This window comes from Mugil cephalus, chromosome 2, assembly GCF_022458985.1.
Source record: "Mugil cephalus isolate CIBA_MC_2020 chromosome 2, CIBA_Mcephalus_1.1, whole genome shotgun sequence".
NCBI classification, from domain to species: domain Eukaryota; kingdom Metazoa; phylum Chordata; class Actinopteri; order Mugiliformes; family Mugilidae; genus Mugil; species Mugil cephalus.
Genome location: NC_061771.1, coordinates 33,112,635 through 33,164,895, shown reverse-complemented (window position 1 = coordinate 33,164,895; position 52,261 = coordinate 33,112,635). Strand labels below are relative to the sequence as shown.

The following is a 52,261-nucleotide window of genomic DNA, read 5'->3' as shown; positions in this document are numbered from 1 at the left end:
TGACTCTAAGCTCCTCCCACCTGAAACACGTGCGGATGGATCGGATGATGTCACATACAAAGATGAGAGAATAAAAGATGCTGCACTACTTCACAACAAACGTGGTCTCTTGACTTTCTGACAACCAAAATGATTAGATTTTTAAACTACACCCTTTTTATCTCTGACTCTTGAAAGTACAGTTTTTAACATGTTATAATCAACCATTTTTTAAAAACATATTTACCTTCATGAACTATTATTTATTAAGTTGTTCTAATCCATTTTTCTGTTTTACCGGTGCTAGGGGTTCCTTGCTTCTGCTGCTGGGGGGTATCTGGCTGGGTCTGTTTAAATACAGGAAGTGCCAATAAGGCCAAACCAAGAGCCTGCTTCAGCAGGGGGGACTGGGGTTATTTAGTTTCACTAGTTTGGTTAAATTTGGTTATTTGAATAGTTTGAGTTTGGTTTAAACTGAAGTTTATTTAACTGGTAAATTAGCTGTCCTGCGTTGTTTCTTTTGTTGTTAGTTATTGTGTTAGTGTTATGATGTTCCCTCTTTTGTGTACTTGGCCTGATCAGCCACTATTTGTTTGTTCAGTCAGATGAGGTTTGTTAAGGTCGTCGGTTTGCCAAGATACTTCGGTATCATAGCCTGAGTTTAGTTTTGTTTGTTTGACCTGTTCTATAGGCCTGGAATTAATTATTTGTTTTTGTAATTTGTTTCTCATTTGTTGGGTAAATAAAGCCCTTATTTTTCAAAATCCACCTGCGACTCCTCATGTCTTGCAGCTCGGTCGCTCACACCTGAAAATGTAATAAAATTTGCAGTTAACTTGATTGAAAATGTGATAAAACCCAGTAACGTAATAACTTCACCAATGATGCAATAAAATATCCTCACTGATATTGTCTGTGAAGGTTCTCATCCAGGTCATCCAGGTCATTTTAATCCAAAAAAGCGTTGAATAAGGTCAGCTGGACTTGTAGAATTTCTTGAAGACGTTTCATCCGAGTAGCTTCTTCAGTTCTGATAAACTAGTGGGAAAATGAGGTTTAAATAGGAATAAACTCTGTGGGTAATACCCACCCGAAACTTGCTTGACCAGAAACTGGGGTCACTAATTACCATAATGATATAATGGTACTTACCTGTCCTTGAATGGGGGGAACTGTGTGCCTAAGCTACTTATCCTATGAATAGAGCTCTAACAAGGCTATTGTCCATGGGAGCTCAATTCATAGGATAACTTAGCCTAGGTACACCCTACTTAGAATTACGAAATACCGACTACTCGCTACTCACTCTTTTTTTTTTTTTTTTTTAAGTTCACTTAAATTAAACAAACCAATTTCCTTGAATGTGTCCTTGTCCTTCTTTTCTCCCTCTCTCCCATTTCTTATCTATTTAGCTGTTATTACCTGTGTAAGCCTATGTAAGCCCAAATAACAGACAAACTGCCTGAGATAAGTTTTTAATATGATCCATGATGATACCTCCCTCCAGAACAATGGCAGTGGAGATGAGCTGGAGGTTTACTGAACTCTGACCTTCATGAGGACTATCTTCACTGACAACTGTCAGCAAAACCAACAGTGCATTCTAGGGCAGGCATGTCAAACTCAGTTTGGCTCTGGGGCCGGATCCAGACTTTCTGTTCTCAGGTGGGCCGGATCAGTAAAAGAATGTCAACTCCAAATATTTAGCTTTGTTTTTCAGTACTATGCTTTATCATTCAGCCTACATTTGTAGCCTACCCTACATATTATAATCACGGATGACAAGGGATCTTTTCTAAGCACAACACATTTATTCAAAAACAATGGGAAAAAAATGATTTTTCATGTTTGGCCGTGAATGTGTTAACAACTGGTTTATTTTAACAGTTGAGTGAATGCAGTTTTACACCTGAACCAACTCACCACACTAAACAAACTCAAGTGGGAGCTATAAAAAAATATTTTCGCCTTAATTGTCATACTGCTCTGAAATAAATGAAAAAATAAATATAAAATAAAACAAATAAATAAATAAAAAAGTTATAGCAGTGCATGGGCAATAGGATTAGACTACATCAGATCAAACTACTAGGCTGGGCCTACTGAAGCTGAGAATATACTGCACAATATTAATTGTCTTTAACATGACATACTTGTCTTTATGATGAGTGGCGCCGAATATTAAACTCTTTGAACACTGCAACTTGCTGATTACATACCAAGCACACTGGTTTTGCATTCACTTCTGTGAATAAATACTTCTCGGTCCATTTCTCCTGGAAAACTCTGCACTCCGTGTCCACTCTTCTTTTTTTTGACAGTGCCATTTTGGGAAGGGTGTTTTGACCGATAACTTGTTTAGTAGTGGTGAATGGTGAAGCAAGATTGCCGGTTTTTTTTACTTGGACACATCACGTTGCGAATGTTTATTTCCTGTGACTAACTCGTGTCAGTGCCGCATGCTTGACGTGAGCGCTTTTACACATTTACTGCCCTCTAGCGGCCGGAGGGAGCATTTGGTTTGTATTTATTTTAAAAAATCACAACTTTTAATAGAAATTAGCTAGAGACTCGCTTCTTTTTTTGACATACTCAGAAATTTATGCCGGGCCGGATTAAATGACCCAACGGGCCGGGTCCGGCCCGCGGGCCGTATGTTTGACATGCCTGTTCTAGGGCCTCGTCTCTTGCTGTATCCTACAAAGACACAGACACATATTCTTCATGAATATTTCTTCATTTGGTAGGATTAAATTAAATGGTCCACAAGGTCCCTATATTCTTGAAGACTGACACTGACTTTTCAACCTGGACTTCTGCCCCTTAGATTTACAATGAATTAATGTGTACAATGTTTATGTGGCAAATTTCATTTTTATTTACTGGCTGTTTAAATACCTCTCAGATTAGCTGTGGAGGAATTGCTGTACAAAATACATCACTGTACAAAATGTATATTGTGGAGATATATTAGCACAGATATAGTTCTATTTTATTGCAGACCAAATTTTTTTTAGTACTTAGTACTTACAGAGCATGGCGTGTCCCGTTACGCAAAAAAAAAAAAAAAAAAAAACCAGATATCTTCCAATTAGTGTTGTCAATAAGCTAGTGAATTTAGTTTATAGTTTAGTGTAGGCGATAAATGCCCCTCTTGCCTCTCCCCAGAACTACCAGGGGGGACTTGGCCTGAGTGCTGCAAAATATACGGTGTATTGCTAGAACTCCAATTACGCCTCCTGCCTTGCTTGCACTAAACCTGTGTCCTAATATCTGTTCAAATATAGCAGCAGGTGTCTCTGTGAAAGAGCCCGAGCTATAGGCTCACGAGTCATGAATACTGCCGTAACAACCTACTTTTAGGAAGAAAAGCACGCCATCTTGAATGGTTGCTTTTGTTGTTATATGAGTAAAGTCTTACATGCTTATCTAGTTACTGCTCTTTCCAAGTGTAATATTTTTATTAAACAGAAGGACATCATGCTACTGTGATCTTGTCTTTTATTTTTTGAATGTGTTTGAGTTCCCCGTTTTATTTCCACTGTTCAGTGACATGTCACTGCAGAGGCATGTGTGCGGAATTCTCTCTCTCTCTGATCACACACACACAGACTGCATGTTTTTAAATAATACACAGGTAACAGACATTAGACCTCGACATACTTTAATAGTCCACAAAGCAAATTACTTACAGTAGCTTTGTTGCACATACAAGTAAACCCTCGTAAAACCACAAAAAGAGACAGTTACAGAGCTTCATAGAGAGCCATGGCCACCAGGTCACCTAATATCTAGTCTTTATGTTGAGCCAAGCTGACTGAAAAAAGTCCCACATGCTTATTTAGTTACTGCATTTTCCACGTGTAACAGGCCAGGCCATGTTTAAACAACAAAGCATATCAGTGAGGAATCAGTGCTCACTGCACCCTCTCTGAGACAGCAGACATACATACAAAGACATTGGTGGACTGGTGGAGGGAACAGGGGAGCTCCCAAAACAGAGAGAGGTTTAGGATATACAGAGCCCCATCTGCAGTGAAATCGTGAAGATTCCTATTGATGAGAGTGGTGTAGGGGACAGAACTTACAGAACCACCTGGACAAGGCCTGTCTGTCCCCCCGAAAATCCCGCCTGAACAAAAATATTTGTGGCATCAGCAAATAGTACGAATTTTAGTATTTTATTTTTGATACCTTGTAAATATTAACTGTTATTAAATTAAGTGCTTTAATGCAATGTGAGTTAACTGTTAACTGCACCACTTCAATGCAGTGTGGGTTAACCGTTAACTGCACCACTGTTTCATTTGCAAATTGTTCATATGTACCTAGTTTTTATTTTCACAGGGATTTGAAGACTCCTCCAAGGTGACAGAGGAGTTTGGAGGAGGAGTGAAATTGTGAAGATTCCTATTGATGAGAGAGGTGCAGGCCACAAAGGCCTAGGGCCTCTGCCAGGAGACCTGAATGACCTGAATGAGGCCAACAAAGATAAACTCACCACTTCTTTTTTATTACAGTCCCACACGCTTATCTAGTTACTGCCTTTTCCACGTGAATTTTTTTTAATATTGTCTTTCTCCTTTTTTTCCACGGTCAGGTGTGTGGTGGACTGCAGGAATACGGGGACCGGGCCAGGTCCTGTATAAACAAATGGTGTGCAATCAGTGCTCACTGCACCCTCTATTAACACACTCCTCCCAAGTGTCAGAGGGAGAGGTTCAGGATATACAGAGCCTGATCAGCTGTGGCAGTGTGAAGATTCCTATTGATGAGAGAGGTGTAGGGCCTCTGCCAGGTGACCTGAACGCGGCCAACAAGGATAAGTCCACCACATGCCCTGAGGAATCAGTGCTCACTGCACCTTCTCTTGGACAGCAGACATACAAACAAAGACATTGGTGGACTGGTGGAGGGGACAGGGGAGCTCTCAAAACAGAGAGAGGTTTAGGATAAACAGAGCCCCATCTGCAGTGAAATCGTGAAGATTCCTATTGATGAGAGTGGTGTAGGGGACAAAACTCACAGAACGACCTGGACAAGGCGAACAAGGATAAGTCCACCACATGCCCTGAGGGGCCACCTCCTTCAGCTCCAGCTCCCATACTCAACCGCCACCACAGACAAAGCTAGCCTCTTGGAGGTGAAAAATAACAACCCATCCAGAGACATTGGTGGACTGGTGGAGGGGACAGGGGAGCTTTCAAAACAGAGAGAGGTTTAGGATATACACAGCCCCATCTGCAGTGAAATTGTGAAGATTCCTATTGATGAGAGTGGTGTAGGGAACAAAACTTACAGAACGACCTGGACAAGGCCAACAAAGATAAGCCCAACACATGCCCTGAGGAATCAGTGCTCACTGCACATGTAACTCCAGTTTAGAGAGAGGGAAGTCACCTGTCCCCTCCACCAGTCCACCAATGTGTCCGCTGCTGTCTGATAGAGGGCGCAGTGAGCACTGATTCCACACCGATTCCACAGAGATCCCTTTTGATCTCTGTGCGGAATCGGAAATTGGAACTAAATGTGTGGCTGGGCCCAACAATGCAGGGAAATTGTTTTGTCTGGCTTATCCTGAATGTCCCTGGACAGTCCTGGAAGCATCCCTGGAGGGTCCCACAAGTCGGACTGAAGGACTGAAAATTCAGATGTTTTCATTGCCCAAGAACGAAAGTCTGAGGTTTGAAGACCAATGTGTTTACTGCTCCTCAATGATCAAGAGCTCGCTGAGGGCTTCGACGAAAATCTCTTTGAGCTGCATTGAAAGAGAGAGAGGCATTGGTTTAGAAGGGAGACGCCGCAGTGAGAACACAGGACTTTCTCTGTGTATCAGACCACCATGCATACCTTCTAAAGCTCTGCAGCACGTTCCCAGTGACACCGGTCTCCTGGCGCGTCCTCATCCGGTAATGCTGCTTTGCAACGGAGGCTGAATGGGCCGTGTAGTGAGCCACACCAGTCTGCTGCTCCTGCTCCCTTCAGAAAGGGTTGGCCGTCTCCAGTTCCAAAGCTGCAAAGGAGCACAAATCCATTCACTCTCAGCACTGAATGATTTCATTTTCTCTTAATCATATCTATTTATTGAATGCAAGGCTCAGTATACGTCATTAACCCCTAACCCTCCCGATCTGCACAGTGGCCTCCTGTTGTTACTACACTTACTACAAATAAAAAACAAAAGAATAAACACAAAGTGCCCTTTATTCTCTCATTTTAAATGTTAAGAGCACATACACACTTAAACTCACACACACACAGCTCAGCAGAATGCTGTTGAAAAAAGAAGGTTTTTAATCTGTGTTTAAAGATGGCTACTGATGTAAATGTCTAACTGCGTCAGGCAAGGTGTTCCATGTTTGTGGGGCATATCCACTGAAAGCTGCCTCCCCTTCTTTGGATCTGGTGCGAGGGATGAGTAAATGGCCACTGCCTGTTGACCGAAGTGTTCTTGCTGGGGTGTAAGTGATGAGCATATCTGTGATGTACCGAGGTTGCTAGACCATGTAGTGCTTTATAAACCAGGAGCAGTATTTTGAAACTGATTCTTGTTCTAACAGGTAACCAGTGCAAAGATTTAAGAACGGGTGTGATGTGTTGATATTTTTTGGTTCCAGTCAGAATACATGTAGCTGCATTTTGAATTAGTTGTAACCTCTGAATACTTGAATTCGGGAGTCCAGTGAATAAAGCATTACTAACTAGGACTAGTAACTAAGATTATGTTTGTGTATGACATGAGTGGAAGCATGTAGAACTTGAACAGCAGTGGTCCAAGAATTGACCCTTGAGGTACCCCACATGTAACGTTCATTTAGTTTGAGTTGAATTCACCAATGGAGACATAACACTACCGATCATAAAGGTAGGTTCTGAACCAATTTAGAACTGGGTCAGACAAGCCAACCCACCTTTCAAGCCTTTCCTGTAAGATTTTGTGGTCAACGGTGTCAAACGCAGAGCTAAGCTCAAGTAGAACAAGAATCGAGGGATTTTTGGAGTCTGTGTTTATACGTAGATCATTTAAAACTTTAATAAGTGCCGTTTCTGTGCTATGGTGGGGACGAAAACCAGACTGACAAGTGTCTAAAAGGCTATTTGATGCCAAATAATTCTTGAGCTGAATGTAAACTGTTTTTTCAAGTATTTTGCTAAGAAATGGTAAGTTGGAGATGGGCCTGTAATTTGCAATGACACATTGATCCAGATTGTTCTTCAGGAGTGGTTTGATGACAGCTGTTTTTAGTGACGTGGGAAATATACCTGACTGAAGAGACCAGTTAATGATATGTAGAACCTCTGGTGCTAGGGAGTTAAAGACAGTTTTGAAAAATGCAGTTGGGAGAGGATCCAGGCAGTAGGTAGAGGACCTGAGCTGACCAACAACATTGTCAAGTTCTGTCAGATCTAGACAGTTAAAGTGAGACATGACACAGGTGGAAAGTTCACTTCACTGTCGTCTAGTCGGTTTCTTCAAAATGCCTTTTATGTTGTCCTTTAGTTTTTTATAAGAAATGTCAACCTCATAGTGATCAAGGTTTTTTTTCCTGCTCCTTTGTGCACCTCTCCAAAAGCACCTCAGACAGGCCCTAAAACATTCAGCCGTGGCACGTCTTTTAGGAGAAGAAAAAAAAAAAAGAAAAACTGCTGTTACTTCTTAAACACGCAAGACACAGAGTGAGTGACAGCAAGGTGAACACAACACAAAGCCCAACAGGACCACAAACAGAGCACACAATCCCCTCTAACTAAACTACCGTTCCAAAACTGACTGAACTCACGCAGCCCTAGTCTTCATGAGGGTACTTGTGATGGGTATTTATGCACTGGAGACCGCTGGCATGGGAAAGCTACCATTAACTGGCAACAAACCTATAACCACGGCCATGCTCCTGAGACAGAGCTCTAACCACTTTCACCGCAGCACTACTGGAGAGAGAAAAGACAAAAAAAAACAAAAAAAAAAAACAGCGAAGCCCAAAGGAGCAACGCCGCTAAAGCCTGACTGGGGAAAATGGCTCCAGTCACCGTGACCACCAGCCAACACTCAGCCAACCTCCAGCCCAATGTTCAACTCAGTTTAATTGACCCAACCTTTAGGACAACAGCAAACAATGTGCACACTAATCAAAGCTACTAAATCAATTACACACACACACACACAACACAGTAGTACATCTACTTACGGTGCTTTATTCAAACATGCCGCAGAGGGATGGCGCAATGGATGCCAAATACATTGCTTCTACAATATTAATGAAATACTGAGTCACTTTGACAATATGCTGAGCTAACAACAAGCGCATGTATCCTGCTGCACTGATGTGACACCAGAGGAGGAGGATTTACTTTAGAAGGATCTTGTCCACATGGGAAGATTTCTGTTGGTCTCAATCACTGGTGATAATGAGGATAAAGGCACCCTCTGCTTATTTGTTTACTTTTGAATTTGTTCTATATGAATGTTTGTGTGTATTATGTGTGTGCATTTTAAACCAGGATTCCATTGTGTTTACACAATATAGTCCCTTGACTCTTGATGTCTGTAATTCAATCCTTGTCTTGCTGTGTTTTTCAGACAGCAGACTGGTTGGCCGGGGAACGCTCCACCTTTCCCGGGTCTGCATGAAGAACAGCACTCATGAAGAGAGGCAGGCAGAGCTGAAGAGGGCCAAGGACTCTATGAAGGCGTGGACACGCGGTGGTCGAAACTGGGACTACAATACCATGTGCAAGTGCTCCCCAGACAGAGCAACAAGACTGGCTCTGCTGGAGGATCTTCACACCAGGGTTTTTTTCGTGGCCAACGCCCCCAACCCAGCAGACTTGGAGCCCATCCAAATGCCACCAGCGAGTGCAGCTGCCACGGAGGAACCTGCCAGTGCTGTAGAGCCTTCAAGCACTGGTGAAGAGGGGTCCACTGATTCCCACGAGGATGATGCTGGCTCACATGACCCACCATGGCAAAGGTAAGTTCATCGCATCGGTGTGACACACACCAGTTCAAACAGTGATCAGCTTCAGTCTGCAGATTTGAAACTAATGTTGCTTTGTTCTTTCAGAAATCCACCTCAGTTCTCCCAGAATTGTGTGCGGATGAACATGCAGACAAGGGGCCTCTACCAGAAGTTCCCAGTCGATTGTAAAAAGCTGATGGGGTTCAAGAGGCATTTGATCAACGTCTTAAATGTGCCAAACTGCCAACAGGAGGTAAGAGATAACCCTGAATCTATGCTCTTCTGTAGCTCCACAGTATGTGTGAGTGAGGGAGAGAGATAAGACGAGACTTACTAGACCACTGGATATTATTTAAAAAGATGCACTCTGTGTCAGAGAGAGTTCAGCACACATGGCTCTGCTTTCTTGCATCATTTCACGCTTCTCTTCATCTTTCATGACAGGTGGACAATGTCTCCAGGATGCTGAGATACATCCAGCCTGAAGGGGATGAAGTTAGCTTAGATTTCCTCACTAAAAGCACTGAAGTCAGCGATTACCTGCGCGACCTGAAACTTGCCAAGTTGAGTCCGGCCACGATCCTCAACTACATAAAGAACATGATCCGGTTTGTGCAGTATGCGAAGACCTTTCTTCACGTTGCTGCGAAGGATCTAGACATCCACAGGAAGCGCCAGACCTACATCGACTACCTCTGCGTCATGAGAAAGTCAGTGGCCAAGGAAAACAGTAAGGCCATATGTAAAACCAGGTCAGTTGTTAATCTGCCTACTCTTTGTCTCCTTTTACGAGTTCTCTTGTGTCACTGATACTCATCAGTCTGCTCTACACTGAGGTTATATAAGAAGATCATCAAGGAGTGTCAGAAGGTACTGGCTGCTGGAAGGAAGGACGCGCTTAATACCATGGAACTCTTAAATCGCTTCATTTCACCGAGTGAGGACGCGGTAACACATTTGCGTTATTACTGTGATGCCATAATGATCTTGGGACACTTCCAGAGACCGGGAGCAGTGGAAGGAATGACAGTAAGTACTTTTCCCCTTAAAACAAGGCTCAGCCAGAATCTAGTAACAACATTGTTACTCTAAAATCTGTTCACACCTTGCAGCAATCTCAGACATGCACCATCCCCCTGCAAGCGGATCAGAGTCAGTGCTGGGTTCAGTGAAGGCAGGGAGCTGCATGACAAGTGGAGGGTTATGCAGCGTGGCATGCGGGAGGAGCATCTCTTGTGTAAGTGTAAATACGTAGACAGTCAATGATTAGGTCGGGTATACATGACATCTACAGCTCACAAGTGTAAAACTTTAATGTGAATGTTCTCTCCTCTGTTACAGCCGTGTTTGTCAGACGAGCACCCACGGTTCAGACTGTGGCAAGGCGCATCGAGAAGGAGGGCTGGAGTGGCAACACTCCCCAAGCACAGCTGGTAGTGTCCAAGTGGCGTCCACCCACTCAGACACAGGTGGAAAATGACCCAAGCATCATGAAGAAGGTCACCATTCAGAAGTGGTCAGGTCTGACCATCAAGGAGTTTGGTGAGCCTAAGGGGGAAAGGTATGTGCAAATGTCTTGTGAGCACAGTCAAAGCCTAACACAAATACAATCATATCGTGAACAGCCTCATTAATCTCACCTCCCTTTGCCCACAGGAGTTGTTGCCACTAAGCGCTTTGCAAAGGGCTCTGTAATCTGCGATTACCATTGCAGGTTAATCACGAAGGGCAGAGGGGAAAAGAATGATGCAGAGCATGGACAACGAGATGGGCTACCTTTTCTTCTTTCAAGAGCTCTGCGTGGACGCCAAGACGTTCCCCTGTGAGTGTCATCCGCACATGGAGACAGTGGGACGGCTCATGAACCACTCAAAGAAAAGGTTCAATGCAAAGCCCCGTCGCTGCAAGCTAAAGCTTCCCCAAGGAGAAACAGGCACCATCCTTGCAGGCAGTCATTCGCAGGGGAAGGACTGGACCTGGAATGGCTGGATTCTTGATCCAGCACTGTACAGTGGTGAGGCATTTATATCATTTGTTTTCCGTTACTAGTCACGTTCAGACTTCAAGTCTGTGCTGTTACTGCTGTACATCATGTTAACCCCTGTGTGTCCGTCTTTCTCGTTCTAACGCACCCTGACTTTGCGCATGATACGGAGTGGACCGATTGTGGCTCACTCCCAGCGTTCTTAACACTTTAGCAAACACATGCAAAGTAAAATTCGACCCCCGATCACCCTGACCTTGGGTATTCCGAACACTGAAATAAACTGTGCTACTGCTTTAACTTCCGCTTTGGTGGTGATGGAACGAAGCGGATAAGCAGCTGGGTAACGAGTACACTGACACATTACAGTCAACGGATACTTACAACCCGACTTAGCACTAGACAAAGGCCCCACACAGTCTATAATCAGGTATTCGAACGGTTCACTCACAACAGAGATGGGCTGCAATGGTGCTGGATTTAAGCGCTGGTTGGGTTTCCCCGTGAGCTGGCACACATGACACGTCTTAATATAGGCAGCTACATCTTTCTTGGCCCGTGGCCAGAAAAAATGTTTGAGCACCGACAGATTTTTTACACGCCAAGGTGACCACTTTCATCACGTGCAGTCCTTAAAACTTGGGAACTGCACACTCCAAAAACACTGCACAAGGTGCTTCGTAAAAAGCTAACAAACTATCCGTATTCACCTTAGAGCTGGATCGACACTGCTGGATGCACAAATGAGCAAACAATGCCCCCCAGAGCGTTCCCCTGACTGCCTAACCCAGAATCTGACTAAACTCAACCCTGGTCTTCATGCGGTTCTGCAGCGGGTCGATTAAGCACAAAACCAGCGGGACCACCACAAGCAATCCCACGGAGTGCCCCCAAGATGGTTGCTTGCGCAACCAACACTAGCTGCTCCCCACAACACTATGAAAAAAAAAAAACAAACGGACACAATCCCAAAGGAGAAAGTGCCGTAAAGCCTAACGGGAACCTCCAGAAATGCGCCTCCACAGCATGTCACCTAACCCTGACAGGTGAGCAAAGGACCTCTTGCTACTCCGTAACAAAACTCAAAAAAGGTAACGTAACCGAGACGCCGACGAGTCCCCATTTGTTACAACAAAGCACATGGGAGGGACAAGAGCGGGAGCGAATTTACCAGTACTTTATTTCACAGAAAATAATCGAATACCCAAAACATAACGGGTTAAACCGGTGGGATGTGAAAATCAGTGGAATCAGTAGTGAGGATGTGGATGCCTGGGTATATGTAATGTGTGCGAGTGTTGTAATGAAAAACAAAAGCATAGACGCTGGCTGTGAGTTGGGTCGGAGCAGGAAGAAGAGAAGAGAGTGAGACCATCAGAGGCTTAAGTAGCTGCAGAACACCGGGTCCAGGTGCTCCACATCAGGTGTCAATCGGGCTCCATGGCAACCTCAGGGAAACACAGGTAGTGAGACACACCCACCATACGTCATTTTCACAATTCAGACGCCCACGACAGGGGTCGTCACACTACATATGTTGATATGGGCTCATCAACCTGCGCAGTTGGAGGCCTGTTTTTCTGACCAGTGATCTCTGTAGATCTGTGATCCATCAAAATAAAACAGGGACTCAAAACATATTTATGTAACCCAAGTCCCATGTAGCCAGTTAAAACAGACAAATAAAAGGGGGTGTTGCAGTAAAGTGGGACAGGGCCTGAGTTCGTCTAGAGCTACATGTGATAATGATATAAAATAACTTGGCGGTGCCTCCAATAAATTCTATGAAGTAAATACAAAGGTTGTACTTCCCCTTTAACATAAAAGTTCTGTTAATCTGTTTATTTTAACTAAAATATCACTTTGGTAATTACCACACAGAATGTTAAGTTCAAAAGGAAAATTTATTACATTCATAAAATTGTAACTTGTTCACTGTTGACCTTATACTATTCAAAACTCTCAAATAATCCTCTGGTACCTTTAACTCCCAAATGATCTCGGATGAACCCAAATAGAATCTCGTCACAACGACCAGCAAACTCAATGTCCACCAGCCCACACACACATTCACACCGGGCTTTTTATCTTAACCTAAATAAAACCGTTTCAGGTCCAGTCGATGCTCGTGAGGCCGGAAACAAATGGCCGCTTCACTGGCGTTAACCAGTAGAAACAAAAAGGTGCACAATGTAAGTGTACTCACGAACCCTCACAGTCAGATGGCGATGGGGGTGAAGGAGGCAAATGGCAAGATGGCGCGTCAGCGGCACGGGAATGGCGCGAGCAGGAACACGTGCGATGAACCACGCTCAAGTACAACAGCTAGTTTCTCTCCCGGTCCTCACTCTCTCCCTCTTATGACAAATATCCTGAATCACACAATTAGGTTTAGTAACTAAGATACAGTCTATTTCATGGCGAAAAACCCACAGTATTTCTTACAGAAATTAGCAATTGCTAGCTGCAATGCAGAATAAACAGAGTGGACGCGTACGAGGAGGCTAAGCTAAAGGCTAGCAGCAATTAGCGATTCAACTCGGTTTTACACATTAAAAATAAACAACAGCACCTAGCACCTTAAAACACATGAATTTACCTCTGGCAGCTTCCAGAGTTCACCAACATCCACCACATGACGACTCGCCGTCAGTCTTGGAAGTTTGTTCCGCTGACTTTCCTGCTCGGACGCCAGGAAAAACGCAGCCTCTACTGGTGCGAACCTGTTGCGCACTTCGGTGACTCTAAGCTCCTCCCACCTGAAACACGTGCGGACTGGATCGGATGATGTCACATACAAAGATGAGAGAATAAAAGATGCTGCACTACTTCACAACAAACGTGGTCTCTTGACTTTCTGACAACCAAAATGATTAGATTTTTAAACTACGCCCTTTTTATCTCTGACTCTTGAAAGAAAAGTTTTTTAACATGTTATAATCAACCATTTTTAAAACATATTTACCTTCATGAACTATTATTTATTAAGTTGTTCTCATCCATTTTTCTGTTTTACCGGTGCCAGGGGTTCCTTGCTTCTGCTGCTGGGGGGCGCGTCTGGCTGGGTCTGTTTAAATACAGGAAGTGCCAATAAGGCCAAACCAAGAGCCTGCTTCAGCAGGGGGGACTGGGGCTATTTAGTTTCACTAGTTTGGTGTATTTCATCGGGTTAAATTTGGTTATTTGAATAGTTTGAGTTTGGTTTAAACTAAAGTTTATTTAACTGGTAAATTAGCTGTCCTGTGTTGTTTCTTTTGTTGTTAGCTATTGCGTTAGTGTTATGATGTTCCCTCTTTTGTGTACTTGGCCTGATCAGCCACTATTTGTTTGTTCAGTCCGATGAGGTTTGTTAAGGTCGTTGGTTTGCCAGGATACTTTGGTATCATAGCTTGAGTTTAGTTTTGTTTGTTTGACCTGTTCTATAGGCCTGGAATTAATTATTTGTTTTTGTAATTTGTTTCTCATTTGTTGGGTAAATAAAGCCCTTATTTTTCAAAATCCACCTGCGACTCCTCATGTTTTGCAGCTCGGTCGCTCACACCTGAAAATGTAATAAAATTTGCACTTAACTTGATTGAAAGTGTGATAAAACCCAGTAATGTAATAACTCCACCAATAATACAATAAACTATCCTCACTGACATTGTCTGTGAAGGTTCTAAGTCATCCAGGTCATTTTAATCCAAAAAAGCGTTGAATAAGGTCAGCTGGACATGTAGAATTTCTTGAAGACGTTTCATCCGAGTAGCTTCTTCAGTTCTGATAAACTAGTGGGAAATTGAGGTTTAAATAGGAATAAACTCTGTGGGTAACACCTACCGAATCTTGCTTGACCAGAAACTGGGGTCACTAATTACCATAATGATATAATGGTACTTACCTGTCCTTGAATGGGGGGAACTGTGTGCCTAGGCTAACTTATCCTATGAATAGAGCTCTAACAAGGCTATTGTCCATGGGAGCTCTATTCATAGGATAAGTTAGCCTAGGCACACCCTACTTAGAATTACTAAATACCTACTACTTGCTACTCACTCTTTCCTTTTTTTTTTTAGTTCACTTAAATTAAACAAACCAATTTCCTTGAATGGGTCCTTGTCCTTCTTTTCTCCCTCTCTCCCATTTCTTATCTATTTAGCTGTTATTACCTGTGTAAGCCTATGTAAGCCCGAATAACAGACAAACTGCCTGAGGTAAGTTTTTAATATGATCCATGATGATACCTCCCTCCAGAATGATGGCAGTGGAGATGGGCTGGAGGTTTACTGAACTCTGACCCTCATGAGGACTATCTTCACTGACAACTGTCAGCAAAACCAACAGTTCATTCTAGGGCCTCGTCTCTCGCTGTATCCTACAAAGACACAGACATATATTCTTCATGAATATTTCTTCATTTGGTATGGTTAAATTAAATGGTCCACAAGGTCCCTATATTCTTGAAGAGTGACACTGACTTTTCAACCTGACTTCTGCCTCTTAGATTTACAATGAATTAATGTGTACAATGTTTATGTGGCAAAATTTCATTTTTATTTACTGGCTGTTTAAATACCTCTCAGATTAGCTGTGGAGGAACTGCTGTACAAAATACATCAATCACTGTACAAAATGTATATTGTGGAGATATGTAAGCACAGATATAGTTCTATTTTATTGCAGACCAAACTTTTTCTCATGTGCAAGTACTTACAGAGCATGGCGTGTCCCGTTGCGCAAAAAAACAAAAAAAAAAAAAAAAAAAACAGATATCTTCCAATAAGTGTTGTCAAAGAGCTAGTGAATTTAGTTTATAGTTTAGTGTAGGCGATAAACGCCCCTCCTGCCTCTCCCCAGGACTACCAGGGGGGACTTGGCCTGAGTGCTGCAAAATATACAGTGAATTGCTAGAACTCCAATTACGCCTCCTGCCTTGCTTGCACTAAACCTGTGACCTAATATCTGTTCAAATATAGCAGCAGGTGTCTCTGTGAAAGAGCCCGAGCTATAGGCTCACGAGTCATGAATACTGCCTTAACAACATACTTTTAGGAAGAAAAGCATACCATCTTGAATGGTTGCTTTTGTTATTATATGAGTAAAGTTTTTATTTATTTTATTTTTCATTTGTCTTTTCCCTCCCCTTTTCCCTTGTATAGTGTAGTGTATATTCAGTGTACATTAAACAGAAGGATATCATGCTACTGTGATCTTGTCTTTTTTTTTTTTTTTTTTGTCTGCATTTGTCTGCATAGTTGAACACCACAGGGTGTCAACATTATATGAGGTTGATGCAGTTATATTCTTGCAGCTGAAAGCTTTATTACTTCAGTGCATGAGTGTGACCATCACCAGCCTCCCTGAGATTGATCTTTAGCCTCCTGTTGATCTTTATTGAGTGTAGTGACCTTGTGTGGCAGGGAGGGCAGTGCTACACCTCAGTGAATAGAGGGGGAGAACAAAGGACAGAAAAGATGTAGAAGGATGGACAGTGGAGGAGATGCATGTGGTGCTAGTAGGAACTAGTGGAGTGTAGGGTTCTGTGCTTCCCAAGTCACCTCACTCAAGTATGACTGGGTACAGTCATTTCTGGAGAGATGAGAGAGTCCAGGGGGGGTAAGGGTGTCTCAATGGAAGGAGAGAAGTCTGCCATAGGGCACGTAGTGATAGAGTGAAAACAATAATCCAGCCCTTAATCGTCGGGACTCATCAATTTTTCTTGATGTGATCCTGCACGGGCTGGCAGATGACAACACACATGCATGTAGGCATTCCCTAAATATGAGTGAGTACCATTACCAGGGCCCAGAGCCAGGTCAGAAGCCCCAGCGCCCGAGAACCTCCACCCCAGTGTGGGGCGCATGGGTGACAGGACCAGAGAACCACATTAGCCACGGGGCAAGCCACACCCCAGTGCAGATGGCGAGCGACGACCAACACCCCCAGACCGACCAAGCAAGCACAAGTCGGTGCAGGCCAGAGCAGCCACCGCAGCCCGTCCACCCACCGCCACCAACACCCTCCCCAAAGACCTCACCCCCCGCCCGCAGGGCAGCCATGGACACCTCTCCAGCCGAGAGGACTACCCCAGGAGCCCAGCAAAGCCCCCGCAGACGGGCACCGGCCCAGCGCCCAACCAGGGACGGGTCATCTGAGCAGGGGGGCCAAGGTGCCGGCCCCATGCCCCTGGCGCACCCAGGCCAGGGAGACCACAGGAAGAGGGAACCCCCACCCGCCAGGGAGAGACCCCAGCCCCCCATCAAAGGGAGAGGGGAAGCACCAAGCCACCACCCGAACCAGTCCATACCGGAACAACCGGGTACCCAAGGGAGCTGCCACGAACCCGTCGCCACGCAGCACCGGGAGACAAAGCCAGGCCAAGAGGACACCAGAGAACCTAGGTAGGTACCCCTACCAACCGCCGTGGGGCCACAGACCGCCCGCCCAACATGCCCCTGCTAGCGGAGGACCAGGCCCCCCAAGCCGTGCCAAGGGATAATGAAAAGTGACAGTGTCCCTATTACTGTGCTTCCTCAGTCCCTGATGAGGAAGCAAGCCCCTACACCGTGACCCTGTGACCCTGGATGTGGTGTGGTGCATTAAGACAGGGGGCAAACAGGAGGGTCAGGTGGGTCAGAGGACTGCAGCACACTACTGTCCTGTAGCCTGCCCTGACCCTGACCGATCCTGGGTGGACCCCTTAGGTGAGGTGCATTAAAAACTTGGGATGGGTGTGTGTGGTGTACCTAGCCTTGGTTGTAATGGGCGACATAGTGTATGGTGGAGTGTGAGGTGAGTGCAATTTAGGAGGCAGGCAAGTGAGGGCCAAGTCTCTGGCAGCAAGGCCGAGGCGCAACAGCAGCCCATGGGATCCACAGATGGGGCGAGGGCCCCCAGGACTCAGGAAGTCCCCCGACCAGACCCCGAGGAAGGGAGGAGGTGCCGGAGGAGGAGCCGGGCGAAGGGAGGAGGGCGCCGCAGAGGGGAGGGAGAGGAGGGGACAGGGAGCCCGCCAGCCCAGACCGCCAAGGCCCACCAGGAGATCCAGGGAGAGTCGGCCACCGATACACCATGACCCCAGGAAAGTGAGCAAGCGCCGAAGCCACACGGAACCCCAGGCAAGTCTCAAGCGCCACCCCGCCGTGGGGGAGAGGGAGGCCAGCCGGGTAAACCGCTCAGGGTGGGAAGTCAACCCAGGGGTGAGAAGGAGTAGGGCACCCCTAATGTATGCTCAAGGTATTGTGGTCCAGGGATCCTCCTTAGTGAACCTGGATGAAGAGGGCAATAAAATCTTTTCCATAACGACAGTCATCACTGTTAGAGAAATATTATTATAGCATTACAGTAAGTGGAACAGAAGTGGCAAAAGCTAGCAGGCAAAGTCAAGATGTAAATTAAGGTTGAGGGAGTTGCAGAATACAGACCATTTTTTGGCAAACAGAGTCAACTGATTTTTTCGGGTAGCAGATATTTTCTCCAATGATATATAATCGGAAAGAAGGTTCAACCACTGGGAAATGTTTAGTGACTGTTTGTTCTTCCAGTTCATAAGGATTGTTTTCTTGGCGATGGTGAGAGCTACAAAGACAGATTGTGATAGATGGTGAGGAAGACTGATTGTTTCCAGGTCACCAATGAGGCACAAGTTAGGGGTTAATGGGATTCTGCAGTCCAAAATTAAGGCAAGTTTCTGTGTTACTAGTGACCAGAAGTGCTGTACCGGAGAACAGAGCCAGAGAGCGTGGAAATAAGAATCTGAATAGTTTTGGGTGCATTGCGTATATTTGTCGGATTGGGAGAAGCCCATTCTATACATCTTTTATTGAGTTGTGTGTGATCTGTGGAGTACTTTAAACTGGATCAGCTGTAAATTCGAGTTTTTTGTCATTTTAAATATATTTTGTCAGATCTGAGTCCAGAAATCAAAGTCTGTAGACAGGGAAAGATCGGCTTCCCATTTTGATATTGGTACATGTATTAAATGTGTGGTTGATAGTAGCTTATATATTAAAGAGAGGGTTTTACGAGGGTTTTTAAACGTATCAAATAAAGCTGTGTGATTCATAAGTAAGTTCCCCTGGAAGAGGTGATGGAGATGGGTTATTCCTTTATGCTTCCAAGTGCTGAGGTGAAGAGGGACTTTGTTATTCACAAAGTCAGGGTTGTGCCAAATTGGGGAGAACCCACAGGGTTCCAGCAGGGATCCTGTGGTCTCTAGACTCTTCCACCCAGCCGACAGGGTGGCAGCAATAATGGGGTTTTGGAAGCAGTTATGACGCTTAAGGGTGATTGTAATGAAGGGCAGGTCCGAAATGCATATGTTGTGGCAGTCGGCCTGTTCTATTTCTAACCACGAATTTTAATCTGCCTCTGGGTTTATCCATTTGGTGATGTATTGTAGCTGATTTGCCAGGTAGTAGTTTGTAAAGTTCGGTGCATCAAGTCCTCCTTCTGATTTATTTTTTTGAAGGGTGGTGAGGCTAATTTTTGTCTGTTTGTTTTTTGAGTAAAATTTGGTGACTGCAGAATCTAGGTTCTGGAACCATTTTGCTGTGGGTTTGAATGGGATCATGGAAAATAAGTAATTAATTTGTGGCAAAATTTTCATTTTAACTGTTGCTATGCGTCCCATCAGAGAGATAGGAAGATTGGTCCAGCGCTTCAGGTCATCACAGATTTTATCCAGGAGTGGATCCAAGTTCAGTTGGACTAACTCTGACAATTTAGGTGAGATGTTTATGCCCAAGTATTTGATATTTCCTACGGAAAAGGGCAGTTGGGGTTCATGGTCTGTAGGATCCCATGCTTTGTCAGTTATTGGTAGTATTGTTGATTTGGACCAGTTGATTGAGTAGTCAGAGAGGGCTGAAAATTTTGAAATACAATTATAAGCTTCCTGTAATGATCTCTGAGGTTTTTGCAAGTAAAGTAAAACATCGTCAGCATATAGATTGATCTTGTGTTCAGAGATGGATGAGTGGATACCCTGGATACTGGAGTTCTGACGTATTGCTGATGCGAGCGGTTCAATAAATATAGCAAACAGTAGGGGAGACAGGGGGCATCCTTGTCTGGTTCCCCTCTGTAAGGTGAAGCTTTGTGATGTGAAACCATTGGTGGTGACTGTGGCCTTAGGTGTGTTATACAGTGCAGCAACCCAGTGGATAAATGACTCTTCAAAGCCAAAATTTTGAAGCGTGGCAAAGAGGAAAGCCCAGTTAACTTTAACAAAGGCTTTCTCAGCGTCCAGTGATAAAACAATGGCTTCTGTATTTCTACGCTGGGACATGCTGATCAGGTTAAGGAGCCGTCTAACGTTATTTGTAGATTGTCGGCCTTTGATGAAACCTGTTTGGTCATTGAGAATTGTTGATGAAATTACTTTCTCTAGTCAAGATGCTAGTGCTTTGGAAATAATTTTGATATCTGTATTAATCAATGATAGCTGGAAGGGAGTGTTGGGTCTTTATCTGGTTTTAAAAATAATTTAATTGCAGCAGTGTTCATTTGGGATATTATGCAACCTGTGTTTTTGATTTCTGTAACAGTCCTTAGGAACAATGGGGCCAGATCTGACCAGAACTGTTTCATAAATTCGGCAGGGACACCATCCGGCCCAGGAGCTTTGCCCGTAGGCATGTTTTCTAAAGCTGTTAATAGTTCTTCCATGGTCAGTGGCGAATCCAGTATGTTTCTTTGTTCTGCCGTCAGTTGGGGTAGATTGAGTTTTTTGAGGAAGGCCTGAATGTCGTCAGGATTCGGGTTGGTAGTTGTTGAATATAATTTTTCATAGAAGCTGTAAAAGATATGATTAATTTCCTGTGCTTGCCACTTGAGTCCTGAATTGCACTTATCAGAGATTTGTCTCTGTTGCGTTGGAGTTGATTCGCAAAATAAATTTGCCTGATTTATTGCTATGCTCAAAATTTTGGTATCCAAGTTGTTGAAGTACGAATTCTGTTTTTTAGGTCAAGATATTTTCTAATTGTAGTTTTGCATTTTGTAGTTGGGTCCATAATTGTTCATTTGGGTTTGTGGGGTATTGTTCTGTTATTTCTTTAATCTTATCCTTGATGTTTTTTTCTGCTTGTTGATCCTGTTTTTTCTTGTAAGAGGAGTAAGATATAATTTTGCCTCTGATTACGGCGTTCCTTGTTTCCCCAATCAGAGATGGGGATAAATTTGGAGTCATTTATTTCCAAAAACTCCTTCCATTCCTTCCTTATTAATGAGTCAAATTCAGGGTCTCTCAGTAATGAGGTGTTGAGGCGCCATGTGGGTGATGGTTTTAGGGAGGGTTCTATTTGAAGGTGGAGGGACACCGGTGCATGATCACTGATTATGACAGGGTGTATACTGGTGTTGATTCTTTGTACAAAAGAATTATTTGTCAGAAAAAAGTCAATTCTAGAAAAGGAGTGGTGTACTGGGGAAAAGAAAGTGTATTCCCTCTTTGTCGGGTTTTTGATTCTCCAACCATCGCCAAGTCCAAACTCATCCATGTATTCTTTGAGGACTTTGGCTGATTGTGATTTTTTTTTATGTGTGTCGAGTTATTGGACCGATCTGGAGAGGGATTCAGGACTGTGTTAAAGTCCCCTCCAATGATTGTAATGGGTGTGACGGCTATGTCAGATAATTGTGAAAAGACTTTGTGAAAGAAGGCCGGATCATCGTTATTCGGGGCATAAATGTTTGCAATAGTGTATAATTGAATGAATGATGATGTATCGACCTTCTGTGTCTGTTATCAATTTGTTTAAGGTAAAAATGAGTCTCTTATGGACCAAAATCGAGACTCCTCTTTGTCTACTATTGAAACAGGAAGAGAAAACTTGGTTAAAATTTGGATCTATAAGAGATTTTTTTTCTGAATCTTGTAGGTGAGTTTCTTGAATGAGTAAGATATTGGCTTGTAATTTGGAGATATAATCCATAATTTTAATTTTTTTTGCCTGCGAGCGAATACCATGCACATTCCAAGAGACAACAGTTAACTGCAACATTGAGATTGAGAGCATTCAGTCCTTCTTTGTATGTTGTGTTGGTAGAGGATTTTGTACGTCTTTACGGGGTCGTCTGCTGCTGTCAGCATGAAAGGATGTACAGACAATGGAGAGAAATCAGGAGGTGAGTGTTGGAATACTTGATTATACCTGGTACAAACAATGTCATACAGACATAACAATAGCATCAGCTCCTGGAAAATGGATTGTTAACTTAATAACATTAGCACCACGAGAAAGGAAATTATAGTGTCGGAGATATGTGGAGGGGTGAAGGGGTGGGTGGAGGTAAGTGTGGAGGGCAGGGAGACATGGACAGAAGGAGAAGAAAGAAGAATAGCAGGGGGGGGATGTATAAGGTGAGTGAGAAGGTAAGAGGAGTGACATACATTGAGGTTTTGTGAGGTTTTAAGTATTTATATATACACACAAATGTACACCTTTATAATATACATGGCTTATTTTTCTTAATACTTATCCGTCAGTAGAGCCAGGGGGTGATGTTTGTCTTTTATTTTTTGAATGTGTTTGAGTTCCCCGTTTTATTTCCACTGTTCAGTGACATGTCACTGCAGAGGCATGTGTGCGGAATTCTCTCTCTCTCTGATCACACACACACAGACTGCATGCTTTTAAATAATACACAGGTAACAGACATTAGACCTCGACATACTTTAATAGGCCACAAGCAAATTACTTACAGTAGCTTTGTTGCACATACAAGTAAACCCTCGTAAAACCACAAAAAGAGACAATTACAGAGCTTCATAGAGAGCCATGGCCACCAGGTCACCTAATATCTAGTCTTTATGTTGAGCCAAGCTGACTGAAAAAAGTCCCACATGCTTATCTAGTTACTGCATTTTCCACGTGTAACAGGCCAGGCCATGTTTAAACAACGAAGCAAATCAGTGTGGATTCAGTGCTCACTGCACCCTCTCTTGGACAGCAGACATACATACAAAGACACTCACTGGTGGACTGGTGGAGGGGACAGGGGAGCTCCCAAAACAGAGAGAGGTTTAGGATATACAGAGCCCCATCTGCAGTGAAATCGTGAAGATTCCTATTGATGAGAGTGGTGTAGGGGACAAAACTTACAGAACGACCTGGACAAGGCCAACAAAGATAAGCCCAACACATGCCCTGAGGAATCAGTGCTCACTGCACCCTCTCTTGGACAGCAGACATGCATACAAAGACATTGGTGGACTGGTGGAGGGGACAGAGGACCTCCCTCTCTCTAAACTGGAGTTACATGAGATTCCAGCTGCAGTCTGTCCCCCCTGAAAATGCCTTTAACACAGAGATCAAAACATGTCTCTGTGTTGGCCATGTACTGAGCCACACCAGTCTGCTGCTCCTGCTCCCTTCAGAAAGGGTTGGCCGTCTCCAGTTCCAAAGCTGCAAAGGAGCACAAATCCATTCACTCTCAGCACTGAATGATTTCATTTTCTCTTAATCATATCTATTTATTGAATGCAAGGCTCAGTATACGTCATTAACCCCTAACCCCCTTGATCTGCACAGTGGCCTCCCGTTTTTACTACACTTACTACAAATAATAAAAAACAAAAGAATAAACACAAAGCGCCCTTTATTCTCTCATTTTAATTGTTATGACCAACAGAAATCTTCCCATGTGGACAAGATCCAAGTAAATCCTCCTCTCTGGTGTCACATCAGTGCAGCAGGATACATGTGCTTGTCGTCAGCTCTGCATATTGTCAAAGTGACTCAGTATTTTATGAATGGTAATATTAATAAAATATATTACAAATATTTTCTCAGCCATGCGTTTGGCATCAGGTCTCACTGGGAGTTCACTCATAGGACTTTCACACCGGCAGCGCTCTGCGCCGGTTCCGGTTCCCGAGCCAAGTTTCGAACAGGCCGGCGCATTCAGAGCGTAAAAATAACGAGGGTTTTAACGTAACGTTATAAGTTGCATTAAATATCCGTTGTGTTGCTGCGTTGTTAGCTAACAGCAGCCATGTGCATCTTGGCTATAGTACGTTACGTCTGTAACGTATCGGTCTTTACATACTTTTTACATACCCCTCGTTCCACCTCTCCTACATCTTCTTGTCAGCACTGGCAGAAAGAAGAAAAACATCTTTATATTACATTTGTTCCCCCTAAAAATGCCTTAAGAGCAGATCCGTCTTGATCAACAAGAGATGTCTGGTGCTGGATCAAGAATCCAGCCATTCCAGGTGCAGACCTTCCCCTGAGAATGACTGCCTCCACACGCCGTAGTCGAAGCGGATCTCCTCACCCACTTCGATGTCCTTGCTGGCCAGGAGGAGGATGGTGCAGCGACGGCGCTTTGCATTGAACCTTTTCTTTGAGTGGTTCATAAGCCGTGCCACTCCAGCCCTCCTTCTCGATGCGCCTTGCCACAGTCTGAACCGTGGGTGCTCGTCTCACAAACACGGCTGTAACAGAGGAGAGAACATTCACATTAAAGTTTCACACTTGTGAGCTGTAGATGTCATGTATACCCGACCTAATCATTGACTGTCTACGTATTTACACTTACACAAGAGATGCTCCTCCCGCATGCCACGCTGCATAACCCTCCACTTGTCATACAGCTCCCTGCCTTCACTGAACCCAGCACTGACTCTGATCCGCTTGCAGGGAGGCTGCCCATTCAATGTTACTGGGAATTTGGAGAGAAACGCCGTCATGTTCTGTTTCTTTCTCTTCCGAATCACTCTCTGCCTCTCTTCTGTGACTGACCAGCCCTCCCGTCAGTTGAATCCTCAGGAGAAGATCTGCAAGATTAAAAAGGTTTCAAGGTTAACCACTGACAATCAGGTCAGACCTCTGTAAGGCAAATAATGACTCAATGTTGTGTGTTTCAGACCACTGTGCATACCCTCTTAAGCTCTGCAGCAGGTTGCTAGTGACAACAGTCTCGTGAAGTGTCCTCATCCGATAATGTTGCTTTGCAACGGAGGTTGAATGGGCCATGTAGTGGGCCACACCAGACTGCTGCTCCTCTGTGAAGGTGTTGGCCGCCTCCGTTTCTACAACCCTCCTGATCTCCCGACTCGTCACATTCTCACATTTGTAGCTGCAATGGAGCAGAAATCTCAGATGACACATCCACTCTCTGCACTGAATGATTTCAGTTTCTCTTTCTCTCCCCAACCCTCTTGATCTGCACAGTACACACAGCATATGCATGGCCTCCTGTTGTTACTTTCTACTCGTGCAGACGAGCCACAACATTGGTGGCACTTGCAATGGGCCGGCCCCATTTGGACAGGAAAAATCTGCCGTCCTCGTCTACTTCTGGGTCGACGGACTTTGCGCGGATATGTTCAAAATATGCCTGAAATATCTGTGGAGACAGAATATGAATGAAGTTAATGTCCGGAGTTGCTAAATGTGTCGCTGTAACACATGATGAGCCATTTCAGCCTGTTGGAGAACTTACTGCCTCCTCCTCCCCAGTCAGGGCAAATGTAGCTATTTGCATCGTGGTCGTCTTGTGCCTGCTGACACCAACACAGACTCTGCCATCAGAATCCTTCCTTTCCAACCAGTCTGCTGTCTGGAAAACACAGAAGACAAGGTGTGAATTACAGACATCAAGAATCAAGAGACTATATTGTGTAAGAACAATGGACTCCTGGCTTTAAATGCACACACATAATACACAGCCATTCATATAAAACAAAAGAATAAGCAGAGGGTGCCCTTTATTCTCTCATTATCACCAATGATTAAGACCAACAGAAATCTTCCCATGTGGACAAGATCCTTGTAAAGTAAACACTCCTCTCTGGCTTCACTTTAATGTGAGCATGTCTCTGTGCGTGGCTGCGGGGGACGGTGCATGTCTGAGATTGCTGCAAGGTGTGAACAGATTTTAGAGTAACACTGTTGTTACTAGATTCTGGCTGAGCCTTGTTTTAAGGGGAAAAGTACTTACTGTCATTCCTTCCACTGCTCCTGGTCTCTGGAAGTGCCCCAAGATCATTATGGCCTCACAGTAATAGCGCAAATGTGTTACCGCATCCTCACTCGGTGAAATGAAGCGATTTAAGAGTTCCATGGTATTGAGTGTCTCCTTCCTTGCAACAGTCAGTACCTTCTGACCGTTGCAGTCAGAAGGTACTGACTGCAACGGTCTTTCTTCACCAACGTGAAGAAAGGTCTTCACATACTGCACAAACTGGATCATGCTCTTTATGTAGTTGAGGATCGTGGCCGGACTCAACTTGGCAAGTTTCAGGTCTCGCAGGTAATCGCTGACTTCAGTGCTTTTAGTGAGGAAATCTAAGCTAACTTCATCCCCTTCAGGCTGGATGTATCTCAGCATCCTGGAGACGTTGTCCACCTGTCATGAAAGATGAAGAGAAGCGTGAAATGGTGCAAGAAAGCAGAGCCATGTGTGCTGAACTCTCTCTGACACAGAGTGCATCTTTTTAAATAATATCCAGTGGTCTAGTAAGTCTCGTCTTATCTCTCTCCCTCACTCACACATACTGTGGAGCTTCAGAAGAGCATAGATTCAGGGTTATCTCTTACCTCCTGTTGGCAGTTTGGCACATTTAAGACGTTGATCAAATGCCTCTTGAACCCCATCAGCATTTTACAATCGACTGGGAACTTCTGGTAGAGGCCCCTTGTCTGCATGTTCATCCGCACACAATTCTGGGAGAACTGAGGTGGATTTCTGAAAGAACAAAGCAGCTTTAGTTTCAAATCTGCAGACTGCAACCTTGGTGAAACTGAAGCTGATCACTGTTTGAACTGGTGTGTGTCACACCGATGCGATGAACTGACCTTTGCCATGGTGGGTCATGTGAGCCAGCATCATCCTCGTGGGAATCAGTGGACCCCTCTTCACCAGTGCTTGAAGGCTCTACAGCACTGGCAGGTTCCTCCGTGGCAGTTGCACTCGCTGGTGGCATTTGGATGGGCTCCAAGTCTGCTGGGTTGGGGGCGTTGGCCACGAAAAACCCCCTGTGGTGAAGGTCCTCCAGCAGAGCCAGTCTTGTTGCTCTGTCTGGGGAGCGCTTGCAAATGGTGTTGTAGTCCCAGTTTCGGCCACCGCGTGTCCACGCCTTCATAGAGTCCTTGGCCCTCTGCAGCTCTGCCTGCCTCTCTTCATGACTGCTGTTCTTCATGCAGACCCGGGAAAGGTGGAGCGGGAGGAGATCTTGTGGTTTTTCACACAGCAGGCAGTGGATGATACGACGATCTGCTTTCTTTCTGTGAGAGGGAAGCGGGAGTTGACATGATGTGTAATCGTTATCACCACATTCACATTCAACACATGTGAAATACATATGGACACACATAATGAAACATAACATCAATGGTTGATTCTGGGGGTAAAAAGATGGCCGTGCTTCATCTAGGAAGCATTTTCCTGGCTATCAACATGGTGTAGCTTCATATCAGAGGGATTTCATTTAGTTTCCTGCTCCATTTCATTCATGATAACTTTACTGACAAACAACCCCCCCAGACCAACCCCCCATGACACTGGTCTTGTGAAAGGACTGTGGGTGATGAGCCATTAGAGAAAATGGGCCTCTATTGTTTTCTGTTTGCAGGTGAAGCTCCATCTTAGACTCAGCGCTGGCAGAAAGAAGGAAAACATCTTTATGTTACATTTGTTATTTGTTGGATTGTATTTGTTGTATCAGAATATGTCCACACATAATGAAAAAGCACTTCATAACATAACATCAGTGGTTGATACTGAGGGTAAAAATATGACCATGCTTCATCTAGGAAGCATTTTCCTGGCTATCAACATTGTGTAGCCCAATATCAGAGGGATTTCATTTAGTTTTCCTGACTCTAGTCTGGCACTGCGAAGAGACATGAGAGGTGTAGAACAAAGTGGGAGGCCTCGGCCGCTGGTGAAATACCACTACTCCTATCGTTTTTTCACTTACCCGGTGAGGCGGGGAGTTCGAGCTCCGAGCGGGCTCTCGTTTCTGGCGTCAAGCCCCCTGGTGTATGTGCTTGGCTGAGGAGCCAATGGTGCGACGCTACCATCTGTGGGATTATGACTGAACGCCTCTAAGTCAGAATCCCGCCTAGACGTAACGATACCGTAGCGCCGTGGATCTTCGGTTGGTCTCGGATAGCCGGCGACCGTGCCGGTGAAGGAGAGCCGCTTGTGATGGGGCTGGGGCGCGGCCGGACAATGGTCGCCCCCTCCCATCTCGCAATACATGTTTGTGGAGAACCTGGTGCTAAATCACTTGCAGACGACCTGATTCTGGGTCAGGGTTTCGTACGTAGCAGAGCAGCTACCTTGCTGCGATGTAACGATGAAAAAATTCTGGCGGGGAGTGGGGGGGCAGTCTGGTCATGTAAGGTCAAACCTGGGCGATGACCTGGTACATGTTAAATGTTGTTCTCTTCATAAGCTGTTTATCTCAGGCCAGCATGGTGGGATTTTGTTGTAACATCAAAATAAAGGTCATGGTCTGTGCTTTCCAGGGACCCCAGATATGTGGATTTAAAACATTCTGGGGGGGGGGGGAGGGGGGGGTCACAGTGGCCTGTTCATCTCTGTCAAACTCAACATATGCAACAGTGTCTGTCTTTTTAAGCTTATGGAATCTCTGATGATTCGCCTCAGACAAAAGCTCGCGAGCCCTTAGCACAGCAACACACGTCATCATAATCAAGGCTGGCTTGTGATGGCAACGATGCATACGCGTCCTAAACGTTGCCCCTATAAACACACTGTAAAAGCAAATTCCCTTCGGCCATTTCAATGCTTTGGCGATGCGCTCAAAAAGTTCAATGGAGGGACTGAACGAAAACACAGATTTATGTGAAAGTCATCAGAATGAACTGGAGAGCGAGAGGACCGTGTTGCTTGTCACACAGACAACAACAAGCAAACTCCAGCTAAGATGCAGCATCCATGTGAGTGTACTCACACACCCAAACACTCAGACTATACTTGGGAGAACAGCAACCAGAGGAAGAAAGTGCACCAGACACTATCCCAAACTGTTGGGAGGTACAAACAAGAGTGCACTGTTTTTCAGCCTAGGAGCCTAATCACGCTCAAAAGACACGGCAGGCAACAAAAGAAAATGTCAATCGCACAATGTAAATCCAGACACAGTTTGCAACACACCAGCCTGTCTGCATCTTCCCTATAGATAACACTGATCTGTGGTACAACACCACAACATCAGCAGCGTAACAAATGATCAGCCTCCAGAGCGCATTAGAAGTGGACGAGCCCCCAAAAAGGTTACGGCCTCATGAAATTAAAGTAACACTTAGGCTCAATGACACCACAACACATAAGGACGCCACACAAGGATTGGAAAGGTTGCAAAAGAAGAAAAACTTTATTGAAAGATTCGCACTGGGGAAGAAAAAAGGAAGGTTACCCCATAAAGTTAAACCAAAACGAGATGGAGACACCGGCCAAAAGAAACAAGAGGGAAACAGAGAGTCAGCCACGCCATGGGCCGTCACACCCTGCGCTTTCCCCACTAATTAAATAAAAAAAACACAGGTATAACCTCAAACATGACGCCAAACAGGACTACCGGTGGTCTCCAACTCAAACTAAAGTAAGAAAAGTCTGCCATCAACGTCAGAGGAAAACACACACAGTAAAGACCTCTTTCAATTCAATTTTATTTATAAAGCGCATTTCATGCACAAGGCAGACTCAATGTGCTTTACAAGAGGTAAACATAGTTACAATACAAACAGTGCCATAAAAATCAGTTTGGAATCAATTGAAAGGTATAAGTGCAAGTAAACAATCATATATATGTCACCACATACACACTTAAACTCACACACACAGCTCAGCAGAATGCTGTTGGAAAAAGAAGGTTTTTAATCTGTGTTTAAAGATGGCTACTGATGTAAATGTCTAACTGCGTCAGGCAAGGTGTTCCATGTTTGTGGGGCATATTCACTAAAAGCTGCCTCCCCTTCTTTGGATCTGGTGCGAGGGATGAGTAAATGGCCACTGCCTGTTGACTGAAGTGTTCTTGCTGGGGTGTAAGTGATGAGCATATCTGTGATGTACTGAGGTGGAAGACCATGTAGTGCTTTATAAACCAGGAGCAGTGTTTTGAAATTGATTCTCGTTCTAACAGGTAACCAGTGCAAAGATTTAACGGGTGTGATGTGTTGATATTTTTTGCTTCTAGTCAGAATACGTGTAGCTGCATTTTGAATTAGTTGTAACCTCTGAATACTTGAATTCGGGAGACCAGTGAATAAACCATTACTAACTAGGACTAGTAACTAAGATTATGTTTGCGTATGACATGAGAGAGTGGAAGCATGTAGAGACTGAACAGCAGTGGTCCAAGAATTGACCCTTGAGGTACCCCACATATAAAGTTCACTTTGTTCGAATTGAATTCACCAATGGAGACATAAAACTGCCGATCATAAAGGTAGGTTCTGAACCAATTTAGAACTGGGTCAGACAAGCCAACCCACCTTTCAAGCCTTTCCTGTAAGATTTTGTGGTCAACGGTGTCAAATGCAGAGCTAAGATCAAGTAGAACAAGAATCGAGAGTTTTTTGGAATCTGTGTTTATACGTAGATCATTTATAACTTTAATAAGTGCCATTTCTGTGCTATGGTGGGGACGAAAACCAGACTGATAAGTGTCTAAAAGGCTATTTGATGCCAGATAATTCTTGAGCTGAATGTAAACTGTTTTTTCAAGTATTTTGCTAAGAAATGGTAAGTTGGAGATGGGCCTGTAATTTGCAATGACACATTGATCCAGATTGTTCTTCTTCAGGAGTGGTTTGATGACAGCTGTTTTTAGTGACGTGAGAAATATACCTGACTGAAGAGACCAGTTAATGACATGTAGAACCTCTGGTGCTCGGGAGTTAAAGACAGTTTTGAAAAATGCAGTTGGGAGAGGATCCAGGCAGCAGGTTGGTGACCAACAATATTGTCAAGTTCTGTCAGATCTAGACAGTTAAAGTGAGACATGACACAGGTGGAAAGTTCACTTCACTGTCGTCTGATCGGTTTCTTCAAAATGCCTTTTATGTTGTCCTTTAGTCTTTTATCAGAAATTTCAACCTCATAGTGATCAAAGTTTTTTTTTTTCCTGCTCCTTTGTGCACCTGTCCAAAAGCACCTCAGACAGGCCCTAAAACATTCAGCCGTGGCACGTCTTTTAGGAGAAGAAAAAAAGAAAAGAAAAGACAAACTACTGTTACCTCTTGAACACAACACAAAGCCCAACAGGACCACAAACAGAGCACACAATCCCCTCTAACTAAACTACCGTTCCAAAACTGACTGAACTCACGCAGCCCTAGTCTTCATGAGGGTACTTGTGATGGGTATTTATGCACTGGAGACCGCTGGCATGGGAAAGCTACCATTAACTGGCAACAAACCTATAACCACGGCCATGCTCCTGAGACAGAGCTCTAACCACTTTCACCGCAGCACTACTGGAGAGAGAACAGAAAAAAAAAGAAAAAACCCAGCGAAGCCCAAAGGAGCAACGCCACTAAAGCCTGACTGGGGAAAATGGCTCCAACAGTCACCGTGACCACCAGCCAACACTCAGCCAACCTCCAGCACAATGTTCAACTCAGTTTAATTGACCCAACCTTTAGGACAACAGCAACATCTACTTACGGTGCTTTATTCAAATACCACAGAGGGATGGCGCAATGGATGCCAAATACATTGCTTCTACAATATTAATAAAATACTGAGTCACTTTGACAATATGCTGAGGTAACAACAAGCGCATGTATCCTGCTGCACTGATGTGACACCAGAGAGGAGGATTTACTTAAGGATCTTGTCCACATGGGAAGATTTGTTGGTCTTAATCACTGGTGATAATGAGAGGATAAAGGCACCCTCTGCTTACTCGTTTACTTTTGAATTTGTTCTATATGAATGTTTGTGTGTATTATGCGTGTGCATTTTAAACCAGGAGTCCATTGTGTTTACACAATATAGTCCCTTGACTCTTGATGTCTGTAATTCAATCCTTGTCTTGCTGTGTTTTTCAGACAGCAGACTGGTTGGCCGGGGAACGCTCCACCTTTCCCGGGTCTGCATGAAGAACAGCAGTCATGAAGAGAGGCAGACAGAGCTGAAGAGGGCCAAGGACTCTATGAAGGCGTGGACACGCGGTGGCCGAAACTGGGACTACAATACCATGTGCAAGTGCTCCCCAGACAGAGCAACAACACTGGCTCTGCTGGAGGACCTTCACACCAGGGTTTTTTTCATGGCCAACGCCCCCAACCCAGCAGACTTGGAGCCCATCCAAATGCCACCAGCGAGTGCAGCTGCCACGGAGGAACCTGCCAGTGCTGTAGAGCCTTCAAGCACTGGTGAAGAGGGGTCCACTGATTCCCACGATGATGATGCTGGCTCACATGACCCACCATGGCAAAGGTAAGTTCATCGCATCGGTGTGACACACACCAGTTCAAACAGTGATCAGCTTCAGTTTCACCAAGGTTGCAGTCTGCAGATTTGAAACTAACGTTGCTTTGTTCTTTCAGAAATCCACCTCAGTTCTCCCAGAATTGTGTGCGGATGAACATGCAGACAAGGGGCCTCTACCAGAAGTTCCCAGTCGATTGTAAAATGCTGATGGGGTTCAAGAGGCATTTGATCGACTTCTTAAATGTGCCAAACTGCCAACAGGAGGTAAGAGATAACCCTGAATCTATGCTCTTCTGAAGCTCCACAGTATGTGTGAGTGAGTGAGTGAGGGAGAGAGATAAGACGAGACTTACTAGACCACTGGATATTATTTAAAAAGATGCACTCTGTGTCAGAGAGAGTTCAGCACACATGGCTCTGCTTTCTTGCACCATTTCACGCTTCTCTTCATCTTTCATGACAGGTGGACAATGTCTCCAGGATGCTGAGATACATCCAGCCTGAAGGGGATGAAGTGAGCTTAGATTTCCTCACTAAAAGCACTGAAGTCAGCGATTACCTGCGAGACCTGAAACTTGCCAAGTTGAGTCCGGCCACGATCCTCAACTACATAAAGAACATGATCCGGTTTGTGCAGTATGCGAAGACCTTTCTTCATGTTGGTGTGAAGGACCCAGACTTCCACAGGAAGTGCCAGACCTACATCGACTACCTCTGTGTCACGAGAAAGTCAGTGGCCAAGGAAAACAGTAAGGCCATATGTAAAACCAGGTCAGTTGTTAATCTGCCTACTCTTTGTCTCCTTTTACGAGTTCTCTTGTGTCACTGATACTCATCAGTCCGCTCTACACTGAGGTTATGTGATACAGAAACATGTAGTGCTGCTCCTCATTGTGGTCTTGTGTTTTATTCAAGGTATAAGTACTTCATGGGGGCAGAAGAGCATCGAGGACGGTCAGAAGGTACTGACTGTTGCAAGGAAGGAGACGCTCAATACCATGGAACTATTAAATCGCTTCATTTCACCAAGTGAGGATGCGGTAACACATTTGCGCTATTACTGTGAGGCCATAATGATCTTGGGGCACTTCCAGAGACCAGGAGCAGTGGAAGGAATGACAGTAAGTACTTTTCCCCTTAAAACAAGGCTCAGCCAGAATCTAGTAACAACAGTGTTACTCTAAAATCTGTTCACACCTTGCAGCAATCTCAGACATGCACCGTCCCCCGCAGCCACAGACAGAGCCATGCTCACATTAAAGTGAAGCCAGAGAGGAGTGTTTACTTTACAAGGATCTTGTCCACATGGGAAGATTTCTGTTGGTCTTCATCATTGGTGATAATGAGAGAATAAAGGGCACCCTCTGCTTATTCTTTTGTTTTATATGAATGGCTGTGTATTATGTGTGTGCATTTAAAGCCAGGAGTCCATTGTTCTTACACAATATAGTCTCTTGATTCTTGATGTCTGTAATTCACACCTTGTCTTCTGTGTTTTCCAGACAGCAGACTGGTTGGAAAGGAAGGATTCTGATGGCAGAGTCTGTGTTGGTGTCAGCAGGCACAAGACGACCACAATGCAAATAGCTACATTTGCCCTGACTGGGGAGGAGGAGGCAGTAAGTTCTCCAACAGGCTGAAATGGCTCATCATGTGTTACAGCGACACATTTAGCAACTCCGGACATTAACTTCATTCATATTCTGTCTCCACAGATATTTCAGGCACAATTTGAACATATCCGCGCAAAGTCCGTCGACCCAGAAGTAGAGAATGAAGGCAGATTTTTCCTGTCCAAATGGGGCTGGCCCATTGCAAGTGCCACCAATGATGTGGCTCGTCTGCACGAGTAGTAAGTAACAACAGGAGGCCATGCATATGCTGTGTGTACTGTGCAGATCAAGAGGGTTGGGGAGAGAAAGAGAAAATGAAATCATTCAGTGCAGTGAGTGGATGTGTCATCTGAGATTTCTGCTCCATTCCAACTACAAATGTGAGAATGTGACGAGTCGGGAGATCAGGAGGGTTGTAGAAACGGAGGCGGCCAACACCTTCACAGAGGAGCAGCAGTCTGGTGTGGCGCACTACATGGCCCATTCAACCTCCGTTGCAAAGCAACATTATCGGATGAGGACACTTCACAAGACTGTTGTCACTAGCAACCTGCTGCAGAGCTTAAGAGGGTATGCACGGTGGTCTGATACACACAACATTGAGTCATTATTTGCCATAAAGAGGTCTGATCTGATTGTCAGTGGTTAGTAACCTTTTTAATCTTGCAGATCTTCTCCTGAGGATTCAACTGACGGGAGGGCTGGTCAGTCACAGAAGAGAGGCAGAGAGGAAGAGACTGATTCGGAAGAGAAAGAAACGGAGAACATGACAGCGTTTCTCTCCAAATTCCCCGTAACATTGAATGGGCAGCCTCCATGCAAGCGGATCAGAGTCAGTGCTGGGTTCAGTGAAGGCAGGGTGCTGTATGACAGGTGGAGGGTTATGCAGCGTGGCATGCGGGAGGATCATCTCTTGTGTAAGTGTAAATACGTAGACACTCAATGATTAGGTTGGGTATACATGACATCTAAAGCTCACAAGTGTGCAACTTTAATGTGAATGTTCTCTCCTCTGTTACAGCCGTGTTTGTGAGACGAGCACCCACGGTTCAGACTGTGGCAAGGCGCATCGAGAAGGAGGGCTGGAGTGGCAACACTCCCCAAGCACAGCTGGTAGTGTCCAAGTGGCGTCCACCCACTCAGACACAGGTGGAAAGTGACCCAAGGATCATAAAGAAGGTCACCACTCAGAAGTGGTCAGGTCTGACCATCAAGGATTTTGGTGAGCCAAAGGGGAAAGGTATGTGCAAATGTCTTGTGAGCACAGTCAAAGCCTAACACAAATACAATCATATCGTGAACAGCCTCATTAATCTCACCTCCCTTTGCCCACAGGAGTTGTTGCCACCAAGCGCTTTTCAAAGGGCTCCGTAATCTGCGATTACCATGGCAGGGTAATCACAAAGGCAGAGGGGAAAAGAATGATGCAGAGCATGGACAATGAGATGGGCTACCTTTTCTTCTTTCAAGAGCTCTGCGTGGACGCCCAGACGTTCCCCTGTGAGTGTCATCCGCACACGGAGACAGTGGGACGGCTCATGAAGCACTCGAAGAAAAGGTTCAACGCAAAGCCCCGTCGCTGCAAGCTAAAGCTACCCCAAGGAGAAACAGACACCATCCTCCTCCTGGCCAGCAAGGACATCGAAGTGGGTGAGGAGATCCGCTTTGACTACGGCGTGTGCAGGCAGTCATTCTCAGGGGAAGGACTGGACCTGGAATGGCTGGATTCTTGATCCAGCACTGTACAGTGGTGAGGCATTTATATCATTTGTTTTCTGTTACTAGTCACGTTCAGACTTCAAGTCTGTGCTGTTACTGCTGTACATCATGTTAACCCCTGTGTGTCCCTCTATCTCCCCTCTGAACACCCACGACATGGCAGTAAACACACAGATCCATTTTGACCAGCAGACTGTGATCTGAACAGAGGGGAGACTGAACCACAACCGAGAGAAAATCCTGTATACTCACTGTGGGGTCTCCCTTCTAACCAGTGTCTCTCTCCCCTCCAACTTCTTGTGAGTGCCTCTGGACTGGAGTTCACTGTTTCCCACTGGTGGAGCTCCAAACTACTGTTACAACCCAGCTCAGGGGTTACAACAAAATCCTCAAAAAAAATACCTTCAAAATATTACATAATCAATTTACAGCTGTGGATCATGTGACAGTGTCAACAATCCAATAATGTAACCTGACCTGCTTGTCACCTAACACAAACGTCCTCGGCAACTCTGGTACCTGAGAAGTTATTTAAGAGTAAGGCTGAAGAGGAGACAAAGCAAGAGCAGAGTACAAATATTACATGAACACAGTTACACAAGACCCACTCCAACCTAGCCCTCTAAGGCAGAGGCGCCCTCGACAAAGCGTCTGCCAGGATATTATCTTGCCCTTTAATGTGGCGTATGTCTAAATCATGACCCCGTAAAAAGAGAGACCATCTGACTAGTCGTAGTGAAATTTCTGCAAAAACTTCTATAATAACCGACTAGACCCAAAAACCGCTGGAGTTCTTTCTTTGTAGTAGGCTGTGGGAACTCGCACACAGCCAGCACCTTGGCCTGCACAGGAAAAACTTTACCCTGACCAACCACACGGCCCAGGTAAGTAACAGTGGCTCTAGCAAACTCACATTTGGTCAAGTTTACTGTCAACTGTGCTTCAGCCAACCTCGCAAACAAATCTTTTACTCATTGCAGATGTGAATGCCATGTGTCACTATACACAACCAGATCATCTAAATACACTGAACAGCCGTCTAATCCGTGCACAACCCGGTTCATTAGAGGCTGAAAGGTGGCCGGAGCGTTCTTTAAACCAAAGGGCATAACGGTGTATGAGTAGAGACCTGCAGGAGTAACGAAAGCAGCAATCTCTCTCTCGCGCGCCCCGACAAGGGAACCTGCCAATACCCCTTCAGAAGCTCAAACTTTGACACAAACTTGGCAGAACCCACACTATCTACACAATCTTCCATGCGTGGCAACGGGAATGAATCGGATTTAGTGACAGAATTAACCTTCCTCATGTCTGTGCAAAACCGCAGTCTGATCTAATTTCAGGTGTAACAACCGGGAATGCAGATAACACAAAGACTCAGAATTCTTTAACCTACCACTCAACAGACTGTTATCAGGCTCAGGAACGCCGTCTTTCTCCTGCACCACAGCACAGGCGTCCACGGCGAGCGCTGGACCCATGTCACTTTTTACGCACTCACCTCTGGTAATACGGCTTCAGCAGGTTCACATGATATAGCAGAGACGACCTTCTTCGACCTGGTGTAGCGACACAATAGTTAACACCAGAAACTTTTTCAGACACAGTATACGGGCCAAGAAATTTAGCCTGAAATGGTGACGTGACCAGCGGTGTCGGCGCGAGGACCTGGTCCCCAGGACTATATTCATGGCGCACCGTACCCTGGTCATACCGGGCTTTCATTTTCACCTGAGCCTGCCCCAGCAGGGATTTCAGCGTCTGATGGAATCGTTCTAACGCACCCCTACTTTGCGCACGATACGGAGTGGACCGATTGTGGCTCACTCCCAGCAGATTTAACACTTTAGCAAACATATGCGAAGTAAAATTCGACCCCCGATCACTCTGTATGACCTTGGGTATTCCGAACACTGAAATAAACTGTGCTACTGCTTTAACTACCGCTTTGGTGGTGATGGAACAAAGCGGATAAGCAGCTGGGTAACGAGTACACTGACACATTACAGTCAACAGATACTTAGAACCCGACTTAGCACTAGGCAAAGGCATCTTACATCTTTCTTGGCCTGTGGCCAGAAAAAAAAAAAAAATTGTTTGAGCACCGACAGATTTTTTACACGCCAGGGTGACCACTTTCATCACGTGCAGTTCTCAAAACTTGGGAACTGCACACTCCAAAAACACTGCACAAGGCGCTTCGTAAAAAGCTAACAAACTATCCATATTCACCTGAGAGCCGGATCGACACTGCTGGATGCACAAATGAGCAACAATGCCCCCCAGAGCGTTCCCCTAACTGCCTAACCCAGAATCTGACTAAACTCAACCCTGGTCTTCATGCGGTTCTGCAGCGGGTCGATTAAGCACAAAACCAGCGGGACCACCACAAGCAATCCCACGGAGTGCCCCCAAGATGGTTGCTTGCGCAACCAACACTAGCTGCTCCCCACAACACTATGAAAAAAAACAAACGGACACAATCCCAAAGGAGAAAGTGCCGTAAACCTAACGGGAACCTCCAGAAATGCGCCTCCACAGCATGTCACCTAACCCTGACAGGTGAGCAAAGGACCTCTTGCTACTCCGTAACAAAACTCAAAAAAGGTAACGTAACTGAGACGCCGACGAGTCCCCATTTGTTACAACAAAGCACATGGGAGGGACAAGAGCGGGAGGGAATTAACCAGTACTTTATTTCACAGAAAATAATCGAATACCCAAAACATAACGGGTTAAACCGGTGGGATGTGAAAATCAGTGGAATCAGTAGTGATGAAGTAAACACAAAGGTTGTACTTCCCCTTTAACATAAAAGTTCTGTTAATCTGTTTATTAACTAAAATATCACCTTGGTAATTACCACACAGAATGTTAAGTTCAAAAGGAAAATTTATTACATTCATAAAATTGTAACTTGTTCACTGTTGACCTTATACTATTCAAACCTCTCAAATAATTCTCTGGTACCTTTAATTCCCAAATGATCACAACGACCAGCAAACTCAATGTCCACCAGCCCACACACACATTCACACCGGGCTTTTTTGATCTTAACCTAAATAAAACCGTTTCAGGCCCAGTCGATGCTCGTGAGGCCGGAAACAAATGGCCGCTTCACTGGCGTTAACCAGTAGAAACAAAAAGGTGCACAATGTAAGTGTACTCACGAACCCTCACAGTCAGAGATGGCGATGGGGGGAGGAGGCGATGGCAAGATGGCGCGAGCAGGAACACGTGCGATGAATCACGCTCAAGTACAACAGCTAGTTTCTCTCTCCCGGTCCTCACTCTCTCCCTCTTATGGCAAATTTTCTGAATCACACAGTTACGCTTAGTAACTAAGCTACAGGCTATTTCATGGCGAAAAACCCACAGTATTTCTTACAGAAATTAGCAATTGCTAGCTGCAATGCAGAATAAACAGAGTGGAAGCCTACGAGGAGGCTAAGCTAAAGGCTAGCAGCAATTAGCGATTCATCTCGGGTTTTTATACAATAAAAATAAACAACAGCACCTTAAAACACACGAATTTACCTCTGGCAGCTTCCAGGGTTCACCCACATCCACCACATGACGACTCGCCGTCAGTCTTGGAAGTTTGTTCCGCTGACTTTCCTGCTCGGACGCCTGGAAAGAAGCAGCCTCTGCTGGTGCGAACCTGTTGCGCACTTCGGTGACTCTAAGCTCCTCCTACCTGAAACACGTGCGGACTGGATCGGATGATGTCACATACAAAGATGAGAGAATAAAAGATGCTGCACTACTTCACAACAAACGTGGTCTCTTGACTTTCTGACAACCAAAATGATTAGATTTTTAAACTACGCCCTTTTTATCTCTGACTCTTGAAAGTACAGTTTTCTAACATGTTATAATCAACCATTTTTAAAACATATTTACCTTCATGAACTATTATTTATTAAGTTGTTCTAATCCATTTTTCTGTTTTAACGGTGCCAGGGGTTCCTTGCTTCTGCTGCTGGGGGGTATCTGGCTGGGTCTGTTTAAATACAGGAAGTGCCAATAAGGCCAAACCAAGAGCCTGCTTCAGCAGGGGGGAGTGGGGTTTTTTAGTTTCACTAGTTTGGTGTATTTCATCAGGTTAAATTTGGTTATTTGAATAGTTTGAGTTTGGTTTAAAATGAAGTTTATTTAACTGGTAAATTAGCTGTCCTGTGTTGTTTCTTTTGTTGTTAGTTATTGTGTTAGTGTTATGATGTTCCCTCTTTTGTGTACTTGGCCTGATCAGCCACTATTTGTTTGTTCAGTCCGATGAGGTTTGTTAAGGCCGTTGGTTTGCCAGGATACTTTATCATAGCCTGAGTTTAGTTTTGTTTGTTTGACCTGTTCTATAGGTCTGGAATTAATTATTTGTTTTTGTAATTTGTTTCTCATTTGTTGGGTAAATAAAGCCCTCATTTTTCAAAATCCACCTGCGACTCCTCTATTTTGCAGCTCGGTCGCTCACACCTGAAAATGTAATAAAATTTGCAGTTAACTTTATTGAAAATGTGATAAAACCCAGTAATGTAATAACTCCACCAATAATGCAATAAAATATCCTCACTGACATTGTCTGTGAAGGTTCTCAGTCATCCAGGTCATGGTAATCCAAAAAAGCGTTGAATAGGGTCAGCTAGACTTGTAGAATTTCTTGAAGAGTGGGAAATTGAGGTTTAAATAGGAATAAACTCTGTGGGTAACACCCACCGAAACTTGGTTGACCAGAAACTGGGGTCACTATTTACCATAATGATATAATGGCACTTACCTGTCCTTGAATGGGGGGAACTGTGTGCCTAGGCTAACTTATCCTATGAATAGAGCTCTAACGAGGCTATTGTCCATGGAAGCTCTATTCATAGGATAACTTAGCCTAGATATACCCTACTTAGAATTACTATATACCTACTATACTTGTATATTTGCTACTCACTCTTTTTTTTTATTTTTTTATTTTTTTTTAGTTCACTTAAATTAAACAAACCAATTTCCTTGAATGGGTCCTTGTCCTTCTTTTCTCCCTCTCTCCCATTTCTTATCTATTTAGCTGTTATTACCTGTGTAAGCCTATGTAAGCCCAAATAACAGACAAACTGCCTGAGGTAAGTTTTTAATACGATCCATGATGATACCTCCCTCCAGAATGATGGCAGTGGAGATGGGCTGGAGGTTTACTGAACTCTGACCCTCATGAGGACTATCTTCACTGACACCTGTCAGCAAAACCAACAGCGCATTCTAGGGCCTCGTCTCTCGCTGTATCCTACAAAGACACAGACATATATTCTTCATGAATATTTCTTCATTTGGTATGATTAAATTAAATGGTCCACAAGGTCCCTATATTCTTGAAGACTGACACTGACTTTTCAACCTGGACTTCTGCCCCTTAGATTTACAATGAATTAATGTGTACAATGTTTATGTGGCAAAATTTCATTTTTATTTACTGGCTGTTTAAATACCTCTCAGATTAGCTGTGGAGGAACTGCTGTACAAAATACATCAATCACTGTACAAAATGTATATTGTTTATTGTGGAGATATATTAGCACAGATATAGTTCTATTTTATTGCAGACCAAACTTTTTCTCATGTGCAAGTCCTTACAGAGCATGGCGTGTCCCGTTGCGCAAAAAAACAACAAAAAAAAAAAACGGATATCTTCCAATAAGTGTTGTCAATGAGCTAGTGAATTTAGTTTATAGTTTAGTGTAGGCGATAAACGCCCCTCCTGCCTCTCCCCAGGACTACCAGGGGGGACTTGGCCTGAGTGCTGCAAAATATACAGTGAATTGTTAGAACTCCAATTACGCCTCCTGCCTTGCTTGCACTAAACCTGTGACCTAATATCTGTTCAAATATAGCAGCAGGTGTCTCTGTGAAAGAGCCCGAGCTATAGGCTCACGAGTCATGAATACTGCCGTAACAACCTACTTTTAGGAAGAAAAGCACGCCATCTTGAATGGTTGCTTTTGTTGTTATATGAGTAAAGTCTTACATGCTTATCTAGTTACTGCTCTTTCCAAGTGGAATATTTTTATTTGTCTTTTCCCTCCCCTTTTCCCTTGTATAGTGTATATTCAGTGTACATTAAACAGAAGGATATCATGCTACTGTGATCTTGTCTTTTATTTTTGAACGTGTTTGAGTTCCGCGTTTTATTTCCACTGTTCAGTGTCAGATCACTGCAGAGGCATGTGTGCAGAATTCTCTCTGATCACACACACACACAGACTGCATGCTTTTAAATAATACACAGGTAACAGACATTAGACCTCGACATACTTTAATAGTCCACAAGCAAATTACTTACAGTAGCTTTGTTGCACATACAAGTAAACCCTCGTAAAACCACAAAAAGAGACAATTACGGAGCTTCATAGAGAGCCATGGCCACCTGGTCACCTAATATCTAGTCTTTATGTTGAGCCAAGCTGACTGAAAAAAGTCCCACATGCTTATCTAGTTACTGCATTTTCCACGTGTAACAGGCCAGGCCATGTTTAAACAACGAAGCAAATCAGTGTGGATTCAGTGCTCACTGCACCCTCTCTGAGACAGCAGACATACATACAAAGACATTGGTGGACTGGTGGAGGGGACAGGGGAGCTCCCAAAACAGAGAGAGGTTTAGAATATACAGAGCCCCATCTGCAGTGAAATCGTGAAGATTCCTATTGATGAGAGTGGTGTAGGGGACAAAACTTACAGAACGACCTGGACAAGGCCTGTCTGTCCCCCCGAAAATCCCGCCTGAACAAAAATATTTGTGGCATCAGCAAATAGTACGAATTTTAGTATTTTTGATACCTTGTAAATATTAACTGTTATTAAATTAAGTGCTTTAATGCAGTGTGAGTTAACCGTTAACTGCACCACTTTTTCATTTGTAAATTGTTCATATGTACCTAGTTTTTATTTTTGTTGATTCAAGTGATTGCTGTTGGTGTGTTACGTTGATGTTTGTGTATGTTTTCCCCAATGAAGTATTTTTCTGTTAAAAAAGTATGAACATGGTGGACATAGAAGGGTGATGGCTACACTATACTATACTATACACTTATGGACAAAATTTACTAGCTTATCAACCATTACTGGAAGATATCCTACACTAAACGACGGATATTCCAACAGTTAGCTAACAAGAGATGTCTTTGGTTTTATCACAGTCTTCAGATGCTGATGATGACTCCCACCAGAGGGATTTGAAGACTCCTTCCAGGTGACAGAGGAGTTTGGAGGAGGAGTGAAATTGTGAAGATTCCTATTGATGAGAGAGGTGCAGGCCACAAAGGCCTAGGGCCTCTGCCAGGAGACCTGAATGACCTGAATGAGGCCAACAAAGATAAACTCACCACTTACCCCTGGTAGATGGCAGCAATTAACACTGTCAAGACCTCAGCAAGAGCTAACCAATAGAGGTGCAGGACGTCTGCCTCAAATCACAATGCGTTCTATGGATTAAGACACTTGACTATTATTATCTAGTTACTGCCTTTTCCACGTGAATTTTTTTAATATTGTCTTTCTCCTTTTTTTCCACGGTCTGGTGTGTGGTCGACTGCAGGAATACTGCAGAGGTGTAGGGCCTCTGCCAGGCGACCTGAACGACCTGAATGAGGCGAACAAAGATAAGTCCACAACGTGCCCTGAGGAATCAGTGCTCACTGCACCCTCTCTTGGACAGCAGACATACATACAAAGACATTGGTGGACTGGTGGAGGGGACAGGGGAGCTCCCAAAACAGAGAGAGGTTTACAAAGACAAGCCCAACACATGCCCTGAGGAGCCACCTCCTTCAGCTCCAGCTCGCATACTCAACCGCCACCACAGACAGAGCTAGCCTCTTGGAGGTGAAAAATAACAACCCATCCAGAGACATCGGTGGACTGGTGGAGGGGACAGGGGAGCTCCCAAAACAGAGAGAGGTTTAGGATATACAGAGCCCCATCTGCAGTGAAATCGTGAAGATTCCTATTGATGAGAGTGGTGTAGGGGACAAAACGACCTGGACAAGGCCAACAAAGATAAGCCCAACACATGCCCTGAGGAATCAGTGCTCACTGCACCCTCTCTTGGACAGCAGACATACATACAAAGACATTGGTGGAGGGGACAGAGGAGCTCCCTCCCACTAAACTGGAGTTACATGAGATTCCAGCTGCAGTCTTTCCCCCCGAAAATGCCTTTAGTACAGATCAAAACATGTCTCTGTGTTTAAGGCATTTTCAGGGGGGGACAGACTGCAGCTGGAATCGTCTCCTCATGTAACTCCAGTTTAGAGAGAGGGAAGTCACCTGTCCCCTCCACCAGTCCACCAATGTGTCCACTGCTGTCTGATAGAGGGCGCAGTGAGCACTGACTCCACACCGATTCCACACAGAGATCCGTTTTGATCTCTGTGTGGAATCGGAAATTGGAACTAAATGCGTGGCTGGGCCCAACAATGCAGGGAAATTGTTTTGTCCGGCTTATCCTGAATGTCCCTGGACAGTCCTGGAAGCATCCCTGGAGGGTCCCACAAGTCGGACTGAAGGACTGAAAATTCAGATGTTTTCATTGCCCAAGAACGAAAGTCTGAGGTTTGAAGACCAATGTGTTTACTGCTCCTCAAGAGCTCGCTGAGGGCTTTGACAAGAATGTCTTTGAGCTGCATTGAAAGAGAGAGAGAGAGAGAGAGGCATTGGTTAGAAGGGAGACGCCGCAGTGAGAACACAGGACTTTCTCTGTGTTTCAGACCACCATGCATACCTTCTAAAGCTCTGCAGCACGTTCCCAGTGACACCGGTCTCCTGGCGCGTCCTCATCCGGTAATGCTGCTTTGCAACGGAGGTTGAATGGGCCGTGTACCGAGCCACACCAGTCTGCTGCTCCTGCTCCCTTCAGAAAGGGTTGGCAATCTCCAGTTCCAAAGCTGCAAAGGAGCACAAATCCATTCACTCTCAGCACTGAATGATTTCATTTTCTCTTAATCATATTTATTGAATGCAAGGCTCAGTATACGTCATTAACCCCTAACCCTCTTGATCTGCACAGTGGCCTCCCGTTGTTACTACGCTTACTACAAATAATAAAAAACAAAAGAATGAACACAAAGTGCCCTTTATTCTCTCATTGTAATTGTTAAGACCAACAGAAATCTTCCCATGTGGACAAGATCCAAGTTAATCTTTCTCTCTGGTTTCACATCAGTGCAGCAGGATACATGTGCTTGAGAGTCTCACCTCTGTTCAGATCACAGATCCACAGATTTACTGGTCAGAGACACAGGACTCCAGGCGAAAAACAAGGAGTCTTCTGCAGCTGCAGTCTGCTTTAGCTTGCAGCGGCGGGGCTTTGCATTGAACCTTTTCTTTGAGTGGTTCATGAGCCGTCCCACTGTCTCCATGTGCGGATGACACTCACAGGGGAATGTCTGGGCGTCCACGCAGAGCTTTTGAAAGAAGAAAAGGTAGCCCATCTCGTTGTCCATGCTCTGCATCATTCTTTTCCCCTCTGCCTTCGTGATTACCCTGCCATGGTAATCGCAGATTATGGAGCCCTTTGAAAAGCACTTGGTGGCAACAACTCCTGTGGGCAAAGGGAGGTGAGATTAATGAGGCTGTTCACGATATGATTGTATTTGTGTTAGGCTTTGACTGTGCTCACAAGACATTTGCACATACCTTTCCCCTTTGGCTCACCAAAATCCTTGATGGTCAGACCTGACCACTTCTGAGTGGTGACCTTCTTTATGATCCTTGGGTCACTTTCCACCTGTGTCTGAGTGGGTGGACGCCACTTGGACACTACCAGCTGTGCTTGGGGAGTGTTGCCACTCCAGCCCTCCTTCTCGATGCGCCTTGCCACAGTCTGAACCGTGGGTGCTCGTCTCACAAACACGGCTGTAACAGAGGAGAGAACATTCACATTAAAGTTGCACACTTGTGAGCTTTAGATGTCATGTATACCCAACCTAATCATTGAGTGTCTACGTATTTACACTTACACAAGAGATGATCCTCCCGCATGCCACGCTGCATAACCCTCCACCTGTCATACAGCACCCTGCCTTCACTGAACCCAGCACTGACTCTGGTCCGCTTGCAGGGAGGCTGCCCATTCAATGTTACTGGGAATTTGGAGAGAAACGCCGTCATGTTCTGTTCCTTTCTCTTCCAAATCACTCTCTTCCTCTCTGCCTCTCTTCTGCATCATTTTCATTTTCTCTTTCTCTCCCCAACCCTCTTGATCTGCACAGTACACACAGCATATGCATGGCCTCCTGTTGTTACTTACTACTCGTGCAGACGAGCTACATCATTGGTGGCACTTGCAATGGGCTGGCCCCATTTGGACAGGAAAAATCTGCCTTCATCGTCTAAAACTTGGTCGACAGACTTTGCGCGGATATGTTTAAAATATGCCTGAAATATCTGTGGAGACAGAATATGAATGAAGTTAATGTCTGTGGAGTTGCTAAATGTGTCGCTGTAACACATGGTGAGCCATTTCAGCCTGTTAGAGAACTTACTGCCTCCTCCTCCCCAGTCAGGGCAAATGTAGCTATTTGCATCGTGGTCGTCTTGTGCCTGCTGACACCAACACAGACTCTGCCATCAGAATTCTTCCTTTCCAACCACTCTGCTGTCTGGAAAACACAGAAGACAAGGTGTGAATTACAGAATCAAGAATCAAGAGACTATATTGTGTAAACACAATGGACTCCTGGTTTAAAATGCACACAAACATTCATTCAGAACAAATTCAAAAGTAAACAAATAAGCAGTGGGTGCCCTTTATTCTCTCATTATCACCAGTGATTAAGACCAACAGAAATCTTCCCATGTGGACAAGATCCTTCTAAAGTAAATCCTCCTCTCTGGTGTCACATCAGTGCAGCAGGATACATGCGCTTGTTGTTAGCTCAGCATATTGTCAAAGTGACTCAGTATTTCATTAATATTGTAGAAGCAATGTATTTGGCATCCATTGTGCCATCCCTCTGCGGCATGTTTGAATAAAGCACCGTAAGTAGATGTACTACGGCGTTGTGTTATGTGCGTGCGTGCGCCCCATTGATTTAGTAGCTTTTATTAGTGTGCACATTGTTTGCTGTTGTCCTAAAGGTTGGGTCAATTAAACTGAGTTGAACATTGGGCTGGAGGTTGGCTGAGTGTTGGCTGGTGGTCACGGTGACTGTTGGAGCCATTTTCCCCAGTCAGGCTTTAGTGGCATTGCTCCTTTGGGCTTCGCTTGGTTTTTTCTTTTTTCTCCTTTCTCTCTCCAGTAGTGCTGCGGTGAAAGTGGTTAGAGCTCTGTCTCAGGAGCATGGCCGTGGTTATAGGTTTGTTGCCAGTTAATGGTCGCTTTCCCATGCCAGCGGTCTCCAGTGCATAAATACCCATCACACGTACCCTCATGAAGACTAGGGCTGCGTGAGTTCAGTCAGTTTTGGAACGGTACTGAGACACACCCACCATACGTCATTTTCACAATTCAGACGCCCACGACAGGGGTCGTCACACTACATATGTTGATATGGGCTCATCAACCTGTGCAGTTGGAGGCCTGTTTTTCTGACCAGTGATCTCTGTAGATCTGTGAGCCATCAAAATAAAACAGGGAACTCAAAACATATTTATGTAACCCAAGTCCCATGTAGCCAGTGAAAACAGACAAATAAAAGGGGGTGTTGTAGTAAAGTGGGACAGGGCCTGAGTTCGTCTGGAGCTACATGTGATAACTGTGATAATGATATAAAATAACTTGGCGGTGCCTCCAATAAATTCTAAGTAGTAAACACAAAGGTTGTACTTCCCCTTTAACATAAAAGTTCTGTTAATCTGTTTAACTAAAATATCACTTTGGTAATTACCACACAGAATGTTAAGTTCAAAAGGAAAATTTATTACATTCATAAATTTGTAACTTGTTCACTGTTGACATTATACTATTCAAAACTCTCAAATAATCCTCTGGTACCTTTAACTCCCAAATGATCTCGGATGAACCCAAATAGAATCTCGTCACAACGACCAGCAAACTCAATGTCCACCAGCCCACGCACACATTCACACAGGGCTTTTTATCCAAAAAAGCGTTGAATAAGGTCAGCTGGACTTGTAGAATTTCTTGAAGACGTTTCGCCACTCATCCGAGTAGCTTCTTCAGTTCTGATGAACTAGTGGGAAATTGAGGTTTAAATAGGAAAAAACTCTGTGGGTAGCACCCACCAGAAACTTGCTTGACCAGAAACTGGGGTCACTAATTGCCATAATGGCTGATACTTACCTGTCCTTGAATGGGGGGAACTGTGTGCCTAGGCTAACTTACCCTATGAATAGAGCTCTAACGAGGCTATTGTCCATGGGAACCTGGAGGCTCAATGTGTGAATGTTGTTGAAACTTCTTGGGGACAGAAGTCAAAACTGAATTATAAATAGTTGGTAAATTAAATCTCAGTCCACCTCCTCTGTTTAGAGAAGGTTTCTCCATTTTGACATAGATGGCTTCCTTAACTCCTCTCTCAAACCATCTGTCCTCTCTGGCCAGGACTTTGACGTTGTTATCCTCAAAGGAGTGTCCTTTGTCCTTCAGGTGGAGGTGGACTGCTGAGTCGTTTCCTGATGAGCTGGCTCTCCTGTGTTGGGCCATGCGCTTGTGTATGGGTTGTTTGGTTTCCCCAATGTACAGGTCTGTACATTCCTCGCTACACTGAACCGCGTACACTACATTGCTCTGTTTCTGTCTAGGTGTTTTGTCCTTGGGGTGGACCAGTTTCTGTCTTAGGGTGTTTCCAGGTTTGAAATAAACTGGGATGCGGTGTTTACCAAAAATTCTCCTTAGTTTCTCTGATACCCCAGCTATGTAGGGGATGGTGATGTTCTTCCTTCTGTTTTGTTCCTCTTCCCTGTCCTTCCTGGGATATCTTTTTGAGCCTTTGACAAAGGCCCAGTTGGGATATCCGCATGTCTTGAGGGTTTGTTTAATGTGTGTTCCCTCCTTGTCCTTGCCATCCTGTCTGGTGGGGACAGTCTGTGCTCGGTGCTGGAGGGTTCTGATGACTCCCAGTTTGTGTTCCAGGGGGTGGTGTGAGTCAAATAACAGGTGTTGATCTGTGTGTGTGGGTTTCCTATATACTTCTATGTTGAGGCTTCGATCTTCTTCAACACGTACCAAACAGTCCAAAAAGGCCAGACAGGCCCCGCTGATGTCCTCCCTGGTGAACTTGATGTTGCTGTCCACTGTGTTGATGTGTTTAGTGAAAGATTCCACCTCCTTTGTCTTGATTTTAACCCAGGTGTCGTCCACATATCTGTACCAGTGGGTGGGAGTGGAACCTGCAAAGGTGTCCAGAGCTCTGGTCTCTACTTCCTCCATGTAGAGATTGGCCACGATCGGTGACACTGGGGACCCCATCGCACAGCCGTGTTTTTGCCTGTAGAAACCTCCATTGAACTCAAAGTAGGTGGTGGTCAGGCACAGGTCGAGTAACACACAGACTTGTTCTGGGGTGAGGTTGGTTCTTGAGGCCAAGGTGTCATCCTTTTGTAGTCTTTTCCTTACTACATCCGTGGCTTCTCTCGTGGGGATGCAGGTGAACAGAGAGGTGACATCAAAGGACACGATGGTTTCTTCTGGGTCCAGTGTGATGTCCTTGACTTTGTTCACAAAGTCCCTGGAGTTTTCGATGTGGTGTGGGGTGTTGCCTACTAATGGAGAGAGGATGGATGCCAAATGCTTGGCAATGTTGTATGTGACAGAGTTGATGCTACTGACAATGGGTCTGAGTGGGGCTCCCTCCTTGTGTATTTTGGGGAGACCATAAATACACGGTGTGGCTTCCCCTGGGTACAGACGGTAATAAAGGAGTCTGTCGATGACCTTTTCCTTTTCCAGTTGTTGTAGGTAGTTTATTATTCTGGTTTTGTAGATGTTGGTTGGGTCGCGTCTCAGTGTCTCATAAGTGTCTTGGTCGTTGAGGAGGTTGTTCATTTTTGCCTGGTAGTCCACCGTGTTTAACACCACTGTGCATCTCCCTTTGTCTGCTGGCGATGCACAGTGGTGTTAAACACGGTGGACTACCAGGCAAAAATGAACAACCTCCTCAACGACCAAGACACTTATGAGACACTGAGACGCGACCCAACCAACATCTACAAAACCAGAATAATAAACTACCTACAACAACTGGAAAAGGAAAAGGTCATCGACAGACTCCTTTATTACCGTCTGTACCCAGGGGAAGCCACACCGTGTATTTATGGTCTCCCCAAAATACACAAGGAGGGAGCCCCACTCAGACCCATTGTCAGTAGCATCAACTCTGTCACATACAACATTGCCAAGCATTTGGCATCCATCCTCTCTCCATTAGTAGGCAACACCCCACACCACATCGAAAACTCCAGGGACTTTGTGAACAAAGTCAAGGACATCACACTGGACCCAGAAGAAACCATCGTGTCCTTTGATGTCACCTCTCTGTTCACCTGCATCCCCACGAGAGAAGCCACGGATGTAGTAAGGAAAAGACTACAAAAGGATGACACCTTGGCCTCAAGAACCAACCTCACCCCAGAACAAGTCTGTGTGTTACTCGACCTGTGCCTGACCACCACCTACTTTGAGTTCAATGGAGGTTTCTACAGGCAAAAACACGGCTGTGCGATGGGGTCCCCAGTGTCACCGATCGTGGCCAATCTCTACATGGAGGAAGTAGAGACCAGAGCTCTGGACACCTTTGCAGGTTCCACTCCCACCCACTGGTACAGATATGTGGACGACACCTGGGTTAAAATCAAGACAAAGGAGGTGGAATCTTTCACTAAACACATCAACACAGTGGACAGCAACATCAAGTTCACCAGGGAGGACATCAGCGGGGCCTGTCTGGCCTTTTTGGACTGTTTGGTACGTGTTGAAGAAGATCGAAGCCTCAACATAGAAGTATATAGGAAACCCACACACACAGATCAACACCTGTTATTTGACTCACACCACCCCCTGGAACACAAACTGGGAGTCATCAGAACCCTCCAGCACCGAGCACAGACTGTCCCCACCAGACAGGATGGCAAGGACAAGGAGGGAACACACATTAAACAAACCCTCAAGACATGCGGATATCCCAACTGGGCCTTTGTCAAAGGCTCAAAAAGATATCCCAGGAAGGACAGGGAAGAGGAACAAAACAGAAGGAAGAACATCACCATCCCCTACATAGCTGGGGTATCAGAGAAACTAAGGAGAATTTTTGGTAAACACCGCATCCCAGTTTATTTCAAACCTGGAAACACCCTAAGACAGAAACTGGTCCACCCCAAGGACAAAACACCTAGACAGAAACAGAGCAATGTAGTGTACGCGGTTCAGTGTAGCGAGGAATGTACAGACCTGTACATTGGGGAAACCAAACAACCCATACACAAGCGCATGGCCCAACACAGGAGAGCCAGCTCATCAGGAAACGACTCAGCAGTCCACCTCCACCTGAAGGACAAAGGACACTCCTTTGAGGATAACAACGTCAAAGTCCTGGCCAGAGAGGACAGATGGTTTGAGAGAGGAGTTAAGGAAGCCATCTATGTCAAAATGGAGAAACCTTCTCTAAACAGAGGAGGTGGACTGAGATTTAATTTACCAACTATTTATAATTCAGTTTTGACTTCTGTCCCAAAGAAGTTTCAACAACATTCACACATTGAGCCCCCAGGTTCCCATGGACAATAGCCTCGTTAGAGCTCTATTCATAGGGTAAGTTAGCCTAGGCACACAGTTCCCCCCATTCAAGGACAGGTAAGTATCAGCCATTATGGCAATTAGTGACCCCAGTTTCTGGTCAAGCAAGTTTCTGGTGGGTGCTACCCACAGAGTTTTTTCCTATTTAAACCTCAATTTCCCACTAGTTCATCAGAACTGAAGAAGCTACTCGGATGAGTGGCGAAACGTCTTCAAGAAATTCTACAAGTCCAGCTGACCTTATTCAACGCTTTTTTGGATTACCATGACCTGGATGACTGAGAACCTTCACAGACACAGGGCTTTTTATCTTAACCTAAATAAAACCGTTTCAGGTCCAGTCAATGCTCGTGAGGCCGGAAACAAATGGCCGCTTCACTGGCGGTAACCAGTAGAAACAAAAAGGTGCACAATGTAAGTGTACTCACGAACCCTCACAGTCAGAGATGGCGATGGGGGGAGGAGGCAATGGCAAGATGGCGCGAGCAGGAACACGTGCGATGAACCACGCTCAAGTACAACAGCTACAGTTTCTCTCTCCCGGTCCTCACTCTCTCCCTCTTATGGCAAATATCCTGAATCACACAATTACGCTTAGTAACTAAGCTACAGGCTATTTCATGGCGAAAAACCCACAGTATTTCTTACAGAAATTAGCAATTTCTAGCTGCAATGCAGAATAAACAGAGTGGAAGCCTGCGAGGAGGCTAAGCTAAAGGCTAGCAGCAATTAGCGATTCAACTCGGTTTTTCACATTAAAAATAAACAACAGCACCTAGCACCTTAAAACACACGAATTTACCTCTGGCAGCTTCCAGAGTTCACCCACATCCACCACATGACGACTCGCCGTCAGTCCTGGAAGTTTTTCCGC

At 44.8% G+C, this 52,261-nt stretch overlaps 2 protein-coding genes and 4 long non-coding RNA genes across 7 annotated transcripts; 2 read left to right on the top strand and 4 right to left on the bottom strand.

The window, feature by feature from the left end:
* The first annotated feature begins 7,993 nt into the window (after positions 1 to 7,993).
* Positions 7,994 to 9,506, top strand: LOC125003942. The gene is made up of 3 exons (XM_047578209.1): positions 7,994 to 8,057; positions 8,558 to 8,948; positions 9,042 to 9,506. Exons 1-3 carry the CDS (start codon positions 7,994 to 7,996, stop codon positions 9,256 to 9,258), a joined length of 672 nt encoding a protein of 223 aa, XP_047434165.1. The 3' UTR covers positions 9,259 to 9,506.
* A 3,299-nt stretch (positions 9,507 to 12,805) lies between these two features.
* LOC125003598 lies at positions 12,806 to 13,958 on the bottom strand. Its single transcript, XR_007112246.1, has 3 exons — positions 13,886 to 13,958; positions 13,520 to 13,679; positions 12,806 to 13,292 (listed from the first exon to the last, which is right to left on the bottom strand). It is a non-coding gene; the product is annotated as an uncharacterized LOC125003598 (long non-coding RNA).
* Positions 13,959 to 22,562: 8,604 nt separating this feature from the next.
* On the bottom strand, positions 22,563 to 26,125 carry LOC125003596. Of its 2 annotated transcripts, XR_007112244.1 has the most exons (6): positions 25,852 to 26,125; positions 25,354 to 25,470; positions 25,090 to 25,257; positions 24,790 to 24,987; positions 24,448 to 24,685; positions 22,563 to 24,343 (listed from the first exon to the last, which is right to left on the bottom strand). It is a non-coding gene; the product is annotated as an uncharacterized LOC125003596 (long non-coding RNA). The 2 variants fall into 2 exon arrangements; XR_007112243.1 differs by having other exon boundaries at positions 24,790 to 25,257.
* Positions 26,126 to 34,118: 7,993 nt separating this feature from the next.
* LOC125003566 lies at positions 34,119 to 37,285 on the top strand. Its single transcript, XM_047577570.1, has 4 exons — positions 34,119 to 34,505; positions 34,605 to 34,852; positions 34,957 to 35,175; positions 35,271 to 37,285. Exons 1-4 carry the CDS (start codon positions 34,195 to 34,197, stop codon positions 35,666 to 35,668), a joined length of 1,176 nt encoding a protein of 391 aa, XP_047433526.1. The 5' UTR covers positions 34,119 to 34,194; the 3' UTR covers positions 35,669 to 37,285.
* Positions 37,286 to 41,932: 4,647 nt separating this feature from the next.
* On the bottom strand, positions 41,933 to 43,765 carry LOC125003588. Its single transcript, XR_007112237.1, has 2 exons — positions 43,673 to 43,765; positions 41,933 to 42,380 (listed from the first exon to the last, which is right to left on the bottom strand). It is a non-coding gene; the product is annotated as an uncharacterized LOC125003588 (long non-coding RNA).
* A 118-nt stretch (positions 43,766 to 43,883) lies between these two features.
* LOC125003605 lies at positions 43,884 to 44,998 on the bottom strand. The gene is made up of 3 exons (XR_007112252.1): positions 44,889 to 44,998; positions 44,416 to 44,578; positions 43,884 to 44,314 (listed from the first exon to the last, which is right to left on the bottom strand). It is a non-coding gene; the product is annotated as an uncharacterized LOC125003605 (long non-coding RNA).
* Between the last annotated feature and the right edge of the window lie 7,263 nt (positions 44,999 to 52,261).

Bases quoted from the DNA above. Each gene is read 5' to 3' on its own strand.
- LOC125003942 (XM_047578209.1), top strand. From the start codon at position 7,994: ATGGCTCCAGTCACCGTGACCACCAGCCAACACTCAGCCAACCTCCAG. The intron at 8,058-8,557 runs GTTTAATTGACC...TGTGTTTTTCAG, and splicing joins CCAGCCCAATGTTCAACTCA to ACAGCAGACTGGTTGGCCGG. The intron at 8,949-9,041 runs GTAAGTTCATCG...TTGTTCTTTCAG, and splicing joins CATGACCCACCATGGCAAAG to AAATCCACCTCAGTTCTCCC.
- LOC125003566 (XM_047577570.1), top strand. From the start codon at position 34,195: ATGCATATGCTGTGTGTACTGTGCAGATCAAGAGGGTTGGGGAGAGAA. The intron at 34,853-34,956 runs GTAAGTGTAAAT...CCTCTGTTACAG, and splicing joins GCGGGAGGATCATCTCTTGT to CCGTGTTTGTGAGACGAGCA. The intron at 35,176-35,270 runs GTATGTGCAAAT...CTTTGCCCACAG, and splicing joins TGGTGAGCCAAAGGGGAAAG to GAGTTGTTGCCACCAAGCGC.